Below are 72,089 nucleotides of genomic sequence, written 5' to 3' on the forward strand. Positions count from 1 at the left end.
TTTACTTTTAACACTTATATCACATTGTGTTTGTTTTATATTTATGTTGCTTTTTTCACATATTTCTTACACTTATAACACTGCTCAGCTAAACTTCACATTCTAACACTCTGACACTTTACTGCTGTCCTCTTCTTTTCTTTTACATTCAGCAGCCTCTTTCATTTGCTCAACACTGATCTTTCACACCTATCCTTTTTCTGTGTGATGCCCTGGGGTGGTTTGGCTGGGGTGGTCTGGGGATGCTCTGCGTCCCAGAGGTGAACCCCTATAGTGTTAGGGACTTGTCCGATGAGGTCACCGTGAAGCAGGTGGGCAGGCTCATATACTGGCCAATATATGCCAAGAACCTCAAATATTATATTATGGTTATAATAATTTTAATGGTGTATGGTGCACCTGCAACCTTTGTTCCTATGTTGTAGTATTACAGTACTTAGTCCCAGCAAGGTAACACATCCCATTATAACAAGCTAGGGTGTGCAGTCCAGGCCCCGTTTCCATATAGTCTATATTATGTGTGTGTATACATACCTGAGGGATTGGGACAGCCCTCATCTCTGGATTAGCACCCCACCCACTGACTCTCAGGCTTTTAAACAGGGAACCAGCACATTCTGACTGCACAAAATACATAGGTATGATCCTTTTAATTATATACAAAGTCAGTTTAGGTGTGAGCTTTTGTGGCGTGGGGCTCCCTATATTGCTCTGGCTGGGCCACCTTGGGGCATCACCACCTTACATTTACTTTTAACACTTATATCACATTGTGTTTGTTTTATATTTATGTAGCTTTTTTCACATATTTTTTACACTTATAACACTGCTCAGCTAAACTTCACATTCTAACACTGACACTTTACTGCTGTCCTCTTCTTTTATTTTACATTCAGCAGCCTCTTTCATTTGCTTAACACTGATCTTTCACTCCTATCCTTTTTCTGTGTGATGCCCTGGGGTGGTTTGGCTGGGGTGGTCTGGGGATGCTCTGCGTCCCAGAGGTGAACCCCTATAGTGTTAGGGACCTGTCCAATTAGGTCACTGTGAAGCAGGTGGGCAGGCTCATATACTGGCCAATATATGCCAAGAACCTCAAATATTATATTATGGTTATAATAATTTTAATGGTGTATGGTGCACCTGCAACCTTTGTTCCTATGTTGTAGTATTGTTGTCCAGATGTGACTGAAAATTTTCAGTCGGGCTCCCACCTGCCAGTTTTCCAGGCATCATGGTCCACCGTCATGCTGAAGGCTTTGAGAAAGCAGAGCTTGAGCTCTGTTCCTGAGAACCGGCAGTTGCTGGTTTTCGTGGTTTACATCTAGCACCGCAGAAGAATCCCTAGTTTTGCCCTTAAACTTGGCAGTCTGAAACAACTGTAGATTAGGTCCTGAGTAGGCCTTCCTGGCTGGGGCGGAGCTGCAGAAGAAAGATACGTGGATTTACCCACAGTAGCTTTAGAGATCCATTTGTCTAGTTCATCTCCAAATAAGGCCTCTCCTGTAAAGGCTAAGCCTTCCACACCTTTCCTGGAGTTCGCATCAGCAGTCCACTGGTGTAGCCATAAGCCTCTGCGTGCTGACACTGCCATAGCAGTGGTGTGTGCATTAAGCAAGCCTATTTCTTTTATGGCTTCCACCATAAAATTCGCAGAGTCCTGTATATGTTGTGATAAAGCTGATTATCTTTACAGGAATAAAAGCTATACCTTAAACACACCGTCAATACACTTTAAACCTTTAGCCTCTGCGGCCGCTATACTTAGTTCACACTCTACGCACCTTGTACGCTATTAGCGTACAGAGTCCCGTACAGTGTACGGACTTTGCATACACACGCCGCGCTGACGGTACAAAGTACCCACAGCGCGTACACACCCAGGGATACACTTAAAACCTTCTATGTCAATGCAATGCAATAATAATAATAATAATAATAATAATAATAATACACTTTAAACCTTAGCAGGGCAATGAGGACATGACACAAATTGTGATTAACCGCTGGGTTCCGACACCACAGTGGATTATTTCTGAAAGGGGGTTTACAATACAAATTATACACTACAATACAAGACAATATATATAACAGAATAATGGCTACAGTCAATGTACATACGTGAGAATATTTGCGTGCGCTTCCTGGTCCAGTCCTCCGTAATCAAATAGATAACGTTGTGAGTCTTGTGTCTGGCCGGCCTGCAGCAGGCTTTATTTATACAAGTCTTCCAAAAGCAATACAATGGATACTGTAATCCCTTTGTCCATTGGACACAGGGATGCACCTTTACAGTACAGGAGAGGTCATAGGTTGATTTGAAAAGGTAGGCGATGTCTTTCTCAACTGCTCTTGTGGGTGGTCTCCTCTGGATTCCCGCCGCATACATAATATACAGTAAATACAGTTTATATCTATATTCTGCTTCTGCACATAACTATCCGCAGGAACATGCGATACACCGCAGACCAACACTGGAATGTTTCCCTTAAAATATCCTACAGCTGGATACCACCTTATAACCTTAGTCTGTCCCCTCCTATCCTGTAAAGGCGAATCCCCTTGTTCTGCAACCATTTAAACAGCTATAACTTTCTGATGTGGTGCAAGGAGACTATGTGTACATTGTGCACTATTTGGATTAAATATGTAATGTGTTCTGATGGCCCTCCATGCGTACACAAACTCTGCCGTAAATACCCATACCACGCGCCGATGCGCAGTACCGCAGGAGTGACCATACGCAAAGTGCGTACATGTGCACGCACTGCAGAACAAGTGCACGCGCAGTGGGCATGTGTGTGCAGTTTGTACGTGATGTGTGTTCTGTAATATTTTTCGACTTTGACAGTTGCAGGAGTAAAACAATCTCCCCCTGAGGCAAGGTACCTAACCCCTCAATTAGGTTACCCAACCATTTGGCAATGACCTTAGTAATCCACCACATGGTATAGTGCGTCTCTGAGCCACCCCAGCAGCTGTATACAAAGATTTGAGTGTATTCTCAATTCTACGATCAGCCGTGTCTTTTAGGGAGGCTGAGCCCGGGACAGGCAATACAATTTTCCGTGACAGCCTGGATACTGATGCATCCACTTTCGGTGGATTTTCCCATCTTTTCCTATCCTCAAGAGGAAAAGGAAAAGATGATATCAACCTTTTGAGGGACTTGAAATTTCCTATCAGGATTAACCCACGATTCTTCAAACAGTGTATTTAGTTCCTTTGACACAGGAAAAGTGGCTGAGGATTTCTTTTTTATATTAAAATAAGATTCCTCAGTCTCTTCGGTTGCCTTATCAGGGATATGCAGAACTTCTCTGATAGCTTCTATGAGAGCCTCTATTCCCTGTGACAGAGTAGCCTCCCCCACCTCTGAGTCCACCTCCCCCTACTCCATGTCTGACCCGTCATCATCAGAGTCAGACTGCAGGATATGGTCCAAAGGACGTTTTTGCGGACAAATGGCAGGGGACTGAGATGCAGGTTTGGGTACTGAGTCTCTGTTCATAAACTCAGTCATCGATTGTCTTAAGTATTGCGCCTCTTTCTCATTGAGGGACAATTTAGAAGAAATATTGGAAATCATTCCTCTAACAGAAACCAACCAAGCTGGCTCTGCCCTGCTAGCCTGGGAGGGTACACTGCACTGAGTACACTGCAGTGAACCCCCTGGAGAAGAGGAACACTGTGCCTTACATGAAACGCAGTCTTTGTCTGACATACTGTGACAGTGACAGCACACACAGGTTAAATGCACAATTAACCCACAAAGAGCCCTTCCAGAGATACACAGAGATAGTATGGAGCCAGCACACAGCGCCCTTAGTGCTAATGCCAAGCTTAGCCGGGTCGCAGACTATGTACCTAGATTGGTGACTTAGTACACTAGTAAGCGCTCCCCCCTGCTATGACACCCTTGTACCGCTGCGGTAATCTGGAGTCTCTCCGGAGGAGCTGCGCATCCCTGTCAGTCAGCATCTGTGTCCACTGCAGAGGGAAAATGGCGCTGGTGAGCTGCTGGATCCACTCATAGTGAAGCCCCACCCCTTCAATGGCGCGCGGTCTTCCCGCACTTTTTTATACTGGCTGAGGTAATTTTAGTGCTTAAAAATGAGTCAGCCACCTTTTAAGTTTGTAATGCCAGTCTGGGTACTATGTACACACATAGTGTACTTAGTACACAGTGCGAGGGAGCGAACTGAGTCTGAGTCTGGAGATTCAGCCACCCCACGTAGAAGCCGTGTGTTTCCGTGCCCTCATGCCGCCATAATGGCCGGCGACCTGCTAACCGGGATGCTGGCTTAGTACTCAACACTCTTCTATCTTCTGGCTCTGTTAGGGGAGGCAGCGTGCTGCGGGAATGTACGCTCGCTGTGGTGGGGCTTGCGAATAGTTCCCTCAGGAGCTAGTGTCCTGTCAGCGGGGAATGGGACCATTAACCCTTCAAGAGGTTGGGCCGTTCCCCCCCTGTGTCCCATGGAGCAGGCAGGCTGGTGCCATCCAGTCCAGCCTGAAAATAACAAACATACAAAATAAATGCAGAAAACTCTTCAGGAGCTTCTAGCAACATGACCGGCTCCTCTGGGCACATTTTCTAAACTGAGTATGGTAGGAGGGGCATAGAGGGAGGAGCCAGTGCACACTATCAAATTGTTAAAGTGCCCAAAGCTCCTAGTGGACCCGTCTATACCCCATGGTACTAAATTGATTCCCAGTATCCCCAATGATGTAAGAGAAATAGTGATGAGCTTTACTTACTGTTATAGATGCGATACAGTAGCCATTGCCAGCTAATATTTCTCTCTCTCTCTCTCTCTCTCTCTCTCTCTCTCTCTTTCTTTCTCTCTAATGTAATGAAGAACCTGGGGACATCACTATTGAAACTCCTCCAGAACATGTCCTCCCCCTTTGTTGCCACATGTCATACCCCCAAAATGTATGAATAGTTCTCCATATCAGTGTCACCCCATATTGACCCGTCCCAGATTATTTCCACATGGTTCTCTCTTCTATCAGCAGCAATGTCCTTCTGTCCCAGGTCAATTGCACATTTTGCGCAAAACCCCTAGTCTTATGTAAAGATAATCTGATCCTTTCTCTTACTAGAACAGTTCCATCTCTCAGTCACGCTTCTGCCCTCTGATTATCTGTCTTACACAAAAGTCATCAGTCTGACAGACAGTATGAGACATGCTCACATCCAATCAGAATCCAGGAACTGGACTGCCACTGTCCCATAGTTCCCACTGACTGGTTATCAGCCATTTTGGACCAGGATCGGTTCAGAAACGATATTCCTGATGCTGTTGTAATTAATGAGTAGGTCAGGAATAGCAGTCTTGTTTGTTCTGGCTAAAAAAGAGATAGCACTGGTTAGTTACTAATATAGGGTCTGTTCAGGGGCGGATTGGTAAGTGAAAGTGGCCCGGGAAAAAGTTGTAGAAGTGGCATAACATCGGCAGCACCAGAGGTATACTGGGTAACCATGGTGCAGCACCACCCCTCACATGTCAACAAACAAAACAGGTATCTTCCCTGGGGGCCGATTGCCGGTCCATCCCTGGGTCTATTCATGTAGAAAACAAAAAAAAAGGAATTGTTACTTTTCACTATATATCGCACTGGTTCAATGCAACAAATAGCTTTAGGTAGCAATTCATGTTTCTGGCAAAGCGATCTGGTATCTAGTGCTCCGACGATGCAGTCTTCTCTTGATGTCCTCTGTAAAGCGTGGATTCGGCAGCCAGGTCCCATATTCCACATGCACCTTTGGCTGAGGTCCTAGGAGGCTATAGTGGTAGCTGGGAGTTCAGGGAGCCAAACAAGTGCCGAGTGCCAGGCAGAGAGCTGGGATGCAATGAGCTTCCCTGCCATTACCCCACTGAGGTTCAAATTACGCAATGTTGAGATGGTAAATTTGAACACACTGGAGAAGCTGAAAGCAGAGCTTTCCGGTCATTCATGAATCTCACTCACCATACTAAAGTACAGTATGGTGATGCAATTCAGCCATGGAGCAGGGGTGCCACTGGAGAAGTCAAGCACTTCTCCATGGTGACCCACTCTGTGAACAACACAAAGCAGAGAAAAGTTCTGTTTTACACAACACAGGGCTTTTCTCTGCTTCATGAATAGACCCCATAAACGTTGCCACTCTTGCAAACATTTCAACATAAATCTGTTAGCAATACGTATAGAGTAGAATATCATATGAAAATCCCAACACAAATGGAGTTAGCAGCATTCAGCAAGCCAGTACTGCATAACCAAATAAGCATTTTTTCTATGCCCTCCTCAAATGTGTACTGTACATTGCAATATACAGAGAACAAACATAAAATATGTGTAGCCCCTGTCCTGTTGAGTAACTCAAATAAATTTGTGGGAACAAAAATGGTAAACCTTGAAGTTAGAGCAGTATCAAATGCAGTGCATCCACCCTTGTCATAGTATTGACTCAGGAAGCTACTGCCCTTCTCACTAAATTGGGGCTTGTAACAATTTACCTACACAAACACTCCCAATAAAATGGAGAAGGCACTTGTCACATTTATTAAAAGGCTTTTACCTGATAAGTTTAGAATGACGTATTGCAAGTTTAATGTCAAATAATGGAGTTAATATACAGATTATGGGCCTAATTCAAGGTTAATTGTAAAACAACATTTTCCTCTAATGGGCAAAATCATGTGCACTGCTGGTGGGGCAGATATAACATGTGCAGAGAGAGTTGAGTTGCAGTGCACATGGCTTTGCCCATTAGAGGAAAATGTTGTTTTGCAATCAACCTTGAATTAGGCCCAATGGCTGGATAAGCATTCTTCAGAATTTGGCAGAATGAGTTGGCAGATTTGCACCCAATAGACCGTATCTGGAATGCAGTTCAATATGCCGTCAATTACAAGGTTCTACCACTGGCGAATATAAGCAAATACTGGACCATTATTCAAGAGACATGGTGTCACACCCATCAGCCATAACATTAAAACTTGAGTGATTAATATTTATTATCTTGTTACAATGGCACCTGTCACGAGATTGGATATACTAGGCAGATAGTGAACAGCCAGCAGTCAGTTACTGAAGTTGATGTATTAGAATCAGGAGAAATGGGCAAGTGTAAGGATCTCAGCGACTTTGACAAGGGCCAGATTGTGATAACTAGACGATGGGGTCAGAGCAACTCCAAAATGACAGTTTTTGTGGTGTGTTCCCCATATGCAGTGGTTAGTAGTACCTATGGAAAGTGGTCCAAGGCTGGACATCCGGAGAACTGATAACAGGATCATGGGTGCCCAAGGCTTACTGATGCGCATGGGACATGAAGTCTAGCCTATCTGGTCCAATCACACAGAAGAGCCTCTGTAGCACATATTGCAGAAAAGGTCATTGATGGCTTTGATAGAAAGGTGTCCGAACACACATTGCATTGCAGCTTGCTGTGTATAAGGTTTCGTATCTACTGGCTGGACAGAAAGCCCATGCTGTTTGTGCATTATTTACCTGGGGGAGAGATTGCACCAGGATGTACTATGGGAAGAAGGCAAGCCAGCAGAACAGTGCGATGCTCTGGGCAATGCTCTGCTGGGAAACCCTGGGTCCTGGCAATCATGTGGATGTTACGTTGACACATACCACCCACCCAAACATTGTTGCAGACCAAGTAAACCTACTCGTGGCAACAATATTTTTTTGATGGCAGTGGCCTTTTTAATACAACATGCCACACTACACAAATTGTTCAGGAACGTATTAGAAAAACATGACAAAGAGTTCAAGGTGTTGACCTTGCCTCCAAATTACCCAGATCTCATTCTGATCGAGCATCTATGGATGTGCTGGAAAAACAAGTCCAAGCTATAGAGGCCCCACCACACACCTAACGTCTGCTGCCTGATACCACACGACACCTTCAGAGGCCTTGATGGGTCTGAGCTGTTTTGACAGCACAAGGGGGACCTACACAATATTAGGCAGGTGGTTTTATGACCTATGGGTATATGTATACGGTATCTTGATGAAGGTGGGTGTTTCCACCAGAAGGACCATTACTGCCTGCTCAGATTGCATGCAGTTCTCTTGTCTAGCTATTATAATAGATACCATCCCAGTTTGGACTATGATGGCTATTTCTAAATAAATGTGGATATTACTAATGGTGGTGTACTGTTCTTTTTAGCTTTTCAACAGAATTATTTTGTACAGTATGTATCAATCTTGCCTGGCCAAGCACCCTTAAAATCTTTTGATGTATAAGTGTATATAATGTATATCCACAGCATATACTGTACATATATCTAAATGGTCCTTCAGTGACTTGATTTCTGAATGGCAATACAACTGAGGTATTAGCAATAGCACAGAAATCGGGAACAGTGGAATGGAAATAGATAACTAGAACAACACATGACTTTTCCTGGATCTAGCTGGATTTGGACTCTCTATGATCCTCTGAACTGAAGTTGGACTGCCTCTGTCCCTTTGGAAGCTTGTACAGGACTACTGGGGCAATATTTACTAATATTCGTGTTTGAGTCGGTTTGTGTAGTGTTTAAACTCGTTTTGTATCGGGTGCATTTTCATGCAACTTTTTGAATCCATATACGCAAAGTTACGAAGCAGTCGACTTTATGGTTGTCGTGTTTTCCGATGTCGATGGCAGTCGTTTTTTTGGGCACATTTATGGCCGTCATTGTCGTTTGCGTACGTGTTTTTGTTGTATTTGCTGGTTTTTTTCTTAAGGTAAACGCGGCAGGGTTTTTTTTTCCCGCGGCCGCATTTTCACTTTCAGTTTCGATTTTCATCCCCGTTCGTGATTGGTTGTGTTTCAGATGGTAGGAGTGTCTGTGCGCAACCATATAAATACTAGAGATGAGCGCCTGAAATTTTTCGGGTTTTGTGTTTTGGTTTTGGGTTCGGTTCCGCGGCCGAGTTTTGGGTTCGAACGCGTTTTGGCAAAACTTCACCGAATTATTTTTGTCGGATTCGGGTGTGTTTTGGATTCGGGTGTTTTTTTCCAAAAACACTAAAAAACAGCTTAAATCATAGAATTTGGGGGTCATTTTGATCCCAAAGTATTATTAACCTCAAAAACCATAATTTACACTCATTTTCAGTCTATTCTGAATACCTCACACCTCACAATATTATTTTTAGTCCTAAAATTTGCACCGAGGTCGCTGTGTGAGTAAGATAAGCGACCCTAGTGGCCGATACAAACACCGGGCCCATCTAGGAGTGGCACTGCAGTGTCACGCAGGATGTCCCTTCCAAAAAACCCTCCCCAAACAGCACATGACGCAAAGAAAAAAAGAGGCGCAATGAGGTAGCTGTGTGAGTAAGATTAGCGACCCTAGTGGCCGACACAAACACCGGGCCCATCTAGGAGTGGCACTGCAGTGTCACGCAGGATGGCCCTTCCAAAAAACCCTCCCCAAACAGCACATGACGCAAAGAAAAAAGAGGCGCAATGAGGTAGCTGACTGTGTGAGTAAGATTAGCGACCCTAGTGGCCGACACAAACACCGGGCACATCTAGGAGTGGCACTGCAGTGTCACGCAGGATGTCCCTTCCAAAAAACCCTCCCCAAACAGCACATGACGCAAAGAAAAAAAGAGGCGCAATGAGGTAGCTGTGTGAGTAAGATTAGCGACCCTAGTGGCCGACACAAACACCGGGCACATCTAGGAGTGGCACTGCAGTGTCACGCAGGATGTCCCTTCCAAAAAACCCTCCCCAAACAGCACATGACGCAAAGAAAAAAAGAGGCGCAATGAGGTAGCTGTGTGAGTAAGATTAGCGACCCTAGTGGCCGACACAAACACCGGGCCCATCTAGGAGTGGCACTGCAGTGTCACGCAGGATGTCCCTTCCAAAAAACCCTCCCCAATCAGCACATGATGCAAAGAAAAAGAAAAGAAAAAAGAGGTGCAAGATGGAATTATCCTTGGGCCCTCCCACCCACCCTTATGTTGTATAAACAAAACAGGACATGCACACTTTAACCAACCCATCATTTCAGTGACAGGGTCTGCCACACGACTGTGACTGATATGACGGGTTGGTTTGGACCCCCCCAAAAAAAGAAGCAATTAATCTCTCCTTGCACAAACTGGCTCTACAGAGGCAAGATGTCCACCTCATCTTCACCCTCCGATATATCACCGTGTACATCCCCCTCCTCACAGATTATCAATTCGTCCCCACTGGAATCCACCATCTCAGCTCCCTGTGTACTTTGTGGAGGCAATTGCTGCTGGTCAATGTCTCCGCGGAGGAATTGATTATAATTCATTTTAATGAACATCATCTTCTCCACATTTTCTGGATGTAACCTCGTACGCCGATTGCTGACAAGGTGAGCGGCGGCACTAAACACTCTTTCGGAGTACACACTTGTGGGAGGGCAACTTAGGTAGAATAAAGCCAGTTTGTGCAAGGGCCTCCAAATTGCCTCTTTTTCCTGCCAGTATAAGTACGGACTGTGTGACGTGCCTACTTGGATGCGGTCACTCATATAATCCTCCACCATTCTATCAATGTTGAGAGAATCATATGCAGTGACAGTAGACGACATGTCCGTAATCGTTGTCAGGTCCTTCAGTCCGGACCAGATGTCAGCATCAGCAGTCGCTCCAGACTGCCCTGCATCACCGCCAGCGGGTGGGCTCGGAATTCTGAGCCTTTTCCTCGCACCCCCAGTTGCGGGAGAATGTGAAGGAGGAGATGTTGACAGGTCGCGTTCCGCTTGACTTGACAATTTTGTCACCAGCAGGTCTTTCAACCCCAGCAGACCTGTGTCTGCCGGAAAGAGAGATCCAAGGTAGGCTTTAAATCTAGGATCGAGCACGGTGGCCAAAATGTAGTGCTCTGATTTCAACAGATTGACCACCCGTGAATCCTTGTTAAGCGAATTAAGGGCTGCATCCACAAGTCCCACATGCCTAGCGGAATCGCTCCGTGTTAGCTCCTTCTTCAATGCCTCCAGCTTCTTCTGCAAAAGCCTGATGAGGGGAATGACCTGACTCAGGCTGGCAGTGTCTGAACTGACTTCACGTGTGGCAAGTTCAAAGGGCATCAGAACCTTGCACAACGTTGAAATCATTCTCCACTGCACTTGAGACAGGTGCATTCCATCTCCTATATCGTGCTCAATTGTATAGGCTTGAATGGCCTTTTGCTGCTCCTCCAACCTCTGAAGCATATAGAGGGTTGAATTCCACCTCGTTACCACTTCTTGCTTCAGATGATGGCAGGGCAGGTTCAGTAGTTTTTGGTGGTGCTCCAGTCTTCTGTACGTGGTGCCTGTACGCCGAAAGTGTCCCGCAATTTTTCTGGCCACCGACAGCATCTCTTGCACGCCCCTGTCGTTTTTTAAAAAATTCTGCACCACCAAATTCAAGGTATGTGCAAAACATGGGACGTGCTGGAATTTGCCCATATTTAATGCACACACAATATTGCTGGCGTTGTCCGATGCCACAAATCCACAGGAGAGTCCAATTGGGGTAAGCCATTCCGCGATGATCTTCCTCAGTTGCCGTAAGAGGTTTTCAGCTGTGTGCGTATTCTGGAAAGCGGTGATACAAAGCGTAGCCTGCCTAGGAAAGAGTTGGCGTTTGCGAGATGCTGCTACTGGTGCCGCCGCTGCTGTTCTTGCGGCGGGAGTCCATACATCTACCCAGTGGGCTGTCACAGTCATATAGTCCTGACCCTGCCCTGCTCCACTTGTCCACATGTCCGTGGTTAAGTGGACATTGGGTACAACTGCATTTTTTAGGACACTGGTGAGTCTTTTTCTGACGTCCGTGTACATTCTCGGTATCGCCTGCCTAGAGAAGTGGAACCTAGATGGTATTTGGTAACGGGGGCACACTGCCTCAATAAATTGTCTAGTTCCCTGTGAACTAACGGCGGATACCGGACGCACGTCTAACACCAACATAGTTGTCAAGGACTCAGTTATCCGCTTTGCAGTAGGATGACTGCTGTGATATTTCATCTTCCTCGCAAAGGACTGTTGAACAGTCAATTGCTTACTGGAAGTAGTACAAGTGGGCTTACGACTTCCCCTCTGGGATGACCATCGACTCCCAGCGGCAACAACAGCAGCGCCAGCAGCAGTAGGCGTTACACGCAAGGATGCATCGGAGGAATCCCAGGCAGGAGAGGACTCGTCAGACTTGCCAGTGACATGGCCTGCAGGACTATTGGCATTCCTGGGGAAGGAGGAAATTGACACTGAGGGAGTTGGTGGGGTGGTTTGCGTGAGCTTGGTTACAAGAGGAAGGGATTTACTGGTCAGTGGACTGCTTCCGCTGTCACCCAAAGTTTTTGAACTTGTCACTGACTTATTATGAATGCGCTGCAGGTGACGTATAAGGGAGGATGTTCCGAGGTGGTTAACGTCCTTACCCCTACTTATTACAGCTTGACAAAGGGAACACACGGCTTGACACCTGTTGTCCGCATTTCTGGTGAAATACCTCCACACCGAAGAGCTGATTTTTTTGGTATTTTCACCTGGCATGTCAACGGCCATATTCCTCCCACGGACAACAGGTGTCTCCCCGGGTGCCTGACTTAAACAAACCACCTCACCATCAGAATCCTCCTGGTCAATTTCCTCCCCAGCGCCAGCAACACCCATATCCTCCTCATCCTGGTGTACTTCAACACTGACATCTTCAATCTGACTATCAGGAACTGGACTGCGGGTGCTCCTTCCAGCACTTGCAGGGGGCATGCAAATAGTGGAAGGCGCATGCTCTTCACGTCCAGTGTTGGGAAGGTCAGGCATCGCAAACGACACAATTGGACTCTCCTTGTGGATTTGGGATTTCAAAGAACGCACAGTTCTTTGCGGTGCTTTTGCCAGCTTGAGTCTTTTCAGTTTTCTAGCGAGAGGCTGAGTGCTTCCATCCTCATGTGAAGCTGAACCACTAGCCATGAACATAGGCCAGGGCCTCAGCCGTTCCTTGCCACTCCGTGTGGTAAATGGCATATTGGCAAGTTTACGCTTCTCCTCCGACAATTTTATTTTAGGTTTTGGAGTCCTTTTTTTTCTGATATTTGGTGTTTTGGATTTGACATGCTCTGTACTATGACATTGGGCATCGGCCTTGGCAGACGACGTTGCTGGCATTTCATCGTCTCGGCCATGACTAGTGGCAGCAGCTTCAGCACGAGGTGGAAGTGGATCTTGATCTTTCCCTAATTTTGGAACCTCAACTTTTTTGTTCTCCATATTTTATAGGCAGAACTAAAAGGCACCTCAGGTAAACAATGGAGATGGATGGATTGGATACTAGTATACAATTATGGACGGACTGCCACGGTTAGGTGGTATAAAAAAACCACGGTTAGGTGGTATATAATACAATTATGGATGGACGGACTGCCTGCCGAGTGCCGACACAGAGGTAGCCACAGCCGTGAACTACCGCACTGTACACTGGTTGATAAAGAGATAGTAGTATACTCGTAACAACTAGTATGACGACGGTATAAAGAATGAAAAAAAAACCACGGTTAGGTGGTATATATTATAATACAATTATGGTTGGACGGACTGCCTGCCGAGTGCCGACACAGAGGTAGCCACAGCCGTGAACTACCGCACTGTACACTGGTTGATAAAGAGATAGTAGTATACTCGTAACAACTAGTATGACGACGGTATAAAGAATGAAAAAAAAACCACGGTTAGGTGGTATATATTATAATACAATTATGGTTGGACGGACTGCCTGCCGAGTGCCGACACAGAGGTAGCCACAGCCGTGAACTACCGCACTGTACACTGGTTGATAAAGAGATAGTAGTATACTCGTAACAACTAGTATGACGACGGTATAAAGAATGAAAAAAAAACCACGGTTAGGTGGTATATATTATAATACAATTATGGATGGACGGACTGCCTGCCGAGTGCCGACACAGAGGTAGCCACAGCCGTGAACTACCGCACTGTACACTGGTTGATAAAGAGATAGTAGTATACTCGTAACAACTAGTATGACGACGGTATAAAGAATGAAAAAAAAAACCACGGTTAGGTGGTATATAATACAATTATGGTTGGACGGACTGCCTGCCGAGTGCCGACACAGAGGTAGCCACAGCCGTGAACTACCGCACTGTACACTGGTTGATAAAGAGATAGTAGTATACTCGTAACAACTAGTATGACGACGGTATAAAGAATGAAAAAAAAACCACGGTTAGGTGGTATATATTATAATACAATTATGGATGGACGGACTGCCTGCCGAGTGCCGACACAGAGGTAGCCACAGCCGTGAACTACCGCACTGTACTGTGTCTGCTGCTAATATAGACTGGTTGATAAAGAGATAGTATACAATACTACTAATATACTGGTGGTCAGGCACTGGTCACCACTAGTCACACTGGCAGTGGCACTCCTGCAGCAAAAGTGTGCACTGTTTAATTTTAATATAATATTATTTATCATGTACTCCTGGCTCCTGCTATAACAACCTGCAGTGCTCCCCAGTCTCCCCCACAATTATAAGCTTTATATACAATACATTGATGTGCAGCACACTGGGCTGAGCAGTGCACACAGACTGAGTCACTGTGTGACTGTGTATCGTTTTTTTCAGGCAGAGAACGGATATATTAAATAAAACAAACAACTGCACTGTCTCTGGTGGTCACTGGTCACTGTGGTCGTCAGTCACTAAACTCTGTCTGCACTCTCTTCTAATCTACAGTATCACAGCAATCTCTCTCTCTCTCTCTCTTCTAAATCTAATCTAAATGGAGAGGACGCCAGCCACGTCCTCTCCCTATCAATCTCAATGCACGTGTGAAAATGGCGGCGACGCGCGGCTCCTTATATAGAATCCGAGTCTCGCGAGAATCCGACAGCGTCATGATGACGTTCGGGCGCGCTCGGGTTAACCGAGCAAGGCGGGAAGATCCGAGTCGCTCGGACCCGTGAAAAAAAACATGAAGTTCTGGCGGGTTCGGATTCAAAGAAACCGAACCTGCTCATCTCTAATAAATACGCCCCAAACCGTCCGCACCTCATGGGTTTAGTTAGTGGTGAGGAGGAGGGAGGTTGTGCTGTGGAGGTAGGTGAACTTGTGGTTTGGTGATGAGTGTTGGTAGCGATTTCTGAGTGTGGTATTGTGTTTGAAAGTTGTCTAGTCATTCTTGTTGTCTTGTATTTTGTGGTTTTGTCTCATTTTTAGTCCAAGTTATTTTTCTTTATAGTCCCTTGTCAGTGTGTGTGTGTGTGTGTGTGTGTGTGTGTGTGAGTTGTGTAGTGGAGGAGTGTGTTTTTTGTCTTTTTTTTCCCTGTGTTAACTGTTTAGACCAGAGCTACTCAAACTCGGTCCTCAGGGGCACACACAGTGCATGTTTTGCAGGTAACCCAGCAGGTGCACAGGTGTATTAATTACTCACTGACACATTTTAAAAGGTCCACAGGTGGAGCTAATTATTTCACTTGCGATTCTGTGAGGAGACCTGCAAAACATGCACTGTGTGTGCCCCCGAGGACCGAGTTTGAGAACCTCTGGTTTAGACACACAATTATGTGTGACTCAGAGGTGGGTGAGGTGGAGGGTGTGAGTGAGGGGGAGGAGGTTGGTCAGGTGGAGGAGGTGAGTGTTAGTGAGGTTAGTGAGGTGGAGGAGGTGAGTGAGGTTGCTGCAGCAGCCTCAAGTGATAGTGACAGTCAGAGTGCCCCGCAGCCACGCACCACTACTAAGACTGGGCGGAATGTAAAGTTTAGTTTTGCTGAAAATGTGGCATTGGTGCGTGAGCTGATGGAGTATCAGAGGCAGCTATTTGGCCCTGAGTCCGCCAAGGTGCCAACACGGAGGAAGACGGTGTTGTGGGCGAAAGTTGTTGCTGCTGTCAATAGTGAGGGGGTGGTCAAGCGGACGGAGGACACGTGCCGCAAACGGTACTATGGCATAAAGCGACGTGTCAAGTCCAAAATGGCCAAGGAGGCCAAGTCGGCTCGGAAAACCGGTGGTGGGCAGCCCTTTATTGCAAGTTATCTGGAGTATGAGGAGCCCATGCGGAGTGTAATCCCTCCAGAAGTTGTCTCTGCAACCCATGTCCGGGATTCAGATAGGCCCAGGAAGAATGGTGAGCATGTGTATTTGCATTTACATTCTATGGTTTTTTTTTTAAATGTGTGTCATGTGACGTTGCATATTACTCCCATCTTCAAGTGTGTGTCAGCAAATACATTGTTTTGGTTAATGTTTTATACAAAAGCCAATGTAACATCTTACTTTATTGTATGTCATGTGTTAATCTGTCAGATATTTTGCATGTGTAGTTTGGACTTGGTGTGTCTCTGAATTGTTATTGTAAAGAAAGAGAATGGGGTTGTACTGCTAGGTGCACAAAAATATTAATTAAAATTTAACTTTTATTTACATTCATTTAAGAGACCGATGCTCGGTCAAAATGCGAAATATAGAGGTTAAAAATAAAGGAAGTAAAAGAATGTGCTCAAGATAGAAGGTGAAAAAAATTTAAAAAAATGTGTCTGCTCCTTTGGTTGTGCTGACTCTATTATAGCTTGTATTGATTCAGAATAAATGTCCCTATGTGTCACATGTATCTCTGTCTAATTAGTACTTAATTTAAATCCTAATATCTATGGAGCTGCTGTCCTATTGTATTCACTATGTCAAATGCGGTGGGAGTGTCCACCTTAAGTTGAACTACTCATCTCTATCCCCCATGTTCTCACGTCTCTTATCAATGGTTAATAACCATAATCCATTTATTATGATAACACCAGGATTGGCTGTGATGTCATTGAACACCCGCCGTTGGTTTGGTTATATATTTCTCCCTGGATGGACATGTATAGAGGTGTCCACCCTATTGTATAAATGCCAGCAGTAACAAGGTATAGGATTAAACACGTTGTTATTGCTACTGATGGGCCATCTGATCTACATTAGTTTCTATGCCTTGCCATTCAGGCTGGGGGACATAATGTAAAAAGTATGCCAATGGGGTTTGATAAGCACTGTTGCTGGGCTTCTGTTCCTATTGTTACAGGAGTCTTTGGTAATCAGGGTATTTAAAACACCCGTGGCATGCCTAATTGAAGCGATGGTGTCACGGATTACTTGTACTACCCTATTTTGCACAGCAAAATCTAACTACCATCCTGGGGGGATCCTCACTCCCAAATGCACTCTGGTGAGGGGATTGCAGATGGCAGTGCTTTCGTGCTGCTAGGTAGACTGTATGACCGTATTATACAAATGTGTGATTATTCCATATGAAACTATTACGGCATTAAATACGGTGCTATCTAGTTAATGACAGGGTGAGATATTCTGAGCATCAGATGGACTGGGGACATATAATTGTCCACTTGCCATGTATAATACAATCCTGATATGGTAAAAAAAGGAAGAAAGATAGGTGTATCCACAATCTCTACATAATACCTGTATTCTCCTAATATGTAGGCAATGTCTGAGACCTGCTGGCTGAGGTGTTTAACCTAATTAGCGGGTATTCCCGTGTTAGCCATATGTTATACAGACCATTCTAACTAAAGAATGGGTGGAGATGAAATTAGAGGCCTATTTCTAATAAAGATGGACAGAATAGAGATGGTGGCATTGCATCAGTGTATAGCCTAATCAGCATTTGTCCGATTAGTGGGTATTCCCATGATCACTGTGCAGTGCCAGTTACTTTAGCAAGAAACTCTAGAATAGAGAGTGAAAGTGACAGAGATACTAGTAGTGAAATATTGATTGTTAAATGGGTATCCCGACTGCATCGGCTATTGATCAGCATTTGTCCGATCCATGGTAACTACCATGTTCGCCGTGCAGTACTTGAATATTCCCAACAGACACATAAAGCAAGCTACAGTCAGAACAAGAGCATCGGAGCAGATCACTATGCCGATGCGCGCATTTCGCAACAAGCTTTTTCGAGGCTTAACCCGAATGCCTCTCCTGACAAGGAATTTATCCTATGATTGATCCAATGATGTGTGATCCTATGGTCACCTGACCGCCTCAGCTGGTTCAGGTTACTAATCGTCCCTCATGCAAATTCGAGTAATCCCAGATGACGTTTGCATAGGGAGTACTTGTGGATAGGGCTGACGTCATTGTTCCCATAGTAACGCGTTAGCCCACTCGTATGGTCCTGCAGTCATCTGGCCGCCTCAGCTGGTTCAGATTACCAATTACCCCTCATGTATATTCTATTAGTCCCAGGTAACGTTTACGTGGGGAATGCTTGTGGGTAAGACTGGCATTGTTGTTCCTATAATAAAACAATGACCCACTCGTTAACATGGTTCCTATAGTAACACATCAATCCACTCGTAATCCCTAAATGGGTGGAAAAAATAGTACTTATTATATTGTGACATGATGGTCTCTATAAGTATAAAACCACTGGTTGGGGCACCCTTTCTATACCTATGCTCGCTCTGTGTTGTTAATCAATTGTCGCCATAATTAAACCCAAGTCAGATTGAATAATGATTCTTCAAAGTGTGATGGTAACGATGAAGTAAATTTAAAAGTAACAATTCTGCATACAGGTCTGCAAGAAGATTGGAGTGACATTCAGATTGCTGATCACCTCTCATATATATTTTAGAGATCCCATATGACATTCACGTAAACAGTGAATTAAATTAAATAAATAAATTTAATATATATACGAACAACTCATATGTGGGAACTGTGTTCCATATTTTCTGCTTGTAGTTATTCAAGCTCGGATTAAACCACGAACTATTGTCGTAGTGATATCTTATATTTCTCTTCATAATAGAAAATTGAAATAAAAATCCTATTCAAATGTGTGTGCCGTTATGACTTCTGTTTAGAAGTGCCTGTGGCCATTTAATTACATCTTTATTAATAAGACGTTGAAATGAAGAAAAATTGTATAAGATGGTGAAAAACATGATGTGAAAATAACTGAAGTGAAAATTAAAAAAAGAAAAATGTGCATCGTGTGGTGAATTAAAGAAAGAAAAAAGAAGAAATGCCAGTGAATGTGTGAAGAGAAGGATGGCCTCTGCCATCGGAACCCTAACTTACTGGGTTATACCAATGAAACTTAAAAATGTGTTGAATTAAAAAGGTGTGATGATGGTCTATGCCATCTTCGTTATAAGATAGTGCTGAAACGTAACGTGAAATGTGACGAGAGAAGAGGGAACATTGTGGGAGGCAGTTGTCACATTAATTGCTATGAATATCACAATCTTGGTCATATAGGGCCTCTAGTTAGTACTTAGATGTACATGACATGGCCCTTTATATGTTACTCAGACTTTTAAATACATGATGCCTGTATATAGGCTATTCTTGATTTTATGGACACTATCAACCTGCTGGGGCCTGGGAACTAATTAGTTCTATCAATGTGTGTTATTGGGCCTTCTAGCGACACCATAATTATGAATAGAGCTTTCTCCTCCCATTGTCCAGATATAGACCGTGGGTGGACCTCATGTGCTATATTGGGGTCCCAATCCGATTGTTACAGAGACAAAGAGAATGGAGCAAGGGATATAAGTCTATCAATATATGTTATTAGACCTTCTAGCGACACCATAATTATAAATAAAACCTCCTCCTACCATTGTCCAGATGTAAACAGTGGGTGGACCTCATGTACTAAATTTGTGTCCCAATCCGACTGGTACAGAGACAATGAGAGTGGAGCAAGGGATGTAAGTCTCTGACATAACAAGGGAGCAGAAGATGCTATTGAACCACATATACGTAGATTTATAAAAAGGGACTGTAGCTATTGGTTTCATTGAGACCATGGGGATGTAAGGTGTTCATCAGGAATATCAACTTAGTTTCAGCTTTCAAAAGCTCTGAATCTAGGTCTCCACCACGTATTCCCATTCTAATATGTCTCATCCCATATGCTCTAAGTCCGCTGGGGTCACTATCATGGTACCGTTGAAAATGTCTCGCCACAGGTGAGATGATTCTAAAGTTACTACGATCCCTGTCCACATTGCGAATATTACCAACATGTTCTAATAATCTGGTTTTTAGCGGTCTAATTGTCTTTCCAATGTATGCTTTCTTGCAGGGGCACTCCAAATAATAGACTGTACCAACTGTCGTACATGTGATCAAACTTGATATAATCCATTTCTTGTTAAATTTATCTGTATATTGTTTCTTAGGGACCATGTACTTGCAAGCCTTGCAGCGGCCACAGCACATTGATCCCTGAGACATGATCCTCGGGTTAATCCTTGACATATGACTATGGACTAATTTGTCCTGTACATTAGGTGATCGCCGCCAGCTACATTTGACTCTAGCTGGCAAGATTTTATTTAGGTCACTATCTGTTTTCAGGACTTGCCAATGCTTCTGTAGGATGGAATCTACATTGCGCCATTGAGCGTTGAAAGTACCAATAAATCTAATGGGTTCATCATTCTGGGACCTCAATTTAGGTTTCAAAAGTGACTCCCTAGGATATTGTTCTGTCTTTCTGATTGCACGTTTGATGGTTCTCCCACTATATCCCCTCTCTTTGAATCTCCGACTTAGTTCCCATTTCCTGTTCTCAAAAGCTTCATCTTCCGAGCAGTTTCTCTTAATTCGCAGGAGTTCACCTTTGGGGATAGCATGAATAGTGGGGGGAAAGTGCGAGCTTTTAGCATGCAATATGCTGTTTGTAGCAGTCTTTTTCCTGAAATTGTCTGTAGAGAGAGTCCCTTCTTCATCCAGTCTTATGGTGAGGTCTAGGAAATTAATCTGCTCCTGGCTCATCTCACAGGTAAGTCTGAGATTCAACTCATTGATATTGAGGAGCGAGATAAATTGTTTGAGCTCTCGAGAGTTGCCTTCCCACAAGAAGAAGATATCGTCAATATATCTGCAGTATAGTAGGATGTTCTCTGTGTATTTCTCCATTGACTCGTGGAATACAAATTCCCTCTCCCACCACCCCAGGTAGAGGTTGGCATAAGTGGGGGCACATGCAGTCCCCATTGCCGTTCCTCTTACCTGGAGATAGTGGGATTCATTGCAGACAAAGTAGTTCTTAGTTAGAACAAATTGTAATAGATTGATAATAAAATTATTGAAGTCACAGTGTGCTTCCATATCCAAGAAGAATTTTGATGCTTGAATACCCTGTGCGTGTTGTATACTGGTGTAGAGACTTTCAACGTCACATGACACCAGCCATACTCCCGGATTGACTCGCAGGTTGAGTAATTTATTCAATACATCCATGGTGTCCCTTAGATATGATGGCAAGGTGACAACATGTTTTCTGAGAAATTGGTCTACAAAAATGCTGGCTTTCTCAGTAAGGCTACCCTTACCAGACACAATGGGCCTACCAGGGTTTTTTTTCTCATTTTTGTGTACTTTGGGGAGGAGTTATAGTGTTGGTGTTTTGGGGTTGGGGACCTTTAAGAATTCAAAATCCTTCTTCGAGATCGTGCCATTCCCAAAGGCGTCTGTGATTAACTTGTTATATTCTCTTAGGAATTGCTGTGTAGGGCTAAAAATAAGTTTTTTTTATAGCAGTTGGTATCATTGAGTTGTCTTTCTAATTCTTCAACATATAGATCCCTTGGCCATAACACTATATTCCCCCCCTTGTCAGATGGTTTGATAATGACATCCTGCCACTCTGAGAGCTCCTGCAATGCCCTTCTCTCCTCCTTACTGATGTTATCTGGATGGTGCCTGCTGTGCTGAAACAAAGAATCTAAATCCCTAGATACCAAGTTCTGAAATACCTGTACCTGTGGACATATTTTTCCATCTGGGTAAAAGGTGGATTGTTTTTTGATTTTGTTCTTATCAAAGGGTATAGGCCGGGTTTGGTCTATCCTACTCTCCTGATGTAATTCTTCTAATATCTCCAATGCTGGCTGGTCATCAGAGCTGAGTTCTGAGGGGGCTCCAGCTATGACAGTATGTTCTTCATTGTCATTTGTGGTATTGGATGTTGGACGGTGGGGATTGGAGTTATAGAAGAACTTTTTTAGGAGGAGTTTCCGTGTGAATAGGTTGAGGTCCTTCTCACACTCAAATCTATCCAGATTATATGTGGGTGAGAATGAGAGACCTTTACTAAGTATGGACTGTTGATGTTCCGTTAAAATTCTATCTGTAAGATTGATAATTCTGAGAGAGTCAGAGGTGATGAGATCGTCTGTGGCTGTAGCTGCAGAGTCACTCACTTCCTGTACTTTCTTCTTTCTCTCGGTTCCTCTCTCCAGTCCAATGTGTCCCTCTTTCTTCTTCCCCCTTTGGCCCCTCCTGATTTTTCTCCTTCCTTCCCAACATCGTCCCATACGTCTCTCGGGGATTTGCCTAAAAAATCCCTTCTTTGAAATCTATTGTTGCCCCTGGAGCTTTCTCCCTCAGAAGAATCTAGCTCTGATGTGGAGTAGTTCAGGGACTGTGTGTTTCTAGCTCGACTGTTCTTGGTGGTGGGATTGTTCCATCTAAAAACCCTGTTGAGTGAATAGTCTGTTTTATCCCTTTGGTATTTCCTTCTCTTTCGCTCTATGATCTCATTTTCAAAGTCTTCTATTTCTTTTTTATATTTCTCATAGCGTTGCTGAAATACATCTAGTGATTCATAATTTTTTATTTTTTCTCCTAACTGTACTATTTCCTGATTGAGTTGATTCAGAATGATTTCATCATGTTTCATAAGGATTTTAATTAAATCCCTTGAGCATTGCGTTAATACTTTTTCCCACTCTGTTTTAAACTCATCATTGGCCAATTCATATGCTGGAAACAATTTCGGTCTCAAACCTCTAGGAATAAGGTGATTCTTGAGATAATTCTCAAATGTGGACCTGTTCCACCCCGTTTAATTCTCAAATGTGGACCTGTTCCACCCCGTTTTGCTCTGCTTCATCAGAGCCAATTTTAGGGAGAACAGGTCATCTGTCCAGTTGGTGACACCACTATCTAATCAGTCTGAGTCCCCACTAAACATAGTTTCCATATCATTTTTCAATTTATCTCGTCTGCTTTCCAGATCCCTGGATAAGCTGAAAGTAGACATCCTGTCAGTGAGACCTCGGGTTATGAAAACAGTAAAAATACAGTTTTTACACAATCTAAATGTATTTAATTCCCAATAATTGGTTAGCAAATTTATGAGGTGCTAGATTAAAGGAAACTGATTGCTCAGTAAGAAATAATCCGTCAACAAAAACAAAGGAGAATCTGCACTCTCAAAGATCTAATAAGATGAAGGATTAAAAAACCCCACTTAATGTATTTGGACAAATCCCATCAATATAGGTCGGGGGTGCTACCTAAGACAACCAATGACAACACCTATTGTAAAGAAAGAGAATGGGGTTGTACTGCTAGGTGCACAAAAATATTAATTAAAATTTAACTTTTATTTACATTCATTTAAGAGACCGATGCTCGGTCAAAATGCGAAATATAGAGGTTAAAAATAAAGGAAGTAAAAGAATGTGCTCAAGATAGAAGGTGAAAAAAATTTAAAAAAATGTGTCTGCTCCTTTGGTTGTGCTGACTCTATTATAGCTTGTATTGATTCAGAATAAATGTCCCTATGTGTCACATGTATCTCTGTCTAATTAGTACTTAATTTGAATCCTAATATCTATGGAGCTGCTGTCCTATTGTATTCACTATGTCAAATGCGGTGGGAGTGTCCACCTTAAGTTGAACTACTCATCTCTATCCCCCATGTTCTCACGTCTCTTATCAATGGTTAATAACCATAATCCATTTATTATGATAACACCAGGATTGGCTGTGATGTCATTGAACACCCGCCGTTGGTTTGGTTATATATTTCTCCCTGGATGGACATGTATAGAGGTGTCCACCCTATTGTATAAATGCCAGCAGTAACAAGGTATAGGATTAAACACGTTGTTATTGCTACTGATGGGCCATCTGATCTACATTAGTTTCTATGCCTTGCCATTCAGGCTGGGGGACATAATGTAAAAAGTATGCCAATGGGGTTTGATAAGCACTGTTGCTGGGCTTCTGTTCCTATTGTTACAGGAGTCTTTGGTAATCAGGGTATTTAAAACACCCGTGGCATGCCTAATTGAAGCGATGGTGTCACGGATTACTTGTACTACCCTATTTTGCACAGCAAAATCTAACTACCATCCTGGGGGGATCCTCACTCCCAAATGCACTCTGGTGAGGGGATTGCAGATGGCAGTGCTTTCGTGCTGCTAGGTAGACTGTATGACCGTATTATACAAATGTGTGATTATTCCATATGAAACTATTACGGCATTGAATACGGTGCTATCTAGTTAATGACAGGGTGAGATATTCTGAGCATCAGATGGACTGGGGACATATAATTGTCCACTTGCCATGTATAATACAATCCTGATATGGTAAAAAAAGGAAGAAAGATAGGTGTATCCACAATCTCTACATAATACCTGTATTCTCCTAATATGTAGGCAATGTCTGAGACCTGCTGGCTGAGGTGTTTAACCTAATTAGCGGGTATTCCCGTGTTAGCCATATGTTATACAGACCATTCTAACTAAAGAATGGGTGGAGATGAAATTAGAGGCCTATTTCTAATAAAGATGGACAGAATAGCAAGAAAGCATACATTGGAAAGACAATTAGACCGCTAAAAACCAGATTATTAGAACATGTTGGTAATATTCGCAATGTGGACAGGGATCGTAGTAACTTTAGAATCATCTCACCTGTGGCGAGACATTTTCAACGGTACCATGATAGTGACCCCAGCGGACTTAGAGCATATGGGATGAGACATATTAGAATGGGAATACGTGGTGGAGACCTAGATTCAGAGCTTTTGAAAGCTGAAACTAAGTTGATATTCCTGATGAACACCTTACATCCCCATGGTCTCAATGAAACCAATAGCTACAGTCCCTTTTTATAAATCTACGTATATGTGGTTCAATAGCATCTTCTGCTCCCTTGTTATGTCAGAGACTTACATCCCTTGCTCCACTCTCATTGTCTCTGTACCAGTCGGATTGGGACACAAATTTAGTACATGAGGTCCACCCACTGTTTACATCTGGACAATGGTAGGAGGAGGTTTTATTTATAATTATGGTGTCGCTAGAAGGTCTAATAACATATATTGATAGACTTATATCCCTTGCTCCATTCTCTTTGTCTCTGTAACAATCGGATTGGGACCCCAATATAGCACATGAGGTCCACCCACGGTCTATATCTGGACAATGGGAGGAGAAAGCTCTATTCATAATTATGGTGTCGCTAGAAGGCCCAATAACACACATTGATAGAACTAATTAGTTCCCAGGCCCCAGCAGGTTGATAGTGTCCATAAAATCAAGAATAGCCTATATACAGGCATCATGTATTTAAAAGTCTGAGTAACATATAAAGGGCCATGTCATGTACATCTAAGTACTAACTAGAGGCCCTATATGACCAAGATTGTGATATTCATAGCAATTAATGTGACAACTGCCTCCCACAATGTTCCCTCTTCTCTCGTCACATTTCACGTTACGTTTCAGCACTATCTTATAACGAAGATGGCATAGACCATCATCACACCTTTTTAATTCACCACATTTTTAAGTTTCATTGGTATAACCCAGTAAGTTAGGGTTCCGATGGCAGAGGCCATCCTTCTCTTCACACATTCACTGGCTTTTCTTCTTTTTTCTTTCTTTAATTCACCACACGATGCACATTTTTCTTTTTTTTAATTTTCACTTCAGTTATTTTCACATCATGTTTTTCACCATCTTATACAATTTTTCTTCATTTCAACGTCTTATTAATAAAGATGTAATTAAATGGCCACAGGCACTTCTAAACAGGAGTCATAACGGCACACACATTTGAATAGGATTTTTATTTCAATTTTCTATTATGAAGAGAAATATAAGATATCACTATGACAATAGTTCGTGGTTTAATCCGAGCTTGAATAACTACAAGCAGAAAATATGGAACACAGTTCCCACATATGAGTTGTTCGTATATATATTAAATTTATTTATTTAATTTAATTCACTGTTTACGTGAATGTCATATGGGATCTCTAAAATATATATGAGAGGTGATCAGCAATCTGAATGTCACTCCAATCTTCTTGCAGACCTGTATGCAGAATTGTTACTTTTAAATTTACTTCATCGTTACCATCACACTTTGAAGAATCATTATTCAATCTGACTTGGGTTTAATTATGGCGACAATTGATTAACAACACAGAGCGAGCATAGGTATAGAAAGGGTGCCCCAACCAGTGGTTTTATACTTATAGAGACCATCATGTCACAATATAATAAGTACTATTTTTTCCACCCATTTAGGGATTACGAGTGGATTGATGTGTTACTATAGGAACCATGTTAACGAGTGGGTCATTGTTTTATTATAGGAACAACAATGCCAGCCTTACCCACAAGCATTCCCCACGTAAACGTTACCTGGGACTAATAGAATATACATGAGGGGTAATTGGTAATCTGAACCAGCTGAGGCGGCCAGATGACTGCAGGACCATACGAGTGGGCTAACGCGTTACTATGGGAACAATGACGTCAGCCCTATCCACAAGTACTCCCTATGCAAACGTCATCTGGGATTACTCGAATTTGCATGAGGGACGATTAGTAACCTGAACCAGCTGAGGCGGTCAGGTGACCATAGGATCACACATCATTGGATCAATCATAGGATAAATTCCTTGTCAGGAGAGGCATTCGGGTTAAGCCTCGAAAAAGCTTGTTGCGAAATGCGCGCATCGGCATAGTGATCTGCTCCGATGCTCTTGTGCTGACTGTAGCTTGCTTTATGTGTCTGTTGGGAATATTCAAGTACTGCACGGCGAACATGGTAGTTACCATGGATCGGACAAATGCTGATCAATAGCCGATGCAGTCGGGATACCCATTTAACAATCAATATTTCACTACTAGTATCTCTGTCACTTTCACTCTCTATTCTAGAGTTTCTTGCTAAAGTAACTGGCACTGCACAGTGATCATGGGAATACCCACTAATCGGACAAATGCTGATTAGGCTATACACTGATGCAATGCCACCATCTCTATTCTGTCCATCTTTATTAGAAATAGGCCTCTAATTTCATCTCCACCCATTCTTTAGTTAGAATGGTCTGTATAACATATGGCTAACACGGGAATACCCGCTAATTAGGTTAAACACCTCAGCCAGCAGGTCTCAGACATTGCCTACATATTAGGAGAATACAGGTATTATGTAGAGATTGTGGATACACCTATCTTTCTTCCTTTTTTTACCATATCAGGATTGTATTATACATGGCAAGTGGACAATTATATGTCCCCAGTCCATCTGATGCTCAGAATATCTCACCCTGTCATTAACTAGATAGCACCGTATTCAATGCCGTAATAGTTTCATATGGAATAATCACACATTTGTATAATACGGTCATACAGTCTACCTAGCAGCACGAAAGCACTGCCATCTGCAATCCCCTCACCAGAGTGCATTTGGGAGTGAGGATCCCCCCAGGATGGTAGTTAGATTTTGCTGTGCAAAATAGGGTAGTACAAGTAATCCGTGACACCATCGCTTCAATTAGGCATGCCACGGGTGTTTTAAATACCCTGATTACCAAAGACTCCTGTAACAATAGGAACAGAAGCCCAGCAACAGTGCTTATCAAATCCCATTGGCATACTTTTTACATTATGTCCCCCAGCCTGAATGGCAAGGCATAGAAACTAATGTAGATCAGATGGCCCATCAGTAGCAATAACAACGTGTTTAATCCTATACCTTGTTACTGCTGGCATTTATACAATAGGGTGGACACCTCTATACATGTCCATCCAGGGAGAAATATATAACCAAACCAACGGCGGGTGTTCAATGACATCACAGCCAATCCTGGTGTTATCATAATAAATGGATTATGGTTATTAACCATTGATAAGAGACGTGAGAACATGGGGGATAGAGATGAGTAGTTCAACTTAAGGTGGACACTCCCACCGCATTTGACATAGTGAATACAATAGGACAGCAGCTCCATAGATATTAGGATTTAAATTAAGTACTAATTAGACAGAGATACATGTGACACATAGGGACATTTATTCTGAATCAATACAAGCTATAATAGAGTCAGCACAACCAAAGGAGCAGACACATTTTTTTTTATTTTTTTCACCTTCTATCTTGAGCACATTCTTTTACTTCCTTTATTTTTAACCTCTATATTTCGCATTTTGACCGAGCATCGGTCTCTTAAATGAATGTAAATAAAAGTTAAATTTTAATTAATATTTTTGTGCACCTAGCAGTACAACCCCATTCTCTTTCTTTACAATAGGTGTTGTCATTGGTTGTCTTAGGTAGCACCCCCGACCTATATTGATGGGATTTGTCCAAATACATTAAGTGGGGTTTTTTAATCCTTCATCTTATTAGATCTTTGAGAGTGCAGATTCTCCTTTGTTTTTGTTGACGTGTCTCTGAATTGTCCTGCAATAATGTTTTCCTTTTAACCGTTTTTTTATTTAAAATTGTGACTATGTTTTATATTTAAGTGATCCATGTGCAATGTTTTAAAAACAGTGGTTGTCATGTTAGAGGCTGGAGTACTGAAAAGTGGTTTGGAAACCACTTACATGTGTAATGTCATTATTAGATAATGTTAATTATTTAATTAAAATAACACTATTTTGTTGTTGTTTTTTTTGCTTGTATTTGTACCGTGACACCACACTGCAGTGTAATTTTTTTTATAAATTGCTACATTTTGTTTTGGCTCATATAGTGGTAATGTGTCTTTGGAGTGCCACATCACAGAGCAATTTATATATTGCATCTGTAATATTTATCCTTTCAATACAAAATGAAGATGTGTGTGTTTTTTTTTTTTTCTTTAACTTGTGGCCTATGTCAGTGTCCTGTACATGTTTTCCTGTGTTGATGTTGCCATAGTGCATATGTGTTTTGGTCAATGTTTTTAGTTTTTTGTTTTTTATTTCTGTATTTATTCTTTTAGAAATGCTTGGTTTTAATTTATAAAAAACATAAGGCCATGTTTTTTATAAATTAAAACCAAGCATTTCTAAAAGAATAAATGTTTATAAGCATAATGGGTGGATGTATACACAATAGCATAATTTTTTTTTCTTTTATACAGTGTTAGAAAAAAGCAGTACTACTTATCGGCCAGTAACTCCTATCACATCTGATGATGATGACTCTGCGGAAGCAGGTAAAGTGTCCATTGTGGTATAGGGTAGGCTTGTAAAGGAATGGCCATAACAAAATTGCACTTTCATTAAAAGGTCCATCAAAAGAAGTATGGAGCAGCAGAAGTGGCACTTCTGTAAGACATCACCACAAAAAACCTGTGGCCAAAAAGAAAGCAAGGTCGTATGTCCCGGCACAAACACAGCAGGCTACCCCGCCACGAAGATTATCGTCCATGTGTTCTGTCCCCCCACTCCAAATTTTGGACACACCTCCAAGACGTCATCCACACTCCCCTCATCTTGATTCTGAGTATCAAACTGAAAAAAATGAGAATAATTTCAGAACGTAATCAAAATATTTCATAACCGCATTATGTCAAAACACATCAAAAACTTAAATTCTTACTGCAGTAAGTAAAAGCTGAAATGGAATCCAAGCTAAATGTCCTTGTCCACATCCAGTAAAGATATGTATGTCCACTTGAGCCATACAGTATGACATTGTGTGTAATATGCTGCAACAAAAAAGCATGTTGGTTTTATTGCAAAAAGTAAGGTTGTTTTTTAAAATTTCACATGTGTGTTTGAGGTAACATTGCAAAATACATATTAAAACATTACTATGTTTGTTTGAACAAAGCTATAAGGTAACACATTATGTATTCCAATGTGTTTTTATGGTGGAGTATGTGTGAGCTACAATAATACTAAAGTGTTTGCTTTCACAATTAAGTAACCAGACACATTTGCCACAAACAGGCATATGTATGTATTTAAGCTATGAGTGATGATGTTGCTAGGCAGAATAGTTGTAAGCAACAGTGAATCACATGTGTTCCATGTGTAGTGATTTGTTTACATTTCTCAAACATATGGATAGCTAACGGAGATTTGTTTAACATTTCAGCTTCTAGTCCTGGGAACAGCATCCCTCCGCAACAACAGCAACACAGTGACATGGAGGAGACAAACATCTTAGAAATGCAGCCATTAATGCAAGGATTGAGCCCCCCAGCACCTGCGAGTACACCACCACAGCAAAGCACACCACCACCACAACACAGCCCAACAACACCAGGAACACAAGGCCCTGATCAGGTGTTTTGGACCATTTGGGCTAGACAGCAGGCCACTAATGAAGATTGCCTGTGTAAGCAGACACAAATGTTTGCAAGCCTACCATCTCACCTCAGAAGAATATCAAGAAATCTGAGTAGACAAAATGAACAAACAACCAGAATAGGCAATGCCATGGAACTCATGCGTACAGACATTACACAGGTCATGGGCAACTTACTGCGCATAATGGAAGAACAGGACAGACAACAGCAAAGTTATATGAGCATTTTTCAAATCAATCAAAAGATTAATGAAAGTTTATTCCGAATAGTAGACAATCAAAATGCTGATACAAGTGAACTCAATGCCACCCTCACTAACCTGAATGAAACACTCAGATGCATGCACCAACAGCAAACAAGCAGCAGTTCTGGTACGACTACTCCAAATATCACGCCCGTCTCATCACCACCAAGACGCTCCACCAGAGCACGACAACATGACAGTGCTAAAGGCAAAGGGCAGGACAAGCAGCCACCAAAAAAAAGTGAAAAAAATACAAGTTAGACATTTGTGATAAGTAACTCAAAATAGTTAGTAAGTGTATTTTTGGCTAAAAATATATTACACTTAGCTCCTTGACACTTTTTTCAACATCATTAATTATAAGTGGTACAAACAAAAACATAAAATTTACCGCACATTCATTCTTTACCATTTTTTTTTTTGGTATTGGAGGAGGGAAATGTTGATGGAGCCACACATACATGTTAGCAGGAAGTAAACTGACCACTTGATTTTTTTCTAATCATTACTCTTTCTAGATTCCAATCATTCTCTTTTCCTGCAGACAATCCAAATTACAATGTTATTGATACATATTTTAGCTTTCTTATCTATACAACATTACAAGAAGAACACAATTGAGTTGCGTTATAAAGCTTGTAATATGTTGGCTCTGTTTTGTTTTAAAAACATTGTCAAAATGAATGCCAGTATTGTTGGGACATGTTTGTGTGTTAAAAATTAGTAAGAATGTTTTTACACATGATGCTGAAACAAACAAATATGTACTTTTACAACAAAAATAAAAAAATGTGTATAATAATGTATATGTGTGGCAAACCGTGTATTTACTTACACATCATCAAGTTTACAGCATCAAACATTAGGAAATAAATTATTCCTGATTACAGTAAGTTTGTGTGTCTTAAATATGATGGTGCATCACACATAGGGACAAATGTATTCCTCAAGGCTAACATATTATATGTTGAGGAGTGTTTCTTGGGAACACAGGTTCTCAAACTCGGCCCTCAGGAACCCACACAGTGCATGTTTTGAAGGTCTCCTCACAGAATCACAAGTGACATAATTAGCTCCACCTGTGAACCTTTTAACATATGTCTGTGAGTAATTCATACATCTGTGCTTCTACTGGGTTACGTGAAAAACATGCACTGTGTGTGGTCCTGAGGGCCGAGTTTGTGAACCTGTGCATTAGGACGTTACACACAATGATAAAGTGAAATACTAAATGGATGATGTGGGCTTGTAAGAAATTAGCACTGCAAGTTTACGGTCACTTATCCAGACTTAATGCATGCCACTCATAATCTGTTGTTTTGAGAATAAAAATACACACAATACACATGCGACATTTGTTTTTTATATAGCGAGGGTATGTTTGTATGTGTCAAGGAGACAGACACATTCTGAGTAATGGTTTTTGGAAAAAAAGGCAAAACATCTATTTATGATTACACAACAAATGAAATAAGCAAACCAAGCTTACCTTAGAAATAGCGATTGATGATCTCTTGCCTAACCTGCCTCCCTACATCAGTACTCCAAGTATCACCAGATGTCGCTAATTCCTCTGCTTGCTGGCTGCTTTCTTCCTCCTCCTCCTCAACATGTGGCAGATGTTGTTGCAAACACATGTTATGAAGAAAGCAGCAGCAGAACACAATTTGAGTCACCTTGGAGGGACTATACAACAAAAGGCCACCAGACTTATCCAGACACCGAAACCTAGATTTCAGCACACCAAAACATCTTTCTATCACATTCCGCGTGGACTTATGTGCATGATTGTAATTGTGTTCAGCAGGGGTATCAGGTCGGGACAATGGAGTTAGAAGCCAAGAGAAACAGCCATATCCTCCATCACCTTAAAGACAGATATAGTAACGTGATTCATGTTAAGATACAGCAACACATAAGTAACACACTGTGGGGCAGATGTATTAACCTGTAGAAGGCATAAGGAAGTGAAAAACCAGTGATATGTGCAAGGTAATAAAGGCAGCAGACAATCTGTTCCTAAATGTTCAATTACATATTGGAGCTGATTGGCTGGTGCCTTTATCACCTTGCACAGATCACTGGTTTCTCACTTCCTTATGCCTTCTACAGGTTAATACATCTGCCCCTGTATTTGGACAAAGTATACGCAGGCCTACACATATCAAATTACATACCCAGCAGCCATCCATCTGGCATTTGTCCGTCCTCAAACTTATCAAAGAGGGATGACTGACTGAGGATGAAGGAGTCATGGCAGCCCCCAGGTAACCAGCAACAACACTCATTATTTTGAGATTTGCATCACAAACCACCTGCACATTTGTGGAGTGTTCGAAATGGCAGTTTGTATATATGTGCTGCCTGCCCCTAGGTGGTCTCAGCTGAATGTGTGTGCAATCTATGGCTCCAAGCACATTGGGCATGCCAGCCAGCTCATAGAAATCTACCCTGACGGCATGCCACTGAGACTCCTGGGTAGGGAAGCGGATTGAGGCCTCGATGTGGGGCTGCAAAACAGCCAACACCTGTGTGTGTATTTTAAAGAACAATAAACATGAGATTTTAGGACAGAACTGGCCACCGAGAAATTAAAACAAACACAAAACAGAAGAGGTAGTTAGGTATACATCACCTGTGTTAAGATTCTGGAAAATGAGGGCTGTGAGATCCCTATGACATCCCCAGACACAGCCTGAAAGCTGCCAGTAGCCATAAAGTGCAACACAGCCAGGAGTTTGTGCAGGCCTGAGACAGAGCGAGAGCATGCTGTCTCAGGGTCTAGGCCCAGTTTGACAAGGTCATACAGACGGAAAATGTTGTTACGATTTAGACGGAACATCTGTATGACCTTATCATCGGACAATGCGTTCAAGTTTAAACGCCCCCTAAAAAAACGAGGCCTGCGCAGCCTCCGCGGAACCTGTACAACCTGCTGACCATGTTCAGTTTCTTGGCCCTGGTTACTTACAGGCTGATGTCTGAGTCTGAGGAATCCCACAGCACACAAAAGATCACTGGCCCACAGTCCTGCTGCCATTTCTGAGTGTAGGTGTATTGAAATGGGCCTAACATCCTTTTATAGGCATCCTAATTCAGGTGTGAGTGATTTTTTATTTGCAACACATGTAAACACGACTGAAAAAAGCAGGTCTATTTTTTTGCCGCTTTTTTTTTACGAATCGCAAAAAAATACGACCGCATTTGAGCACTCAGAGACTAACACCCAAATACGAATGAATAGTGAATTCCCGTATTCTATGTAATAACAGCCGCGTTTGACCGATGGTCTATTCATTCGTATTTGTGAACGTTGTCATTCAAACCATTACGAATAGTCCAAACACTGCCGAGATTTGTGCTTAGTGAATTCCCGGATTGGGACTTAGAAAAAAAAACACAAATCGGACAAACTCGGATTCTTAGTAAATACTGGCCCTGGTCTCTCTCTGTACGTAGTATACTCCACCCTTGAAATGTGTAACTTGAGCACTTAGAAGATTATTTGCTATGTGCAAAACTTCTGAGGTGTAGTCCCAAATCATCTTTCCTGTCCTGTGCCTTATTTTACTATGGTCAATAGACTTATCTGTGAAAGTGTATATACTAGCCTGACAGTATTTGCCAATGGGAGAACTAGATGCACAGATACTGTAGGTTTAGTTTTGCGAAAAAACAATGCAAAATCAGATTTCCTTTTCAGTTAAATTATTAAACTATGGTGAAGGGTGTAAAGTACACATGTTTTTTCAGTAGTGTTCTGTGTTTTGTGGAAGACTACACAGCCACTGACACTCCTCAACAATGCTTGAATTTTAAAAGCTTGGCAAAAAGAACTGCAATTAGTAAAATTCAGCATGATTCAGGAATTTTACACCTGAATCCAGGTGCATCTGTGCAAATGGTATATCTAATATTTCATACTTACTTTTGCCTGAATGAGAGATTGGGTGCAGCATATAGTACTTATTTTGCTGCTTCTCATGTTGTACCTCTCCTCATGCAGAGCAGACATATTTACTACAAGCAGTGACCTCACAAACTGCCACAGAGGTCTAAACTTTGGTGCTGACAATAATGACATGTTTGGATGTACATATCTGTGGTTCACAGAAGGTATTGTACTTATGGTAATTTACATGCTTTGCCTATACCAGCCCTTAATGTGCATTAGTATACTGGCATAACCTAAGCAAGGTGTGGCATAGCAGTATGTACCTCTGTTGGCATTTGTATCTGTGGAAACATTTAAGTATGCCACTTGTGAGGAAGAAGTTAATTTCTGGGTTGCTTTCCCTCAGTGGGCTGGCTTATGACCTTACAGTGTAATATCCAGCGAGTCCAGTTTGCTAAGGAGAAGTGTATGGTGTATTGAAGATAGCTAAGGGAGGCATGTACAGTGTGACTGTCTCCATATGTACAGTAGGAAATGGGCTGCTTTCACTCACGGCAGGCTTATGTCCTCTATATGGCACAGCAGGTCCTGTATGCTAATGAGAAGTAGTGTAGTGCTTCTGAGTACTGCACTAGCGGTTCTAAGAACAGCTTTTAAAATGGGAGTCGGCTGGCAGGGTGAAAGGCTGACACAAGTAAGGAAGGGGTTAAGTCTTATAGACATTTGGGATAGTTCTGCTTCTTACACCAGGTCTTTTTATGTCCTCTATAATGCCCAACAAGCCCTGTGTGGAAAACATTACTAAGAGGAAGGAGTGTAGTTTGTAGCCTCACTATCTGGAAGTGTTAATACTGTTTTTATCCCATGTACAGTATCCTTCCCCCTGCTCAGTCCTGTACCCAAGGGCGTTGCTGCCATAGGTGCAGGGAGTACAGCTGCTATGGGTCCCAGAGCTGGAGGGGCCCACTGTCCCTGTCAAAGATAAATATGTTATATTTATTTTTCACCATTGTTAGATACACAGGGGCCCTTTGAAACATTTTCCTTGGGGCCTACAATATATCTAGTGATGCCCATGGACCTGCTCATTTATAATCAGGGGTTAAAGTGGTCCTGGTGAGGTGGTGGAATGGTGGAACTAGTTCCCCCTACCATTACAGGTGGTGGAACTCAGTTCCACCTCGTTCCCCCCCACTTTAACCACTGTTTATAATGTGGTATAAAATGAATTGGAGGGCATTATAATGTTACATAATATGAACTGGGATGCTGTAGTATACACAATATGAAGCGGAGGCACTATAGTGTGGCATAATATGAACTGAGGCACTGTAATGTGGCATAATATGAACTGAGGTACTGTAATGTGGCATAATATGAACCGTGGCACTGTAATATGGCATAAAATGAACTGTGAGTACTGTATAATCTGAATTGGGGATAATTTGTGGCATAATGTGTACTGGCAGCCCTATACTGTGACATACACTAAGGGTACTACTATGGGGCATAAAATTAACTTTGGCACTACTTTGGCTCAGAACTAGGGAACTATTATGGTGCATAAAATTAACAACTGCTGCGGAGAGGTGTCTCGCTAGAAACATTTGGACAATGGCTCCTTCAGAATATTGCAGTGGGGCCCACAAAGTACTGGCTACGCCCCTGTGTGTACCTGTTGATATTGTACCTACAGATGGCTATAATATAGCTGCTGTATAACTGTGCACCTGTCTCCAGAGTCCTGGCTCCATCCCTGCCCTTCTCATTGCTGTACAACAGATTTCAGTAACAATAGTGTTGAAGTATATTTTTTTCACACTATCCTGAGCTCCGGTTTCCTTGCACTATCTGCACATACTGGTAAGTTAATTGTCTTCTAACTAAAATGGCACTATGTGCATTTGTGTTCCCCTGGCAGGGAAATCCTTTTGTAAACTCCGCTGAGGAGACATTGATGGGGATGAATAAACATTCTCTGGACTGTGCTTCTTATATAAATATAGAGTATTACTACAGTACTAATAAAAATAATCCTGAGCAACTCTTTGGTATGCAGTATAACTTATCACAGATGTAAGAGTTCATTGCTATGTTTTGGCACTGGAGGTCCATTGCCACCACTTGCTCTTAAGTTGGTTGTCAGATTTGATATACCATATTTTTATTTAGTGAAGGATCAACAAGAAAGTAATCATTTATAGAGTCTTCCGATTCTGACACTGAATTATCCAGCTCTTCTCTCTTCGATGAAAATCTCAGCTGTAAATTGAGGCAAGGAAACGGTTTCATCTTCAAGTTTCCCACGTCCATTTTCCATACAATTTGTTTTATCATTCAGGTTAGGTTATTTATATATGAGTGTGTAAGTTTGTAAAGATTTTGCTGTGCTTTAAATCACTGAAATGAGACATTTTATTTCTTTTATCATCATGCTTTGTAGTTGTCTTTGTGACTCCTAGTAGACCCATGAATATGACAAAGATTTACGTACCACGATTGTCACCATCTCAATATGCTTTCTGTATATAGTCAGCACCGGAATCTGCATGTGGACTGTGACCTAGCCACATTAATGTGGTTGAGTCTGTGTCCCATTTGAAAAAAACTAGGTGTCATTTTATGCTAAATGTTTGCCTGAAAAACCTTAAAGGAGGGAAATTGCACATTTTGAGTTAATGATGGGGATGGAAGGTGCTCTTTGTTTACTCAGTGGCTGCAGAGTTTTATCATCCTGCCAAACACAAGAAATATCTTCAAAAAGTAACATGTATAATTAGTTATATTCCAATAGTACTAGAGTTCATTGGTGCTGTGGTGATGTTTTTACATTTGCTGGCATGCACATAACTATGTCGGCAACACTGAAAACAAATTTATCATGCAAAACCTAAAATAAAAGATAACAGAAAAAAGCAGTATGGCAATCAGAATCAGGAGCAATATTTATTAATAAAGGATAATAATAAGGAGGACAGGGTTGGAAAAGGTATGAGTGGCCATAATGTGCAAGATCTTGTAACCAAATTAAGATACTGAGGCTCCTTTTGTTTGAGCAATCAACTAACAATACTGAGCAAGCCTAGAACACTCTACTGCTTGCAATAGGGCGAATAGAGGAGGGTAGACTGGAAAGACTTTAAGAATATATCATGTTTTAGCTAGTGATGTGCACCGGACATTTTTCGGGTTTTGTGTTTTGGTTTTGGATTCGGTTCCGCGGCCGTGTTTTGGATTCAGACGCGTTTTGGCAAAACCTCCCTGAAAATTTTTTGTCGGATTCGGGTGTGTTTTGGATTCGGGTGTTTTTTTATAAAAAACCCTCAAAAACAGCTTGAATCATAGAATTTGGGGGTCATTTTGATCCCATAGTATTATTAACCTCAATAACCATAATTTACACTCATTTTCAGTCTATTCTGAACACCTCACACCTCACAATATTATTTTTAGTCCTAAAATTTGCACCAAGGTCGCTGGATGGCTAAGCTAAGCGACCCAAGTGGCCGACACAAACATCTGGCCCATCTAGGAGTGGCACTGCAGTGTCAGACAGGATGGCACTTCAAAAAAATTGTCCCCAAACAGCACATGATGCACAGAAAAAAAGAGGCGCACCAAGGTCGCTGTGTGACTAAGCTAAGCGACCCAAGTGGCCGACACAAACACCTGGCCCATCTAGGAGTGGCACTGCAGTGTCAGGCAGGATTGCACTTCAAAAAAATAGTCCTCAAACAGCACATGATGCAAAAAATAAAAGAGGCGCACCAAGGTCGCTGTGTGACTAAGCTAAGCAACACAAGTGGCCGACACAAACACCTGGTCATCTAGGAGTGGCACTGCAGTGTCAGACAGGATGGCACTTCAAAAAAATTGTCCCCAAACAGCACATGATGCAAAGAAAAAAAGAGGCGCACCAAGGTCGTTGTGTGACTAAGCTAAGCGACACAAGTGGCCGACACAAACATCTGGCCCATCTAGGAGTGGCACTGCAGTGTCAGGCAGGATGGCACTTCAAAAAAATTGTCCCCAAACAGCACATGATGCAAAGAAAAATGAAAGAAAAAAGAGGTGCAAGATGGAATTGTCCTTGGGCCCTCCCACCCACCCTTATGTTGTATAAACAGGACATGCACACTTTAACGAACCCATCATTTCAGCGACAGGGTCTGCCACACGACTGTGACTGAAATGACTGGTTGGTTTGAGCCCCCACCAAAAAAGAAGCAATCAATCTCTCCTTGCACAAACTGGCTCTACAGAGGCAAGATGTCCACCTCATCATCATCCTCCGATTCCTCACCCCTTTCACTGTGTACATCCCCCTCCTCACAGATTATTAATTCGTCCCCACTGGAATCCACCATCTCAGATCCCTGTGTACTTTCTGGAGGCAATTGCTGCTGGTGAATGTCTCCACGGAGGAATTGATTATAATTCATTTTGATGAACATCATCTTCTCCACATTTTCTGGAAGTAACCTCGTACGCCGATTGCTGACAAGGTGAGCGGCTGCACTAAACACTCTTTCGGAGTACACACTGGAGGGAGGGCAACTTAGGTAGAATAAAGCCAGTTTGTGCAAGGGCCTCCAAATTGCCTCTTTTTCCTGCCTGTATACGTACGGACTGTCTGACGTGCCTACTTGGATGCGGTCACTCATATAATCCTCCACCATTCTTTCAATGGGGAGAGAATCATATGCAGTGACAGTAGACGACATGTCAGTAATCGTTGGCAGGTACTTCAGTCCGGACCAGATGTCAGCACTCGCTCCAGACTGCCCTGCATCACCGCCAGCGGGTGGGCTCGGAATTCTTAGCCTTTTCCTCGCACCCCCAGTTGCGGGAGAATGTAAAGGAGGAGCTGTTGACGGGTCACGTTCCACTTGACTTGACAATTTTCTCACCAGCAGGTCTTTGAACCTCTGCAGACTTGTGTCTGCCGGAAAGAGAGATACAACGTAGGTTTTAAATCTAGGATCGAGCACGGTGGCCAAAATGTAGTGCTCTGATTTCAACAGATTGACCACCCGTGAATCCTGGTTAAGCGAATTAAGGGTTCCATCCACAAGTCCCACATGCCTAGCGGAATCGCTCTGTTTTAGCTCCTCCTTCAATGTCTCCAGCTTCTTCTGCAAAAGCCTGATGAGGGGAATGACCTGACTCAGGCTGGCAGTGTCTGAACTGACTTCACGTGTGGCAAGTTCAAAGGGTTGCAGAACCTTGCACAACGTTGAAATCATTCTCCACTGCGCTTGAGTCAGGTGCATTCCCCCTCCTTTGCCTATATCGTGGGCAGATGTATAGGCTTGAATGGCCTTTTGCTGCTCCTCCATCCTCTGAAGCATATAGAGGGTTGAATTCCACCTCGTTACCACCTCTTGCTTCAGATGATGGCATGGCAGGTTCAGGAATGTTTGGTGGTGCTCCAGTCTTCGGCACGCGGTGGCTGAATGCCGAAAGTGGCCCGCAATTCTTCGGGCCACCGACAGCATCTCTTGCACGCCCCTGTCATTTTTTAAATAATTCTGCACCACCAAATTCAATGTATGTGCAAAACATGGGACGTGCTGGAATTTGCCCAGATGTAATGCACGCACAATATTGGTGGCGTTGTCCGATGTCACAAATCCCCAGGAGAGTCCAATTGGGGTAAGCCATTCTGCGATGATGTTCCTCAGTTTCCGTAAGAGGTTGTCAGTTGTGTGCCTCTTATGGAAAGCGGTGATACAAAGCGTAGCCTGCCTAGGAACGAGTTGGCGTTTGCGAGATGCTGCTACTGGTGCCGCCGCTGCTGTTCTTGCTGCGGGAGGCAATACATCTACCCAGTGGGCTGTCAGTCATATAGTCCTGAGTCTGCCCTGCTCCACTTGTCCACATGTCTGTGGTTAAGTGGACATTGGGTACAACTGCATTTTTTTAGGACACTGGTGACTCTTTTTCTGAGGTCTGTGTACATTTTCGGTATCGCCTGCCTAGAGAAATGGAACCTAGATGGTGTTTGGTACCGGGGACACAGTACCTCAATCAAGTCTCTAGTTGGCTCTGAATTAATGGTGGATAACGGAACCACGTTTCTCCCCGCCCAGGCTGCCAAGGCCTGAGTTATCCGCTTTGCAGCAGGATGACTGCTGTGATATTTCATCTTCCTCGCAAAGGACTGTTGGACAGTCAATTGCTTACTGGAAGTAGTACAAGTGGTCTTCCGACTTCCCCTCTGGGATGACGATCGACTCCCAGCAGCAACAACAGCAGCGTCAGCAGCAGTAGGCGTTACACTCAAGGATGCATCGGAGGAATCCAAGGCAGGAGAGGACTCGTCAGACTTGCCAGTGACATGGCCTGCAGGACTATTGGCTTTCCTGGGTAAGGTGGAAATTGACACTGAGGGAGTTGGTGGTGTGGTTTGCAGGAGCTTGGTTACAACAAGAGGAAGGGATTTAGTGGTCAGTGGACTGCTTCCGCTGTCATCCAAAGTTTTTGAACTTGTCACTGACTTATGATGAATGCGCTGCAGGTGACGTATAAGGGAGGATGTTCCGAGGTGGTTAACGTCCTTACCCCTACTTATTACAGCTTGACAAAGGCAACACACGGCTTGACACCTGTTGTCCGCATTTGTGTTGAAATAATTCCACACTGAAGAGCTGATTTTTTTTGTATTTTGACCAGGCATGTCAATGGCCATATTCGTCCCACGGACAACAGGTGTCTCCCCAGGTGCCTGACTTAAACAAACCACCTCACCATCAGAATCCTCCTTGTCAATTTCCTCCCCAGCGCCAGCAACACCCATATCCTCATCCTGGTGTACTTCAACAGTGACATCTTCAATTTGACTATCAGGAACTGGACTGCGGGTGCTCCTTCCAGCACTTGCAGGGGGCGTGCAAATGGTGGAAGGCGCAAGCTCTTCCCGTCCAGTGTTGGGAAGGTCAGGCATCGCAACCGACACAATTGTACTCTCCTTGGGGATTTGTGATTTAGAAGAACGCACAGTTCTTTGCTGTGCTTTTGCCAGTTCTTTGCTGTGCTTTTGCCAGCTTAAGTCTTTTAATTTTTCTAGCGAGAGGATGAGTGCTTCCATCCTCATGTGAATCTGAACCACTAGCCATGAACATAGGCCAGGGCCTCAGCCGTTCCTTGCCACTCCGTGTCGTAAATGGCATATTGGCAAGTTTACGCTTCTCATCAGACGCTTTCAATTTTGATTTTTGGGTCATTTTACTGAACTTTTGTTTTTTGGATTTTACATGCTCTCTACTATGACATTGGGCATCGGCCTTGGCAGACGACGTTGATGGCATTTCATCGTCTCGGCCATGACTAGTGGCAGCAGCTTCAGCACGAGGTGGAAGTGGATCTTGATCTTTCCCTATTTTAACCTCCATATTTTTGTTCTCAATTTTTTAATGTGTGGAATTTTATGCCAGTATCAATAGCAATGGCCTACTACTATATATACTGCGCACAACTGAAATGCACCACAGGTATGGATGGATAGTATACTTGACGACACAGAGGTAGGTACAGCAGTGGCCTACTGTACCGTAATGCTATATATTATATAGTGGTGGTCAGCAAACTGTGCAAAACTGAAATGCACCACAGGTATGGATGACGACACAGAGGTAGGTACAGCAGTGGCCTACTGTACCATAATGCTATATATTATATACTGGTGGTCAGCAAACTGTGCAAAACTGAAATGCACCACAGGTATGGATGGATAGTATACTTGAGGACACAGAGGTAGGTTTAGCAGTGGCCTACTGTACCGTAATGCTATATATTATATACTGGTGGTCAGCAAACTGTGCAAAACTAAAATGCACCACAGGTATGGATGGATAGTAGTGATGAGCGGGTTCGGTTTCCGAGAAACCGAACCCACCCGAGCTTTACCTTTTTTACACGGGTCCGAGCAGACTCGGATCCTCCCGCGTTGCTCGGCTAACCCGAGCGCGCCCGAACGTCATCATCCCGCTGTCGGATTCTCGCGAGATTCGGATTCTATATAAGCAGCCGCGCGTCGCCGCCATTTTCCACACGTGCATTGAGATTGATAGGGAGAGGACGTGGCTGGCGTCCTCTCCGTTTATATACTAGTTATATACTACACAGTACACAGTTGATCTGATTGCTTAGCTTATTGTGGGGAGGATTGGGGAGCAGCTGTTAGGAGGAGTACAGTGCAGAGTTTTGCTAATAGTGACCACCAGTTTTTTATCCGTTCTCTGCCTGAAAAAAACGCTCCATACCATATCTGTGCTCAGTGTGCAGTGCTGCATGATATATCTGTGCTGAGTGCTCACTGCTCACACTGCTTAATTGTGGGGACTGGGGAGCAGCTATAGCAGGAGTACAGTGCACAGTTTTGCTGACAGTGACCACCAGTATACGTTTGTCTGCCTGAAGAACACTCCTGTGGTGTCTTTTTTTTTATACTATAAAGTATAAACGCAGTCTGCTGACAGTGTCCACCAGGTCCATTATACTGTATATAGCAGTACGGTAGGCCACTGCTGTACCTACCTCTGTGTCGTCACTCGTCATCCATAAGTATATTACTAAGTATCCAGGGCCGGTTCTATGTTTTGTGGCGCCCCGGGCAAAATATGGGGGCGTGGCTTCAATAGGGGGCGTGGTCAACGCGCTGAAAGAAAAAAGAAAAAGAAAGAAAAAGTATACTTACCATCCCCGTTCCTGATCCAGACCCCCTCCGCCGGCGGCGCCGCTCTTCTGCTCTCCTCTTCGATCTATGGGAAAGACGTTATTACGTCTCTCCCATAGAACAGCATAGACACTAGAGGTCAATTATGACCCCTAGTGTCTGTGCCACTGTGCTGTGCGGTGCGCGATGACGTCATCGCGCATCGCACAGCAAAGGTCCTTTAGACGAAGGGAAACTAGACCGTAGCGTCTAGTTTCCCTTCATGGAGAGGACCTTTGCTGTGTGGTGCGCGATGATGTCATCGCGCACCGCACAACTAAGGTCCTCTCAATGAAGGGAAACTAGACGCTACGCGTCTGGTTCCCTTCCAAGCGGGGGGCACAGCAGGGCACTGCGGGGGGCACAGTGGCGGTTCTTGCCCTGGTGCGGCGCCCTCCGGATGGCGCCAGCGCCCTCCGGAAGGCGGCGCCCCGGGCAAAAGTACCGCTTGCCCGCGGCAAGAACCGCCACTGTAAGTATCCATCCATCTACATTGTATACCTGTGATGTCTTTTTTTCTTTATACTAAGTATAAACGCAGTCTGCTGACAGTGTCCACCAGGTCCATTAAACTGTATATAGCAGTACGGTAGGCCACTGCTGTACCTACCTCTGTGTCGTCACTCGTCGTCCATAAGTATACTAAGTATCCATCCATTAACATTGTATACCTGTGGTGTCTTTTTTTCTTTATACTATAAACGCAGTCTGCTGACAGTGTCCACCAGGTCCATTATACTGTATATGGCAGTACGGTAGGCCACTGCTGTACCTACCTCTGTGTCGTCACTCGTCGTCCATAAGTATATTACTAAGTATCCATCCATCTACATTATATACCTGTGGTGTCTTTTTTTCTTTATACTAAGTATAAACGCAGTCTGCTGACAGTGTCCACCAGGTCCATTATACTGTATATAGTAGTACGGTAGGCCACTGCTGTACCTACCTCTGTGTCGTCACTCGTCGTCCATAAGTATTCTAGTATCCATCCATCTACATTGTATACCTGTGGTGCCTTTTAGTTGTGCGCATTAAAATATGGAGAACAAAAATGTGGAGGTTAAAAAAATAGGGAAAGATCAAGATCCACTTCCACCTCGTGCTGAAGCTGCTGCCACTAGTCATGGCTGAGACGATGAAATGCCATCAACGTCGTCTGCCAAGGCCGATGCCCAATGTCATAGTACAGAGCATGTAAAATCCAAAACACAAAAGATCAGTAAAATTACCCAAAAAACCTAATTAATAGCGTCTGAGGAGAAGCGTAAACTTGCCAATATGCCATTTACGACACGGAGTGGCAAGGAACGGCTAAGGCCCTGGCCTATGTTCATGGCTAGTGGTTCAGCTTCACATGAGGATGGAAGCACTCATCCTCTCGCTAGAAAAAAGAAAAGACTTAAGCTGGCAAAAGCACAGCAAAGAACTGTGCATTCTTCGAAATCACAAATCCCCAAGGAGAGTCCAATTGTGTCGGTTGCGATGCCTGACCTTCCCAACACTGGACGGGAAGAGCTTGCGCCTTTCACCATTTGCACGCCCCCTGCAAGTGCTGGAAGGAGCACCCGCAGTCCAGTTCCTGATAGTCAAATTGAAGATGTCAGTGTTGAAGTACACCAGGATGAGGATATGGGTGTTGCTGGTGCTGGAGAGGAAATTGACAAGGAGGATTCTGATGGTGAGGTGGTTTGTTTAAGTCAGGCACCCGGGGAGACGCCTGTTGTCCATGGGAGGAATATGGCCATTGACATGCCTGGTCAAAATACAAAAAAAATCAGCTCTTCGGTGTGGAATTATTTCAACACAAATGCGGACAACAGGTGTCAAGCCGTGTGTTGCCTTTGTCAAGCTGTAATAAGTAGGGGTAAGGACGTTAACCACCTCGGAACATCCTCCCTTATACGTCACCTGCAGCGCATTCATCATAAGTCAGTGACCAGTTCAAAAACTTTGGGCGACAGCGAAAGCAGTCCACTGACCAGTAAATCCCTTCCTCTTGTAACCAAGCTCCTGCAAACCACACCACCAACTCCCTCAGTGTCAATTTCCTCCTTACCCAGGAAAGCCAATAGTCCTGCAGGCCATGTCACTGGCAAGTCTGACGAGTCCTCTCCTGCCTGGGATTCCTCCGATGCATCCTTGAGTGTAACGCCTACTGCTGCTGGCGCTGCTGTTGTTGCTGCTGGGAGTCGATCGGCATCCCAGAGGCGAAGTCGGAAGACCACTTGTACTACTTCCAGTAAGCAATTGACTGTCCTACAGTCCTTTGCGAGGAAGATGAAATATCACAGCAGTCATCCTTCTGCAAAGCGGATAACTGAGGCCTTGGCAGCCTGGGCGGTGAGAAACGTGGTTCCGGTATCCATCGTTAATTCAGAGCCAACTATAGACTTGATTGAGGTACTGTGTCCCCGGTACCAAATACCATCTAGGTTCCATTTCTCTAGGCAGGCGATACCGAAAATGTACACAGACCTCAGAAAAAGACTCACCAGTGTCCTAAAAAATGCAGTTGTACCCAATGTCCACTTAACCACGGACATGTGGACAAGTGGAGCAGGGCAGACTCAGGACTATATGACTGTGACAGCCCACTGGGTAGATGTATTGCCTCCCGCTGCAAGAACAGAAGCGGCGGCACCAGTAGCAGCATCTTGCAAACGCCAACTCGTTCCTAGGCAGGCTATGCTTTGTATCACCGCTTTCCAGAATACGCACACAGTTGAAAACCTCTTACGGCAACTGAGGAAGATCATCGCAGAATGGCTTACCCCAATTGGACTCTCCTGGGGATTTGTGACATCGGACAACGCCAGCAATATTGTGCGTGCATTACATCTGGGCAAATTCCAGCACGTCCCATGTTTTGCACATACCTTGAATTTGGTGGTGCAGAATTATTTAAAAAACGACAGGGGCGTGCAAGAGATGCTGTCGGTGGCCCGAAGAATTGCGGGCCACTTTCGGCATTCAGGCACCACGTACAGAAGACTGGAGCACCACCAAACACACCTGAACCTGCCCTGCCATCATCTGAAGCAGGAGGTGGTAACGAGGTGGAATTCAACCCTCTATATGCTTCAGAGGATGGAGGAGCAGCAAAAGGCCATTCAAGCCTATACATCTGGCCACGATATAGGCAAAGGAGGTGGAATGCACCTGTCTCAAGTGCAGTGGAGAATGATTTCAACGTTGTGCAAGGTTCTGCAACCCTTTGAACTTGCCACACGTGAAGTCAGTTCAGACACTGCCAGCCAGAGTCAGGTCATTCCCCTCATCAGAGCACTACATTTTGGCCACCGTGCTCGATCCTAGATTTAAAACCTACGTTGTATCTCTCTTTCCGGCAGACACAAGTCTGCAGGGGTTCAAAGACCTGCTGGTGAGAAAATTGTCAAGTCAAGCGGAACGTGACCCGTCAACAGCTCCTCCTTCACATTCTCCCGCAACTGGGGGTGCGAGGAAAAGGCTAAGAATTCCGAGTCCACCCGCTGGCGGTGATGCAGGGCAGTCTGGAGCGAGTGCTGACATCTGGTCCGGACTGAAGGACCTGCCAACGATTACTGACATGTCGTCTACTGTCACTGCATATGATTCTCTCACCATGGAAAGAATGGTGGAGGATTATATGAGTGACCGCATCCAAGTAGGCACGTCAGACAGTCCGTACGTATACTGGCAGGAAAAAGAGGCAATTTGGAGGCCCTTGCAGAAACTGGCTTTATTCTACCTAAGTTGCCCTCCCTCCAGTGTGTACTCCGAAAGAGTGTTTAGTGCAGCCGCTCACCTTGTCAGCAATCGGCGTACGAGGTTACTTCCAGAAAATGTGGAGAAGATGATGTTCATTAAAATGAATTATAATCAATTCCTCCGTGGAGACATTCACCAGCAGCAATTGCCTCCAGAAAGTACACGGGGACCTGAGATGGTGGATTCCAGTGGGGACGAATTAATAATCTGTGAGGAGGGGGATGTACACAGTGAAAGGGGTGATGAATCGGACGATGAGGAGGAGGTGGACATCTTGCCTCTGTAGAGCCAGTTTGTGCAAGGAGAGATTGATTGCTTCTTTTTTGGTGGGGGCCCAAACCAACCAGTCATTTCAGTCACAGTCGTGTGGCAGACCCTGTCACTGAAATGATGGGTTCGTTAAAGTGTGCATGTCCTGTTTATACAACATAAGGTGGGTGGGAGGGCCCAAGGACAATTCCATCTTGCACCTCTTTTTTCTTTCATTTTTCTTTGCATCATGTGCTGTTTGGGGAGTATTTTTTTGAAGGGCCATCCTGCGTGACACTACAGTGCCACTCCTAGATGGGCCAGATGTTTGTGTCGGCCACTTGGGTCGCTTATCTTAGTCACACAGCTACCTCATTGCTCCTCTTTTTTTCTTTGCATCATGTGCTGTTTGGGGAGTATTTTTTTGAAGGGCCATCCTGCGTGACACTGCAGTGCCACTCCTAGATGGGCCAGATGTTTGTGTTGGCCACTTGGGTCGCTTATCTTAGTCACACAGCTACCTCATTGCGCCTCTTTTTTTCTTTGCATCATGTGCTGTTTGGGGAGTATTTTTTTGAAGGGCCATCCTGCGTGACACTGCAGCGCCACTCCTAGATGGGCCCGGTGTTTGTGTCGGCCACTAGGGTCGCTTAGTTTAGTCACACAGCTACCTCATTGCGCCTCTTTTTTTCTTTGCATCATGTGCTGTTTGGGGAGTATTTTTTTGAAGGGCCATCCTGCGTGACACTGCAGTGCCACTCCTAGATGGGCCAGGTGTTTGTGTCGGCCACTTGGGTCGCTTAGCTTAGTCACACAGCTACCTCATTGCGCCTCTTTTTTTCTTTGCATCATGTGCTGTTTGGGGACAATTTTTTTGAAGAGCCATCCTGTCTGACACTGCAGTGCCACTCCTAGATGGGCCAGGTGTTTGTGTCGGCCACTTGGGTCGCTTAGCTTAGCCATCCAGCGACCTCGGTGCCAATTTTAGGACTAAAAATAATATTGTGAGATGTGAGGTGTTCAGAATAGACTGAAAATGAGTGGAAATTATGGTTATTGAGGTTAATATACTATTGGATCAAAATGACCCCCAAATTCTATGATTTAAGCTGTTTTTTAGGGTTTTTTGAAAAAAACACCCGAATCCAAAACACACCTGAATCCGACAAAAAAATTTCGGTGAGGTTTTGCCAAAACGCGTCCAAACCCAAAACACGGCCGCGGAACCGAACCCAAAACCAAAACACAAAACCCGAAAAATTTCCGGTGCACATCAGTAATGGATAGTATACTTGACGACACAGAGGTAGGTACAGCAGTGGCCTACTGTACCGTACTGCTATATATTATATACTGGTGGTCAGCAAACTGTGCAAAACTGAAATGCACCACAGGTATGGATGGATAGTATACTTGACGACACAGAGGTAGGTACAGCAGTGGCCTTCTGTACCGTACTCCTATATATTATATACTGGTGGTCAGCAAAATTATGCACTGTACTCCTACTATATACTACAATGCAGCACAGATATGGAGTGTTTTTCAGGCAGACAAGTTAACGTATACTGGTGGTCACTGGTCAGCAAAACTCTGCACTGTACTCCTCCTATATAATATTATACTGGTGGTCCCCAGTCCCCACAATAAAGCAGTGTGAGCACAGATATATGCAGCACACTGAGCACAGATATGGAGTGTTTTTCAGGCAGACAACATATACTGGTGGTCACTGTCAGCAAAACTCTGCACTGTACTCCTCCTATATAATACAGCTGCTCCCCAGTCCCCACAATTAAGCAGTGTGAGCACAGATATATGCAGCACACTGAGCACAGATAAGGAGCGTATTTTTCAGGCAGAGAACCAATAAAACTGGTGGTCACTGACAGAGCCGGCCCTAACCAATATGATGCCCTAGGCAAGATTTTGGCTGGTGCCCCCTAGCACCACCACTGGTACCGCCTCTGACCTTGCACCTCTTTCCCAGCACCATCACCCCTCACCCATAGAAGTCCTTATTTTGGTGTTTGTACCCCCCATATTTTAAATACCAACAGTTCGCACATTTGGCGCACTGCCCAAAAAGGGGTGTGGCCACACAATAGTAACCCCAATTCCAATTATGCCACACAGTACTGCAATTTTATTCACATTTGATCATGCGATAGTGTCCATAATTCATATTACATCCCACAGTAGTATCACTTTACCTTATAAACATTACTCCTCACAGTAGAGCCCCTTATTCACATTACATCACACTGAATTGCTCCTTATTCACATTATAACACACCCTATTGCTCCTTATTCATATTAGACGACACAGTAGTGCCCTTTCTATACGCAACGCCACATAGTAGAGCACCTTATACACATAATGCCACACATTAGTAATGCATTTATACACATAATTCAACACAGTAATGCCCCTTACACATATGAGAGACATTATTAATGTCCTTATAAACATAATGTGCCTTACACATTATGACAAACTTTATTAATGCCCTTTTACACATAATGTCCCTTACGCATATGCCGCACATTATTAATGCCCTTATACACATAATGACACATAGTGCCCCTTACACATTTGCTGCACATTATTAGTGCCCCTATACACATAATGACACACACACAGTAGTACCCTGTTACACATATGCCGCACATTATTAATGCCCTTATACACATAATGACACACATAGTGCCCCTTACACATATGTTGCACATTATTAATGCATTTTTACATCACACACATAATGCTCCTTACACATATTCCGAACACTACTGCACAACCAACCCACTCACATGCACACAGCACTCACACTGCCACTAACACTGTGACCTCTGCCTCTGCTTGGATACAGATGTGTCCTCATAAATCTTGTCTCAATGCTGTAATGCCGGACACCTTTTTTTTATGAAAATGCATTTTATTTGCATTGCTATGTGGCTAGGATGCACAACCAGCTTCTGCTGATTAAAATGATATGCAGCATGCCTATATACTGTGTGTGACTGTGGCTGTATCTGCATGTGATATGCTACACACAGAATATAGGCATGCTGCATATCATTTTAATTAGCAGAAGCTGCTGATGCCCCTAGGCATATCAAATGCCTTAGGCAATTGCCTAGTTTGCCTATGCCTATGGCCGGCTCTGGTCACTGATCAGCAAAACTCTGCACTGTACTCCTCCTATATTAATAATACAGCTGCTACCCAGTCCCCACAATTAAGATATAAGCAAGCACAAATATTTGCATCAACAATGAATAAACGGAGAGGACGCCAGCCACGTCCTCTCCCTAACATTTCCAATGCACGAGTGAAAATGGCGGCGACGCGCGGCTGCTTATATAGTATCCGAATCTCGCGAGAATCCGACAGCGGGATGATGATGTTCGGGCGCGCTCGGTTTAACCGAGCCATACGGGAGAATCCGAGTATGCCTCGGACCCTTGTAAAATGGGTGAAGTTCGGGGGGATTCGGTTTCCGAGGAACCGAACCCGCTCATCACTAGTTTTAGCCAGGATGAAGGCTGCTCTTCAAAGGATTACTGCATTCAGATGGATCATGCATGTACTGGGTAGGCCATGTCCCGCTGACCACCAATCTGTCACAGTAATAGTATATTATGGGGGGGGGGGGTTGAGGGAGATAGTGGAGGCAACACTCAAGGTACAATAATTGGAAATTATGCATTAAAGGGACTAACTTATTGAACCATCTGCCGACTGCCTCTTCAGCCTCACTGCTAACTGACTGGTTGACTGTCCTCAGTATTCTTATTGAATTTTTCGAACCCAGAATTGATGTGTTGCAGATAAACGTGTAAATGTAATAGCCCGGGAGATGCAGGAAGCAGCCAGTTCCGGACGAGTCTGTCCAGTGTTTTAAGGTTGGTTTTGTCTTTTGAATGATTGCCACTATCAGGCACACTCGCCGGCAACTCCCCGTTGCCTGTATCTCACAGGCTATTACATTTACCCCCCAAATCACTTCAAACAGATCAGTCGCCCATTTTCGTGTGCCATACAAACTCTCCAATGTAGGTCTTCCACATTCTTTCCACATTTTGTGTGGACAGTTTCAGATTAAAAATATGACTTATAGTTCACTTTCAGGTGCTGAAAGTCTGCTTTGTTCAATTCAACTGTTATATAGGTGCGTCAGGAATCAGAATATGTTAGATCATTTAGCAATGTTTTACTTTACAACATTCAGTAGAGTATTGGCTGCTCTGTCTGGTACTTCTGCCAGGAATATGTCAGCAATTTTCCAACATACATACCCCCAAACACCCATTGTGGTGTAAGAATTTCTGCATTGTTTTTACACTTCATAAAAAAGAATTCCGCCTCATAACTGTGGCCCAAACTTCCATGAGATAACTGCTCCAGTCAATGACCATCTTTTTGGCTAAACTGAGTTGTCAGTGATACAGTAGCACTTATTTGATGTAAGTTCACACACCTCACACAACAGTCAATCCTCATAGCAATCACAAAAGGAATGCAACTTTCTTCAAACCAGTTGCCTATCTGCAAGTTGACTTTTCCTGACACTTCTTCACATTACATTTCCAGCAGAACATGGTGCCAAAATACAATGCAAAGTGGTTATTTCTACACTTTTATTTTCCAACATGACTTTTTTTTTGGGGGGGGGGGGGGGGGGGGGGGGGGATGCAACGGCTTTCCTATAGGAAAATCCTATATCTCAGTTAGCCATAAGGAAGAATGGACAGTTGACAGTTGGCAGGTGGTTCAATGAGGAACCCTTTAGTAAGTATGGGATTTATGCACTAAGGAGGGAGATATAGTGGATGGAGATAAAGTACAAGCCAAACAGCTCCTGCCAGCCATGTTACAGGCTGTTTTAAAAAGGACATTTAGTAGCCATGTGGCTGGTACTTTATCTCCATCCACTTTATCTCTCTTCAAGGTGTCATGAAGCAGTGAAAAGTGTGGAGAAGTAAGCCAGTGTAGAAGTTGCCCATGGCAACCAATCAGCATTGAAGTAATATTTATAATTTGCATACTATACAATTGTACGGAGCAGCTGATTGGTTGCCATGTGCAACTTCTTCACAGGCTCACTTCTCCACTCTTTTCACAGCTTCATGAACAGACCCCAAGTCTTTGTATAAAAATAAGAGAGACAAAATAGAAAACACAGTGAAAAAAAGAGTACAAGTACTTCCACTCACACACACAAGACAAGAAGTAAAAATATACAAAACAATAACCAATATATATTGAAAAGACAAAAATGAATTAAACAAAACACAGGCAAAAAAACCCGCAATAAACAATCAATAGCTAATAGCTATCAATTGTGTTTACTTTGTGCAGTTTTAAATTAGTAAAAGAAAAACACTTTTTAAAATTTAAAACAACAGTGATGTAGAGGGTTTTGGGAGTTTTGAAACTGCTTCACATAGCAACCCATATCTGGTGACTTGGCTATTAACACTCCAAACCATTGGATAATATATCTTTTAGAGGGGTTAAAAAAACAGGATTTTAATTACCTACTATAGTCCGTAGAGGACGCTGGGGTCCAATTTAGTACCATGGGGTATAGATGGGTCCTTTGGGAGTCACTGGCACTTTAAGAGTTTAATAGTGTGGGCTGGCTCCTCCCTCTATGCCCCTCCTACCAGTCTCAGTCTAGAAACTGTGCCCAAGGAGACGGACATACTTCGAGAGAAGGAAATACACAGATAGTGGTGAGATTCACACCAGCTCACACATAACAAAAAGGAAAGCCAAGCTAACCAACTTGGAACAAGTCAGCAACGGCTGAACCAACAAACGTAACCAAGTAACAATGCAGGAATACGAAGCACTGGGCAGGCGCCCAGCATCCTCTACGGTCTATGAGAAAAGGATTTCCCGGTAGGTAATTAAAATCCTGTTTTCTCTTACGTCCTAGAGGATGCTGGGGTTCAATTTAGAACCATGGGGATGTACCAAAGCTCCCAGTACGGGAGGGAGAGTGCTGAGGTTCCTGCAGAACTGATTGACCAAACTATAGGTCCTCAGAGGCCAAAGTATCGAACTTGTAAAACTTAGCAAACATGTTTGACCCAGACCAAGTAGCCGCTCGGCACAGCTGAAGAGCCGCGACACACCGGGCAGCCACCCAGGAAGAACCCAATTTACATGTAGAGTGGGCCTGAACAGATTTTGGACAAGCCAAACCTGCTGTTGAATAAGCATGCTGGACAGTAAGCCTGATCCAGGGAGAAATGGTCTGCTAAGAAGCAGGACACCCAATCTTGTTGGGATCATAAAGGACAAAAAGTGCAACCGACTTCTTGTGACGAGTAGTTCTCTTCACATATATTTTCAAAGCCTGCACAACATCCAGGGACTTTGAGGTAATCGAGGTGTTAGTAGCCACTGGCACCACAATAGGTTGGTTGATATGAAAAGTTGACACAACCTTTGTAAGAAATTGCTGACGCATTCTGAGTTCAGCCCTATCTTCATGGAAAATCAAGTAAGGGCTCTTGTGCGACAATGCCCCCAAATCAGACACACGTCTTGCAGATGCCAATGCTAACAGTGTGACTGTCTTCCAAGTAAGAAACTTTACGTCCACCTCCTATAAAGGTTCGAACCAATCCGATTGCAGGAACTGCAGCACCACATTAAGATCCCAAGGTGCCGTAGGAGGCACAAAGGGTGGTTGGATGTGCAGAACTCCTTTCAAGAAAGTCTGAACCTCAGGGAGAGCAGCCAATTGTTTCTGGAAGAAAATGGACAAGGCCGAAATCTGGACCTTGATGGAGCTCAAGCGTAGGCCCACATCCACACCAGCTTGCAGAAAGAGGAGGAAATGTCCCAGTTAAAACTCCACCGTAGGAAACTCCTTGGATTCACACCGACACATACTTTTTCCAAATCAGATGGTAATGCTTAGACGTTACCCCCTTCCTAGCTTGGATCAGAGTAGGAATGACCTTGTTTGGAATGCCATTCCTAGCAAAGATCTGGCGTTCAACCTCCATGCCATCAAATGTAGCCGCTGTAAATCTTGATAGGCGAATAGCCCCTGTTGTAGAAGGTCCTTGCGAAGAGGAGGAGGCCTTGGATCCTCCAGCAGTAATTCCAGAAGATCCGCATACCAAGCCCATCTTGGCCAGTCTGGAGCAATGAGGATCGCCTGAACTTTTGTTCTTTTGATTAGTTTGAGAATCCTTGGGATGAGTGGAAGTGGAGGGAATACATACACTGAGGGGAACACCCATGGAGTAACCAGGGCGTCCACCGCCACTGCTTGCGGGTCTCTTGACCTGGAACAGTACCTCTGAAGCTTCTTGTTGAGGTGAGAGGCCATCATTCTGTGAGGTACACCCCACCGGCTTGTTACCCCTGCGAAAACCTCCGGGTGGAGTCCCCATTCTCCTGGATGGAGATGGTGTCTGCTGAGGAAGTCCGCTTTCCAGTTGTCCACTCCCGGAATGAAGATCACCGACAGCGCCAGCGCATGCCTTTCTGCCCAGAGGAGGATTCTCGTTACCTCTGACATTGCAGCTCTGCTCTTCGTTCTGCCCTGCCTGTTTATGTAGGACACCACAGTGACGTTGTCTGACTGAACCTGAATGGCCCGATCTTTCAGAAGATGTGCCGCTTGTAGAAGGCCATTGTATATGGCCCTTTGTCCTTCCAATAAACGTTCTGGAACTGATTCCTGACTTGACCACCTTCCTTGGAAGTTTTCCCCTTGGGTGACTGCTCCCCAACATCTGAGGCTTGCATCCGTGGTTAGAAGAATCCAGTTCTGAATCCTGAACCTGCGGCCCTCGTGCAAGTGAGGAGATTGCAGCCACAAGAGGAGTGAAATCCTGGCATTCGGCGACAGGCGTATCCGCTGGTACATGTGAAGATGTGATCCCGACCACTTGTCCAGGAGATCCAGCTGGAAGAACCGTGCATGGAATCTTCCGTACTGTAGAGCCTCGTAGGAGGCCACCATCTTTCCCAGAAGGCGAATGCACTGATGAACCGATACCTGGGCTGGTTTCAAGACATCCCGGACCATTGACTGGAGCACCAACGCTTTCTCCAGAGGTAGAAACACTCGCTGCACTTCCGTGTTGAGTATCATCCCCAGGAAAGGTAGTCTCCTTGTCGGTTCCAAATGTGACTTTGGAAGGTTCAGGATCCACCCATGATCCTGGAGTAGTCCAGTTGAGAGAGCAATACTCTGCAACAGCTTCTTCCTGTAAGATGCCTTTATCAGCAGATCATCCAGATATGGAATTATGTTGACTCGCTGTTTGCGGAGATGCGCTGTTTGCGGAGAAGGAGCATCATCTCCGCCGTGACCTTGGTGAACACCCTCAGTGCTGTGGAGAGGCCAAATGGTAGGGTGTGATACTGGTAGTGACAGTCCTGTAATGCAAACCTTAGATAATCCTGGTGAGGCGGCCAGATCAGAATGAGAAGGTACGCATCCTTGAAATCCAGGGATACCAGGAATTCTCCCTCCTCCAGACCTGAGACCACCACTCTCAGAGACTCCATCTTGAACTTGAACACTTGTAAGTATGGGTTCAGGGACTTTAGGTTCAATATTGGCCTTACCGAACTGTCGGTACCACAAACAGGTTTGAGTAATAACCCCTGTTTTTTTAGGAGAGGTGGAACTGGAACAATGCCATTTGTTTGTACCAATTTTTGAATGGCTTCCTGCAGAATTGTACTTTCTGTCAGCGAAGCTGGTAAGCCTGATTTGAAGAATCTGTGAGGTGGGAGTACTTGAAATGTCAGTCTGTACCCCTGGGTAACAATATCTTTTTCCCCAGGGGTCTAGGCACGATGCATCCCAGACGTGACTGAAATCTTGTAGTCTCGATTCCACCTGCCCGATCCCCAGGTTGTGAGGTCCACCATCATGCTGAAGACTTGGAGGAAGCAGAACCTGGTTTCTGCTCCTGGGAGCCTGTTGGTGCAGATTTTCTGGATTTTCCCCGACCTCCTCTAAAGAAGGTAGGGGGACCCTTGGATTTTTAAAATTTCGCGGTCCAAGAGGACTGCAGCATAGGCGTAGGATAAGATAAGATAAGATAAGATTTCCTAGCTGGTGCAGCTGCGGAGGGAAGAAAGGTCGACTTACCCGCAGTTGCCGTGGATATCCACGCATCCAGTGCTTCCTCAAACAGGGCCTGACCTGTTAAGGGTAGATTTTCCGCGCTGTTCTTGGATTCCGCATCCACAGTCCATTGGCATAGCCAGAGTCCTCAGCGTGCCGAGACTGCCATGGAAGTAGCCTTTGCATTAAGCAGGCCAATGTCCTTCATGGCTTCCACCATGAAACCTGCCGAATCCTGTACGTGACGTAAAAATAAGTCAATGTCACTCCTGTCCATAGTATCTAATTCCTCTAGTAATGTGCCTGACCACTTTACTATGTCTTTAGAAATCCACGCACAAGCAATACTGGGCCTTAAGGCCACGCCTGTAACCGTGTACAGTGATTTGAGCGTAGTCTCTATCTTGCGGCCAGCCAGCTCCTTTAAGGCGACTGAACCGGGGACAGGTAAAACCACCTTTTTTGACAACCTAGATACAGAAGCGTCTACTACAGGTGGATTTTCCCACTTTTCTTGAGGAAAAGCAATGCGAATTCTTTTAGGGATCTGGAATTTTTTCTCTGGGTTTTCCCAGGATTTTTCAAACTAGGAGTTTAACTTCTTAGAAGCAGGGAAGGTAAGCGAGGATGTCTTATTTACAGTAAAATAAGTCTCCTCTTCCTGCTCAGGTACCTTCTCAGTAATGTGGAATAGACTCCTCAGGAGAAGACAAACACACACACACGAAAATGTCAGCCTCAGTTTCCCCCAGAGTACCTTCAGAGAGACACAGAGTATAAGGAGCCAGACACACAGTGCCTCTGTAGGCATTTATTATGACAAAAGCCTGTCGCTAACTAACTACCCGTAATTAGTTGTATTATCACACTCCCCCTCCCTGTCTATAACCCTGTTACCGCAGAGGTATAGCTGGATGCATGTGGAGGGCAGCGCTCCCTGTCAGCGTCTCCTACGATCTGCAGGGAGAAAATGGCGCTGGTGAGTGCTGGATCCGCTCTGAGAGGAAGCCCGCACTAATGTTTAAACTGGCCTGAGGTTTGTTAGTGCTAACAGCGGGATTAGCCCCTGTTAGCTGCTGGTCCAGTGTAGGGTGTATTCGCGCTGGCTCAGGACGCCCCTCACAGCGCCTACACAGTGTGTTGCTGAGCCTTCCCGGAGTGCAGCCTGTCAGAGCTGCGCTCCCACCCTTGTGCCGCCATACCCGCCGGTGACCCGCTAACCGGGACGCCGGTGCTGTACTCACCACATCTTCAATCTTCTGGCTCTGTTAGGGGGTGGCGGCCGTGCTGCGGGAGTGAGCGGTCGCCTCGCGGGCTAACAATCAGCACCCTCAGGAGCTCAGTGTCCTGTCGGCGGAGATAGAGAACCATTAACTCTTTAGGAAGTTGGTTCCTACTCCCCCCCTAAGTCCCACGAAGCAGGGAGGATGTTGCCAGCAGCCTCCCTGTACCTAACTAACTCAAGAAAATAATAAAACTAGAAAAACTCATAGGAGCTCCCCTAGCTGTGACCGGCTCCTCCAGGCACATTTTCTAAACTGAGTCTGGTAGGAGGGGCATAGAGGGAGGAGCCAGCCCACACTATTAAACTATTAAAGTGCCAGTGGCTCCCAAAGGACCCATCTATACCCCATGGTACTAAATTGGACCCCAGCATCCTCTAGGACGTATTAAAAAAATGGGTTATGCAAAGCGATATGCAGTGGTTTCAAATTTGCCCAGCAATCCGGTCATTGATAAATTTAACACTTTACAATACTTAGATTGGGTGCACGCTACATACAAATGCGGAAACTCAAGACTGCAGATGCATCTTACTTGTACAGAAACAGGGCATCTTTATATTCAACTCTAAATAAGTTATGTAGGTAAAAATCAAGAAAATCATCGGGAGCTGTAATCTCTTCACTGTATCAATATACAGTACATTGCATGTGAGAACCCAATTAGACGGTTATCATTGAGAATCCAACACCAGGAGTTAAAGTGAGCCAGAACGGGGCGGAACTACGTTCTATCAGTTCCACTTGGCGACGGAACACAGTTCCGCCTCCTCCAGCTCACCTAACCCGATGTCCTGGCGCTGCCGGGAGATGCTGGGCGCCCGCTGAAATCGCGTTACCAGCAGGCTCCTGGCTCCCTCTTCGCAGCGGAAGCCGAAGGCAGGAGCTCACTATTGAGCTCCAGCTTCCGGCTCTGTCAGTGCGTGCTATGGGAGAGACGTTATGATATCTCTCCCATAGTGTCGAGGAGCGGAAGCCGAAAGAACTGCGGCAGGAGCGGGGCTTGGTGAGTATGGTGTTCCCCCCCCCCTCCCATATGTGTACTAGCAGCGCTTCTACTGGGGGGCAAGCTACTGGGGGCAAACTACAAAGGGGCAAACTACTGGGGCATTACTACTGGGGGGCTTTACTACTGGGGGCAAACTACAAGGGGGCAAGCTACAAAGGGGCAAACTACTGGGGGCATTACTACTGGGGGCATAACTACAGGGGCATTACTACAAGGGAGCAAACTACAAGGGGGATAAACTACTGGCGGCATTACTACTGGGGGCTAAACTACTGGGGGCATAACTACTGGGGGCAAACTACAGGGGGGCATTATTAATGGGGGCCATCTACTGGGGCAAACTACATGGGGTCTAAACTACAGGGGCTAAACTACTGGGGTCATAACTGCAGGGGCAATACCAGTGGGGGCATAACTACTGGGGCTAAACTACAGGGGGCTAAATGACTGGGGGCCTTACTACAGGCAACATTACTACTGGGGGCAATATTACACGGGGCATTACCATTAAGGGCATTACTGATGGGGTGCACTACTAATGAGGGCATTGTAAAGGGGGCACTTCATAAGGGGCACCACTCCTGGGGACATAAGGAACACTACTATTGTGGGCATTACATAAGGGGTACTACTACTGTGGGCATTGTATAAGGGGTGCTACTGCTGTGGGCATTACTGTATGTGTATTATGGCGTGCTATTAGTGCTCAAAGTGGTTCGGTATACCATGGTATGGTATACCGGCACTTCTTCGAGCACTGCAGGGCCGACAAAGAAGCTGAGCTCCCGGTCCGCCCTCAGTCCCTCCACCCCTATCATCACCACCGCACTGGAAGCCCTTATTCCAGACTCCCAGCTGCAGCGGATCTGGGACCAGGCCAGCTTTATTATCCCTGCCGCTGCATAGAGCTCCTGTGACCGCGGCGCTACTAGTTCAAATCTGTCGCTGATTGGCTGCCGGTCCGTGGCAGTTTTGAAATATTAGCGCCATGGTCACAGGAGCTCGATGCGGCAGGGATAATAAAGCCAGCCTGGTCCCAGATCCGCTGCAGCCGCCCTCAGCCTCCTCTGCCGCCCCACCCACGGACCCCTGCACGTCCACGGCCTCCTCCTCCACAATATCTCTGAGGCCCACAGCCTCCTCCACCGCACCGCAGACCACCGCCGCTGCTAGACAGGTAATCTTACCCTGCTGCCTTTCTCTCTCCCTAGTCCCTACTGTATGCCCTTGCTGTCACACTCTTTGTCACTCCCCCTGCCCCTGCTGTCACTCCATATGTCCCTGCTGTCACTCTCCCTGTCTCTGCTGTCACTCTCCCTGTCCCTGCTGTCACTCTCCCTGTCCCGCTGTCACTCTATAATGTGAATTTCGGCTCATACCGTGTGCTATAATGTGAATTTCGGCTCATTCTGTGTGCTATAATGTGAATTTTAGCTCATACCGTGTGCTATAATGTGAATTTTGGCTCATACCATGTGCTATAATGTGAATTTCAGCTCATACTATGTGCTATAATGTGAATTTTGGGTCATACCGTGTACTATAATGTGAATTTCGGCTCATACTGTTGGCTATAATGTGAATTTTGTCTCATACCACGTACTATAATGTGAATTTCGGCTCATACCGTGTGCTATAATGTGAATTTCGGCTCATACTGTTGGGTATAATGTGAATTTCGGCTCATACTCTTGGGTATAATGTGAAGTTCGTCTCATACTGTGTGGTATAATGTGAAAGGGGTACCAGTAAGGGGTCCTACTATTGTGGTGCATAATGTGTATAAGGGGTATATGGTGCGGTAAACTACACTGAAGGACACGCCCCCTTTTGAGTGGCCATGCCTCCTTTTCAGACACGAAATACCTTTATTACATCGTTGCCGTGGGGAGAGGGGTGAGTTCCACCACCTCTCTAGGACCACTTTAAGCACTGCTTAGCACACATTCAGTTATTAGGCAACCCAGCAGTTTTTTGCAACTTTATATTATCTACTGTATTGATAATGCCCAAATCAAAGATATGGCTACCATCATTATCAAATTGGAAACCTTCATCAGGACTATGACAACACGACTGCCCATATAAGTAAGAATTGGGCACATCTATAAGGAGCAAGGTTGACTGTCATCTACTCATATAGATCACTTTCTGTGTGGAACCTACATGTGAATGCCCCTGACTTTCCTCTACAAGCACAAATGGGCGTTATATAAATAGTGCATTTAGCTCAAAAAGGTGCATGATCAGTGCTACAAATATTACATGCATGCTATGTTCTATCAAGCTCATTATTTGATAATTCAGGAGAATACAGTTATGTTTGTGCGGCATTAAAATTGTAATATCTAGTTCTGCATCTGCTTTTCTTCAGTGCAGCGTTTGTAGATTAATATTTTAATATTTCTAACAATACAAGTGACAGGACACAAGAAAGACAAGAAACATGCACTTGTTAAAATTAGTCATGGGAAGTATTACATGCATAGGAGAACCATCCCTGCTATGTCCGAAGTTTATATTTCTAGGAAAGAAAATTTGATGTGTGTACCATTCGGCAGCTTTTTAGGAGATTATCTGGAAAATGTCAGGTCAACACCTATTAATGCTGAACCAATGATTCAATAATATGGATAATAAACTTAGACAGTTTCCATTTGTGGAATAAATAAAAGTACTGTGACATTTGTGAAACAACCACCTCCCCAAATCAAATTATGTTCTGGAAAGCTGTAATCACATTATTAATTGTCTAATTATGTGTAATAAAGTGAAGCTTGAAGGGTGTGTCATTAGTAACTTGGGGGATACAATGTATGGTGAAAGTAGGGATCATGATTTGAAATAAGCCGATGTTAATTATCTAGTTATATTGAAGCATGCATTAGCACAAGATACAGTTTATAGTTATTTATTATCCTCCTGTAGTGCTGTCTCTACACATAAGAACTAGGAATAAGCGGGTTTGGATCTCCGAGATCTGAACACCCTACCCCCCCGGACTTCAGGATCCGAGCCCGGATCCGAGTCTGGCGCGGGACTTCCCGCCAGACTCGGATCCCAGTATGAGGCAAAACATCATCATCCCGCTGTTGGATTCTCGCTGGGTTTTGGATTCCATATAAGGAGCCGCGCGTCCCCGCCATTTTCACTCTGGACTTGGAGAGTCAGGGATACAGACCTCTGTCTCTCTATGGGTGGTGGTGTCTGGTGGGGTCAGTGTGTGCTCTTTAGAGGTGCTGTCCTGTGTGCTGTTTGGGGTGCTGTCCTGTGGTGTCCTGTGCTCTTAGGGGTGCTGTACATGGTTGATGTTCTGGGGTGTCCTGTGCTATTTGGGGTGCTGTACAGGGGTGTTGCTGTCCTGTGCTGTACAAGGGTGCTCTCCTGTGGTGTCCTGTGCTGTTTGGGGTGCTGTACAAGGGTGATGTCCTGTGTGCTGTAAAAATATAGGGGCACTGTCATGTGTGCTGTAAAAATATAGGGGTGCTGTAAAATTAAAGGACAACTGTGGCCCTGTCCTGTATGCTGTCAAAATATAGGGGTGATGTAAAATTAAAGGAACGCTGTGTCCCTGTCCTGCATGCTGTCAAAATATAGGGGTGCTGTAAAATTAAAGGAATGCAGTGGCCCTGTCCTGTATACTGTAAAAATATAGGGGTGCTGTAAAAATAATGAACACTGTGGCCCTGTCCTGTATGTTGTCAAAATATAGGGGTGCTGTAAAAATAAAGGAACGCTGTGGCCCTGTCGGGTGCTGTAAAAATAAAGGAACGCTGTGGCCCTGTCTTGTATGCTGTCAAAATATAGGGGTGCTGTAAAATTAAAGGAACGCTGTGGCCCTGTCCTGTGTGCTGTAAAAATATAGGGGTACTGTAAAAATAAAGGAATGCTGTGGCCCTGTCCTGTATGCTGTCACAATCAGGGCTGCCAAGAGAAACTTCCCGGAGCCCCCCTAGTGGGTGTTGCCATAGTATGTATGTATGTATGTATATATGTATGTATATATATATATATATATATATATATATTACTAATGGTAATTTGTGGATGCATGTGTTATAGAATATTTATATAGAATTTATAAATTGTTAGCAGCTGCCTGCAGCATCACAGTGCTGTTTGTCACTCACAGTCACAGTTCTCAACTCACAGTGTCGCAGCCTAACAGGCTAGCTCCCGACGAGTTGACCTGCCCAGCTGCTGATTCTTACAACCAAGTTGAGCTGCGCCACTTCTTAAACCCTTGGGCCATGCTCAGCCAGCTGCATGCCTGCCCCTCCCGGTCCCTGCTCACCGCCCGGAGCTTGCTGATTCTGAAGAGGCCATCCAGATGGCTGCAGAGATTGATTCACGAGATTGTGATGTCATCATCTCACGGGATCTTAGCAGCGAATATAGGGGTGCTGTAAAAATAAAGGAACGTTGTGGTCTTGTCGGGTGCTGTAAAAATAACGGAATGCTGTGGCCCTGTCCTGTATGCTGTAAAAATATAGGGGTGCTGTAAAAATAAAGGAATGCTGTGGCCCTGTCGGGTGCTGTAAAAAGAAAGGAATGCTGTGGCCCTGTCGGGTACTGTCAAAATATAGGGGTGCTGTAAAAATAAAGTAACGCTGTGGCCCTATCGGGTGCTGTAAAAATAAAGGGGCACTGATTCTGAAGAGGCTGTCCAGATGGCTGCAGAGATTGACTCGCGAGATTATGATGTCATCATCTCACGGGATCTTAGCAGCGAATATAGGGGTGCTGTAAACATAAAGGAATGCTGTGGCCCTGTCGGGTGCTGTAAAAATAAAGGAACGATGTGGCCCTGTCGGGTGCTGTAAAAATAAAGGAATGCTGTGACCCTGTCCTGTATGCTGTAACAATATAGGGGTTCTGTCAAAATAAAGTAATGCTATAGCCCTGTCCTGTATGCTGTCAAAATATAGGGGTGCTGTAAAAATAAAGGAACGCTGTGGCACTATCGGGTGCTGTAATAATAAAGGGGCGCTATTCTGTGAATTGGAGAACAAACATATAGAGGAAAAAATTGTGAAAGTTCAGGAACCACTATCTAGTACTAGTGCTGAAGCTGCTGCCACCAGTCATAACATTGATGATGCAATTTCATCAACGTTGTCTGCTAAGGCCAATACCCAATGTTATAGAGGGAATGTAAAATCCAAGAAGTAAAAATGAATAACCAAAAAAAAAAGAAATTATCTGATGAGAAACGTAAAATTGGTAATATGCCACTCACGACACAAAGTGTCAAGGAAAGGCTAAGGTCTTGGCCTATGTTCATGACTGGAGGTTCAGCTTCTCATGAAGATGGAAGCCCTCCTCCCTATCAAAAAATTTAAAAAATTAAGCTTGTTAAAGCACAGGAAAAAACAACTGTGCGTTCAGACTCAGAGATATCACAAATCCCCAAGGAGAGTCCAAGTGTGTCCGCGGTTGTGATGTCTAGGCCTGACCTTCCCAAGACTGTATGGGAAGAGATGGCTCCGACCACCATTTGCACGCCCTCTGCAAGTGCTGGTAGGAGCAACGTCAGTCCAGTTGCTGATATTGATATTGAGGATGTCACTGTAGAAGTACACCAGGATGAGGAGGATATTGGTGTAGCTGGCGCTGAGGAGGAAGTTGACATTGAGGATTCTGATGGTGATGTGGTTTGTTTAAATAAGGCACCAGTGGAGACAGTTGTTGTCTGTGGGATAAAAAGCACATTGTCATGACTGGGCAAAATACCAAAAAATCCACCTCTTCGGTGTGGAATTATTTCCCCACAAATCCGGACAACAGTCTAGGTTCCACTTCACTAGGCAAGCGATTCCTGGACTGTACAGGGACATTAGGAACAGTGTCCTTAGTGTCCTCAAAAATGCCGTTGTACCCACTGTCCACTTAACCACAGACATGTGGACAAGTGGAGCAGGGCAAACAAAGGACTACATGACTGTGACAGCCCACTGGGTAGAAGTATTGCCTGCCACAGCGGCACCAGCAGCAGCATCTCACAAATGCCAACTAGTTCCTAGGCAGACTACGCTGTGTATCACCGGTTTCCATAAGAAGCACACAGCTGACAACCTCTTACAGAAACTGAGGGTCATCATTACACAATGGCTTACCCCACTTAGACTCTCCTGGGGATTTGTGATATCTGACAACGTCACCAATATTGTGCGAGATTTACAACTGGGCAAATTCCAGCACGTCCAATTATTTGCTCACACAATTAATTTGGTGGTGCAGAATTTTTTGAAAAATTACAGGGGCGTGCAGGAGATGCTGTTGGTGGCCCAAAAAATTGCGGGACACTTTCGACATTCAGCAAATGCCAGCGAATTCAACCTGCCCTGTCATCACCTGAAGCAAGAGGTAGTAACGAGGGGGAATTCAACCCTTTATATGCTTCAGAGTATGGAGGAGTAGCAAAAGGCCATTCAAGCCTATACATCTACCTATGACATAGGCAGAGGAGGGGAATGCACCTGACTCAAGAATGATTTCCGTGTTGTGTAAGGTTCTCCAACCTTTCGAACTTGCCACATGTGAAGTCAGTTCAGGCACTGCTAGCTTGAGTCAGGTCATTCCCCTCATCAGGCCTTGCAGAAGCAGCTGGAGAAATTGAAGGAGGAGCTAAAACGGAGCGATTTTACTAAGTATGTGGGACTTGTGGATGGAGCTCTTCATTCGCTTTGCCAGGATTCAAGGGTGGTCAATCTGTTGAAATCAAATCACTACATTTTGGCCACCGTGCTCGATCCTAGGTTTAAAGCCTACGTTGTATCTCTCTTTCCGGCAGACACAAGTGTGCAGAGGTGCAAAACCTGCTGGTGAGAAAATTGTCAGCTCAAGCAGAACGACACGTCACAGCTCCTCCTCGCAACTGGGGCTGCGAGGAAAAGATTAAAATTTCCTAGCCGACCTGCTGGCAGTGATGCAGGGCAGTCAGGAGCAGGTTTTGACATCTGGTCTGGACTGAAGGAGCTACCAACAATTACTGACATGTCTACTGTCACTGCATATGATGCTGTCACTGTTGAAAGAATGGTGGAGGATTATATCGGTGACAGCATCCAAGTAGGCATGTCAGCCAGTCCGTATGTATACTGGCAGGAAAAAGAGGCATTTTAGAGCCCTTCCACTAACTGGCTTTATTTTACCTAAGTTGCTCCCCCTCCAGTGTGTACTCCAAAAGAGTGTTTAGTGCATCAGGAAACCTTGTCAGCGATCGGCGTAGGAGGTTACTTCCACAAAATGTGGAGAAGATGATGTTCATCAAAATAAATTAGAAAATTCCTCTAGGAAGACCTTTACCAGCAATTGCCTCCAGAAAGTACATAGGGACCGGTGATGGTGGATTCCAGCAGGGACGAATTAATAGTCTGTGAGGATGAGGTTTTAAACACTGAATGTGGAGAGGAATCGGAGGATTAGGATGAGGAGGAGGTGGACATTTTACCTCTGTAGAACCAGTTTGTGCAAGGAGAGATTAATTGTTTCTTTTTTGGTGGGGGCCCAAACCAACCAGTCATTTCAGCCACAGCCATGTGGCAGACCCTGTCGCTGAAATGATTGGTTTGTTAAAGTGTGCATGTCCTGTTTATAGAACATAAGGGTGGGTGGGAGAGCCCAAGGGCAAATCCATCTTGCACCTCTTTTTTTTCTTTGCATTATGTACTTTTTGGGGCCTAGTTTTTAAAACTGCCATCCTGTCTGCCACTGCAGTGCCACTCCTAGATGGGCCAGGTGTTTGTGCCGCCCACTTGTGTCGCTTAGCTTAGTCATCCAGCTACCTCGGTACAAGGTGTGAGGTGTTCAGAATAGACTGGAAATGAGTGGAAGTAAATGTTATTGAGGATAATAATACTGTAGGAACAAAAAAAAAATATATATATACCCCAAATTCTGTGATTTTAGCTGTTTTTATGTTTTTTTCAAAAAAATCCAGATCCAAAACCAAAACCCATAAGGGTGGTTTTGGCAAAACCAATACAGAGCCAAAACACGAATGGAGATCCAGTTCCAAAACTAAAAGACAAAACCCGAAAATTATCTGATGCGCATCTCTAATAAGAACATGGTGTTTACTTTTTTGTACAGCTTTTTGCATTTGTGAAAGACTTCATGTTTCCCAATCAATGTGCACATGCACCACCTTTAGTGTTTTCGTTCAGCTGAGTACTGTATCCCCGACATGACCCCATGTGAGCCCTCTGCAAGCCCCATACACACTGTGCTAGAAATAGCTCAGTGTACACAGGCTTCTATGATATGAGGAGCAGGGCAATCGAGAGCCGGGATGGGCCCAGGTACTTTTCAAGGGGCGTGGCCTAATCACAGGAGGTGTGGTCATGTACCCTTAGAAGAAAATACTGAAAAAAAAATTAGTATTTTAAGCACCTCCATGGCCACACTGCAGCCCAGTACACAGCAGCATATCCTGGGCTGGGGAAAAGAGCTGCAGCTGCTGCTGCTAGGTATGGGGGAGGGGGCCTGGGCCCCTACTGGACCCTCACTGGGCCCCTTTATCAGACCTGGGCCTGGGTAATTTGTACCCTCTCCCCCCCTCTCTCGGCATCACTGATGGGGGGGTCGGCATCTAAAATGTTAAACAGCACATGAGATGCAACCTCTCATTCCCAATCTTTGCAGGAGCATTGTAAGCCATTTATCAGCACCTGCAATGGTCCTGCATAGAGCCCTATAGAGTCATTGGCCTGATCGCACAATGTTGGGTTATGGGGCCGACAACTGTATAGTTGTGTACTAGAGGCTTCTCAGAGAATCGGACCCACCCGAACTTCACGATCTGAGTCTGGATCCGAGGTTTCCTGCCAGACTTGGATCCCAAAACGAGGCAAAACGTCATCATCCCACTGTCGGATTCTCACATGGTTTTTGATTCTATAAAGGTGATTGGCGCTATTTTCACTCAAACTGTGAAGAGTGCACTGAATGGACGTGTCCGTCTCAGTGCTGGGTTATGTGGGGTGTGAGTGTGGGGCTGCTGGCTGCAGTAGAGCTGGTGTATCAGTCCAGGGATGCTCTGTCTGTCGTTAAGTGGTGTATCTAACAAGAGGTGATCTGTCTATAATCCATATACATCCAGGGGCTCTGCTCCAGTGTTAAAACCCAGTATACTGTGTGTACATCCAGGGGCTGGTGTGTCCTATGTATCAGTATAAGTCCAGGGGTGCTCTGTCTGGTGATGTATCTGACAAGGGGTGATGTGTCCAGGGTCGGACTGGCCCACAGGGGTACAGGGGAAACCACCGGTGGGCCCCACGGCCTGGGGGCCCCTTCTCCTCCTCTATTGATCAGGTTCCAGACTGTGCACATGAATTATACATTATACATAGGTTACATTCTATGGCATAGGACTATAATGCATTCTCTACAGTGCATTGCCAATATTTATCTGGTACATTATCATGCACGCACTAGAAGTATTTATGTATTTGTCAAGGGGCCCAGCCCATGCACTCACTAATGGTTAGGCAATCCAATGTAATGGCTGGCCACACCCCCTCTGGAGACTGACCACACCCCTAAACATGGGCCCCTACCATGGCATTCCCCGGTGGGCCCTTCATGCCCCAGTCCGACACTGGATGTGTTCATATACATCCAGGGGCCCCAGTGGTAAAAATGAAAACCCTGTATTCTGTGTGTACATCCAGGTTGTGTCCTAGTGTGTGCTATCAGTATCAGTCCAGGGGTGCTCTGTCTGTCATCTGGTGGTGTATCTTGTTAGAGAGTGGAGCACTCCGCGGTCTGTCTCCATTCCAGCGCTAGAGGCAGCTTCTCTGCTCTAGCGTTTATCCTCTAGTGTCAGCTCAATGCAGGAGAAGGTGCCTGATGTACACTCTCCGGGCGGGATCCGCATGCTTCCTCCGCAGTTCTTCCTGGGAGAGACAAACTGTACGGACGTGCAGCTTCTGCTCCCCTGTGTAGTGCGAATTTGTCTGCCCGCAGGCATACCCTGTGTATCTGTAACCGCTGTGAGACCGCAGTACTGCATTACCAGATTCTTGTGAGTTCCTGCTGCTGCAGAACCTCTTCTGTATACAATGAACTGTTACATCTGTTATCTAAATAAACCTCCATTCTGGTTAAGTGCCATTGTGTGGACTAATATCCATATCCAACTCGGCAACACTCTGCCAACATATCTGACAAGGGGTGATTGTCCATATACATCCGGGGGCTCTGCCACAGTGTTAAAAGTTAAAACCCAGTATACTGTGTGTATTGTACATCCAGGGGCTGGTGTGCTGACTCCTATCAGTATCAGTCCAGGGGTACTCTGTCTGTCATCTGGTGTTTCTGACAAGGGGTGCTCTGTCCACCTAGGGGTTATTTGTCCGTCCATCCAGGGGCTCCGCCCCAGTGTAAAGTTAAAATAATAAAAGCTAAAAAGCCTAAAATATAATTCTAAAAAATATATATACATTTTTTGATTGTTTGTGCTGTACCCCTGTGTACTATACAATTTTTATTTGATTTTCATAATTACTGTGACACTGCCACAGTATATTATTATTTCATACTCATGCACGTATTGTGTAACACTGTTGATGAAGGTGGTACTACAGTAATATATTTTCGTACCCACCTCATACATGTATTGTGTAACACTGTTGATGAAGGTGGTACTACAGTAATATATTTTCGTACCCACCTCAAACACGTATTGTGCAAAACTGTTGGTGAAATTAAACCGCAGTGTTTGATTAATATTTCTGACTCATACTGTACACATATTGTGCAACACTGTGGGTGAAGGTGGTACCACAGTAATATATTTTCATACTCATCTCATACATGTATTGTGCGACACTGTTGGTGAAATGAAACTGCAGTGTTTGATGACTATTTCTGATTCATACATGTACAGTGACACTGTAGGTGCTACATTTTTTGTACAAATTGTGGTGTGTGCTGTACTCCATTTGGTTCATGTTTGTTGATAGGGGTGGTAACTGGCCATTTTCTGGGAGTGTCAGTAAAAATGAGGGCATTCTTAGGCTGTTCGGGGCTGGTGCTGACGTTACACTCTCTCCCTGAAAACGCTTGTTTCTATCGCACTGTAGAAGTAGGTCCTGTGCTGTGCACAGACTGCATAGATTGTACATACTGGAAAAAAGCATTTGATGGTGAGTGAGTTGCGAATGGATTTGCAGCTGACCGGCATTTGCAAGACTTGCACAGGGTGGGTATTAACTCTGTCTGGGCGGCAATTATCTGATCGCAAACCTCTGCAAATTCGCAGAGGAATGGTCTGGTCTGAATTAGTCTCCACTGGATGAGGAGAAGGAATGCAAATGGATCCCTCATCATACTCCAGATTTTCTTCCCATAAGGGGAAGTTGAGGAATCCAAATGGATCCCTCTTTGTACCCTGGACCCTTTTCCCTGGTTCTCTGTTTGCAAATTAAATTTATTATATGAGCACCAGCCTATTTTCCCATTTGGAATGATCTTTAGATTCTTATTTCTCAGTTTCCTCCACCCATGCTGTTTAACTTTCTACAGTCATTGCAGAACTGTAACCAGTTATTTTATAACCAGAACAATCAGGCTACACCACTCACTGGTAGACTCCTCAGTTACCTCCAGAAACCGGTAGGGCTTTTGTATCACTACTACCCCGGGAGGCATGACAGTATCATGTTCAATCAAAACCGTGTACCCTGGTAGGTAAGAGAACACGTCCTTGTTCTACCATCAAATCCACCTGCCGCTTTTGCTCTGTGGACAACATACGTCCTATGGTAATCAAGTACTTTTCCACTACCATACTCAACAACCCTGGCACTGAATCCTCATCATGCCTAGGTTTCAATAAATTGACATGATATATCTGCTTTTCCTTCCTACTCCTGCCCTGATGGATATTATAGTTAACATGGCCAACAGCCTCTACCGCCTCATAGGGCCCCTGTCAATAAGCGGAGAGCTTACTCTCTTAGGTTGGCACTAGAACCAAAACAGCCCCCCTGGCAAATTATATGTATAACAGACACTCCTGGCAATAACATGTATGACAGACCCCCTGGCAATAACATGTGTGATAGATCTCCCTGGCAATAACATGTATGACAAACCCCCCTGGCAATTACATCTGTGACATACCCTCCTGGCAATACACCCCTGGCATTAAGATGTATGATAGACACCCTCCCCCACTGCCTTTGCAGCACATAAATACCCGGCATTGACATGGTATTACCTCCTCACACTCTTCCCAGCTCTCCAGAGCATCTGTATGAATTGCTCATGGCTAAGAACCTCCACTCCCAGGCTTGTCTCTCTTCTAGCCAGTGGAACCAGGGTGCATTGGTACCTTGAAACCACAGACTCCAGGGCTCCCATGTGGGCCGATGTGCCTGTTTTATTTGTTGACATGTGAGGGGTGGTGCTGCTGCTATGGTTACACAGTATACCTCTGGTGCTGCCTATGTAAGGCCACTCCTACAAATTTTTCCAGGGCCACTTTCAGTTCCCAATCCACCCATGCCCAACTTTGGAAGAAAGTACAATGGAATATGCTAGCGCTACATAAATATTATTAAATAAATGATGTCACTTGGCTTTTTAAAAGCAGTGGAAATGTGAAACAGACAATTTGTGTTGGGCTTTCTAGTGTGGTTACAGAGGGTTGGCTAATCAGATGCAGATGTAACATAGTGTGGGCTTGTCACTGATTATGGTTGCATATAGAGACGCTGAACTGCTCTAGCAGAGGTGAAAGTTTCAATGGTGCGACTGATGGTGGCATCTAAAGATGCACAATCCATGATTGCAGCATCTGTAGACACTGAAAGTGTGCATATCAGTCCTTGCATATTCGGATGCATGGATGTACACTAAGAAACTGCATTGTAGCATCATTACCATGAAGTCACAGATGCAACTGCAGTAGAGACGCAAGGAATGCCGCAACTGTGTTCAACTCATAATCAGACCCTACGAGGATGAAGCCCGCCCCCTCAACAGACCTCATCCCCAGTATGGCTGCTTTCATAAATTTCCCGGGCTGGTTTTCCATCCCAATCCACCCCTGAGAGTATGCTTCAATCTATGGATGAAGAACTATTAGCAGTTATAATTGCAAATTTAAGGATTCAGAGTTGGTTAATTACTCATTAGTTATGTGGATAACTATCTCTACTCTGAATTTGACTATAAAACAGCTGGCTTAAATATTCCAGTAAACTAAATGGGTTAACCCAAATTAAGTAGACATGGTATAAAGAGGTAAATGATACATTGCTGACATTAATTTATATGACTTCAACAATATATATTTTTTGTCTACCTTACACATTAGCAGATGCCTACAAGTTGGTAATCTGAAACCCCTTTTGCAATTTTCGGACGTCTGAGTCCACCTATGAATAGCCCCCTATGTACTGTACAGCCGTAAAATACTGTGATGCTCCAATAACACAATAACA

The sequence above is a fragment of the Pseudophryne corroboree genome, chromosome 1, assembly GCF_028390025.1.
Source record: "Pseudophryne corroboree isolate aPseCor3 chromosome 1, aPseCor3.hap2, whole genome shotgun sequence".
In the NCBI taxonomy this organism is placed as follows: Eukaryota; Metazoa; Chordata; class Amphibia; order Anura; family Myobatrachidae; genus Pseudophryne; species Pseudophryne corroboree.